Source organism: Chenopodium quinoa, unplaced genomic scaffold (assembly GCF_001683475.1).
Source record: "Chenopodium quinoa cultivar QQ74 unplaced genomic scaffold, ASM168347v1, whole genome shotgun sequence".
In the NCBI taxonomy this organism is placed as follows: Eukaryota; Viridiplantae; Streptophyta; class Magnoliopsida; order Caryophyllales; family Amaranthaceae; genus Chenopodium; species Chenopodium quinoa.
The window spans coordinates 706,003-770,095 of NW_018745286.1; the positions used below are offsets into that span (position 1 = coordinate 706,003).

Sequence of the window (64,093 nt, forward strand, 5' to 3'; positions counted from 1 at the left end):
CCTGAATAATGCCTAAACTCGGCCACACTTGCTAGAAATCACCTAGATCAAAGCTTCCTACAAATAAGAATATCTAACTACGATTAATCCACTATTCTTACAAATTTCACGCAACTATAATATACTTTAAACCTCCTTAATTAATCCAATTTAATGATTTAAAAGCCTTAAAAATCTTTTCTTTAAGTAGGTACTTTAAATCCTTTCAAAAAGACTTAGTTTTCATGACTTAAATCAAATTCCAACATACTTAATTAATAGAAAACATCACTAATAGACTAGGAAATCATATTTAAATCATTAATAACCTTTTCCCTTTATGGTAATCAAACCTAAACATAATAATTAAAAAGTAGTGTGTATAATTAAATTCTAGCATTTATTGAGGGCTTAAAACTCATTCAAAACATGTTCTAATAATTAAATTAACAAGTACAACAACCTATGATCAAACCCTAATCATAAACATTAAATTCTCAAATTCTAGGGTTTGTAAATTAGGATTTTTTGATTAAATTAAAATCAGAAAATTATAGGAATAAATTAACATCAACTACCCAAATCAGCATCAAAATATAATCAAATCATGATTTGAATTAATTAAAACAAACTAGAAATTAAATTAGGAAAAAAGAGTTTTTTTTTTCTTTAATACCAAAACCGCAAGGGAGGAGAGAAAGAAGAAGACACGGTCGGTGGCTGGCGGCTGCTGCTGGTTGCCGGTGTAAGCTGGTGGCCGGCAGTGGCTACCGGTGTCGTCGCCAGTGGTGCGTGGTAGGAGGAAGAGAGAGGCGTGGAAAGAGAAGAGAAAAAGAGAAGAAAAAGGAGAGAGAAAATTAAGTGGAAAATTTGGGGTTTTGTAAAATCTGACAACTTGTTTTTTGAGTGTGGAATTCTTGAGGTTTTGGGGTATTTATATCCCCCTTTTAAAAACAAAAATACTTATTTACAAAACTACCATTACGAATCCTACTCCTCCTTGAATTCTCCTTTGGGGCCAACTTGTTGTGCTCTTAAGAATTTTTTGATTCCCAAGTTGATCCAACAATTCAATTGATGTTGACCCAAATTAAAACACTTTATTTCCTCAATTAATAACAAATATTATTTTATACACACTTATTTTATATTTAAATAATTAATTCTTTTTAAAATGAAATGAATTATCTTATTTTATAAATAAAATAAATAATTATATAAAAATACGGAGTATTACATTCTACCCCCCTTAAAAGAAGTTTCGTCCTCGAAACTTGTTCACGAAAATAATAAAACTTTGCTTAAATTTGCACTTTTTCACCCGCTTAGTAAAAAAATTTCTTAATACTTATAATTATTGTACTTTTTGTAACCTTTCTTGTTCTTTTTCTTACTAAACTTTGTATAAAATTGTGAAAAATATACTAAAAATGCACAAAAATGCTTGAAATGAAGGTAAAAAGCGCGAAATTTTACCGCATGCTACCCCCCTTAAAGAAAGTGAGTTACAACCCCAAAACTCAACTAACCTCAAACAACTATGGGTACTTCTTTATAATTTCATTCTCAGTTTCCCATGTCGCGTCCTGAGTTTCTTTATTCGACCACAAAACTCACTATCTTAACATCCTTCTTGCGTGTACTACGCACTTTACTATCAAGAATCTTCATAGGTCTTTCCTCATAGGTTAGGATTTGGTCTAGTTCTATGGTTTCAGGTTGTAAAACATGCGACTTGTCTGGGATGTACCTTCTCAACTGAGAAACATGAAACATATCATGTACCTTACTAAGGTCCATAGGCAATGTCAATCTATAAGCAACTTTACCTATCCTTTGCAAAATCTCATATGGTCCAATGTACTTTGGACTCAATTTCCCCTTCTTTCCAAACCTCATGAATCATTTCATTGGTGATACCTTAAGTAATACTTTGTCACCAACTTCAAATTCCTCTTCCCTACGCTTCAAATCTGTGTAACTCTTTTTCCTGTCTTGAGCAGCTTGAATCTTAGCTTGGATTTGTTTTACTTGTTTCGTGGTTTCTTTTATCAATTGAGGACCTAGGGTTATTGTCTCACTTATGTAATTCTAACATAGTGGACTTCTACACTTTCTTCCATACAAGACCTCAAATGGTGCCATGCCAAACTTGGATGATAAGTATTGTTATAAGAGAATTCTACCAAGTCTAAGTTATCTTCCCATCCTCCTTAGTAATCTAGAACAAACGACCTTAACATATCTTCCAAGGTTTGGATAGTTCTCTCATATTGTCCATCCGTTGTAGGGTGAAATGTTGTACTCATCTTCAATGTCGTACCAAAGTTTTCCTTAACACTTTTCCAGAATTTCGAAAGAAACCTAGAATCCCTATCTAAACGATATCCTTAGGAATTCCATGTAGTCTTAAAACATTCTTGATGTAAGCCTTTGCAAGTTGTTCCATTTTCCAAGTGTTCTTCATTGGTATAAACACTGTCGATTTGGTAAGTCTATCCACCACAACCTAGATAGTATAATTTCCATTCTTCGAATTAGGCAAACTAGTGACAAAATCCCTCGAGATGCAATCCCACTTTTATGCTAGGATTTCGAGTGGTTGCATTGTTCCCTGTCGTTTCTTATGCTCTATCTTAACTTTCTAACAATTTAGACATTTGGCTGCAAACTTCGCCACTTCTAACTTCATCCTAGGCCACCAGTACACCTTTTACAAATCCTTATAAAGCTTATTTCCTCCTGGGTGTATTGAATAGGGTGTATTGTGCCCTTCTTCCATCAACTTCTTCTTCAATTCCTCACACTTTTGTGGTACACACCACCTCCCCTTAATCGTATATTACCATCATCATGGATTTTGAAATCAGTCGTCATCCCTTGCTTGGTCTTCTCCCTTTATGCGATCTAATTTCACATCCCCTACTTGGCTATCCTTGATCTCATCAAATATCGTTGGTTGGATACTCAAATTATTAAGCATTCCTTCCTTCCAACGCTCCATGTTGTACTACCTTAAGGTTCAACTTACTTATTTCTCTACAAAGCTCATCTGCCACTACCAAAGCATTCACTCCATGGGTTGCTTTACGACTCAAAGCATCCGCGACTACGTTCGCTTTACCCTCGTGGTATTGGATGTCTAAATCATAATCATTGAAGAACTCTAACCACCTATGTTGTCTCATGTTCAATGTTGATTGCGTGTAAAGGTACTTCAAACTCTTATGGTCTGTGAATATCCTACATTTCACTCCATACAAATAATGCCTCCATATTTTCAACGCAAACACTATCGCTGCAAGCTCTAGATCATGAGTAGGGTAGTTAGCTTCATGTTTCTTCAATTGTCTCAATGCATAAGCAATCACCTTCCCATTTCGTATCAAAACACATCCAAGTCCATTCTTAGATGCATCATTATACACATCATAAGAACCACTCCCATCAGGTAAGGTTAGCACAGGTGCTGTTGTCAAACTCTTTTTCAAGGTTTGAAACGCTTCCTCACACTTATCACTCCATTAGAACATAGGTTCCTTCTTCATCAACGAAGTCATAGGTCTAGCTATCTTTGAAAAGTCCTTCACAAATCTCCTGTAATATCCGGCTATGCCTAAGGAACTTCGAATATCCGACACATTCTTGGGTGTAAGCCACCCCTTCACAACTTCAATCTTTGCGGGGTCTACTTCCACTCCTTCCTTAGATATGAAATGTCCCAAAAATTCTACCTTCTCCAACCAAAACTCACACTTCAAGAATTTAGCATACAACTAATTAGTCCTTAAAGTAGCTAACACTGATCTCAAATGCTCTGCATGGTCCTCCTTATTCTTTGAGTAAACCAAAATGTCATCAATAAACACTACAATGAATTGGTCTAGGAAAGGTTGAAACAATCTATTCATCAAGTCTATAAAGATTGCAGATGCATTTATTAACCCAAAAGGTATTAATGTAAACTCATAGTGTCCATACGACCATACCTCGTCCTAAATGCCACTTTCGGAATGTCCTCTTCCGCAATACGTAGTTGATGATATCAAGACCTCAAATCATCTTAGAAAATACTATCACACCTTTCAATTAGTCAAACAAGTCATCTATCCTAGGCAAAGGGTATTTGTTCTTGATGGTTACCTTGTTAACTCCCTATAATCGATAATGCATAGCCTCATGCTACCATCCTTCTTCTTCACAAACAATACAGGAGCTCCCCATGGTGATGCACTTGGTCTTATGTACCCCTTCTCCAACAAATCCTGTAATTGTCCCTTTAACTCACTCATCTCTGCAGGTGCCATCATGTATGGTGCCTTAGAGATAGGTGTTGTTCCAGGTTCTAAGTCTATGGAAAATTCTATGGTTCTTTTTGGTGGCATACCCGGAATCTCTTCTGGAAACACATCCAAAAATTCATTCACTACTTCAATATCCTTAGGTTTAGATGGTTCCTCATACTCCAAGTTTCTCACACTATAGAAATAGATTGGATTCCTTTTCTTCGTATACTTTGCCAACTTCATCACATAAATGATCTTAGTGTGCCTGGGTTTTCCATGCTTCCAATGGGTTACGAGCTCTCCTTGAGCCGTTTTCAAGTGGATTTTCTGTGACTGACATCGAATCTTAGCATTATAGCGACATAACCAATCCATCCCCAAAATTTTATCAAGGTCTCCTAGTTCAAATTTGATCAGTTTGGACATAAATTCTTTCCCCTTAATCTTTATAGGAACATCCTTATAAATCCTAATATAATGAACTACACCCCCGGTTGGAAGTTCTATAGGAAAATCTATGTCATCTACAGTTTTTGGACAATGCAACAATTTTGGAAGTATAGCCTTAGAAATGAATGAATATGTTGCAGCAGAATCAAATAAAACTTTAACAGGAACTGAGTTTATAGAAAATGTACCAATAATGACATCTCTCGCTGCGTCAGCCTCACGCGAACCCATCACATTAAGCTTCCTTAGTGTTTCACCTTTGACGTATGTGTTCCCACCATTGGTATTCTTATTCCCACTCTGAAACTGCACCCCCTTATTCACTTAATTCCCATTGCTACCCTGATCTCCTTTTTGCTGGTTCCATATCTTTCCATTACCCTTAAACTGATTGTTTCCTTGACCCCCTCGATTCCTAGAATAACACTCGTACGCCCTATGCCCCTGTTTGTTACATAGGTTACAAGTGACCATATTACCATTGTAATCCTTTCTTGGGTGATTATTAGGGCATTTCTTACAGTGATAAACCCTCTATGTTTGATCTCCAGATTGGTTCCTGTTTCCTCTAGGAAAGTTACCCCCACCTTGGTTGTTCCTATTGTTCTGGAAGTTATTACCTAGGTGGTGATTAAACTTTTACTTCTTAAAGTTAATTTGGTTCCCAAATGGTTCAAAACTGGTCATAGGCTCCTTTCTTTTCTCCCTAGCTTCTAACTCAGCCTTTCAGCGTTTTCCTTCAACTCTAACGCATGTAAATGCGCTGCCCTACCATAGAACTCATCCAGGCTATAAAACACTTGCCCTGACAACTTGTCTTGGAGAGAAAGAGGCAATCCCCTCTCAAATCTTCTAGCTTTCTGCCTATCAGTAGCCATAGTATCTTCAGCAAACCTAGACAACTCGATGAACTAAGTGTAATACTCTGTCACCGACATACTCCCCATCTTAAGTTCCAGGAATTCATCAGCTTTCTGCTTTTACAAGAACATAGGGTAGAACTTATCCCTTACTTGCTCTTTGAACAAATTCCATCCAAAGTTAGGTAATGCTCTCACAGTTTGCTCATTCTGCTGCACCATAGATCAGCTTCACCCCTTAAGTAGTAAGCTGCACTACTCACTTTGGACTCGTTAGGATATGCTACTGCCACAACCAACTTATCGAACTCTCTCATCAAGTTTTCAAGGATAGTTAGGTCAGGTTCTCCCTGGTATGTAGGAAGTTTGCTTTGGGCTATCTTCTTAAACAACTCCCCGGCAGGGTCAGGATTATTATTGTTATTCCTTTCGACTAACGGCTGAGCTATAGAAGCTAGTTGCCTTACTACTTCATTTAGATCATTGTTATCGTTGTTTCTCCCTGCCATCCTAGTCCTTCTGAAAAAAGAAATGACTACTATTAGGTTGGTCATAACTCTCTTGTAACTAGACAACAACCAAACTACTTTAAACAAGTACACAAGCAGTCATTTTGAATTATAGTAGAAGCACCTACTCATTTCTCCTACTAATAATTCAACACATTGTATTGGTTGTCAAGCAACCATTTCACTTGAGTAAGCACATCACAAATACATTTTTGAGTCATTTCCCTTGGTACCATTAACGTAATTATTAAGTAAGAAATAACACTTGATAGGCTTGGTTGAATAATGAAATGAATAAGAAAAGAATATATGATATTTTATTGTAATAATGAAAAGAATTGTTTGGAATATCCTAAATGTAGCTTTGCTACTTATTACTTATACGCAATACTTTATTAAACTGCAACTATAAATAAAGAAAGAAATAAATGTTTAAAACACTAAGGAAAAGTTAGTCTAAGATCTTCAAATGTTGACATTGTCAATCTTGTCTTTTATCTCCTTGTACTTCTTTGGATTATACTCAAGATCACTCCCATCATTGCCATCATCATCATCTTTCTCAGGATCCATTTCTTCACCAGGGTCTTTGTCAGACTCGTCAGATTCTACATTAATAATTACTGGAGGGCTTGGGGGATTTGGATTAGGAACTATTCTGCATGAGGTGTCTCCTGACTCATTATCTTGCTCCGTTGGCTCCCCTTGACTCTCATAAGTTTGCTCAGGTTCTGACTCAGACATAGAATCATAGTTTTCCAAAGAATAATAAGGTGCATTTTGTTGTGGAGCTTGTGAAGCAATTTGTTGAGGAGTTTGATGATTACCAAAGTTATGGTAAGGTGGAGGATAAGCAATATATTGAGGGTTAAGATAAATTAATTCTTTGTGAGCAATATAACGGTATAAGTATCTCCAATCCACTCCCCACTAACCATTAGAGTCTTTATATTTGGTTTAATTAGCAACACCATTAGGCAAATGAAAATCACGAAAGCGCCTCTTAATAGCTTCATAGGAAGGGTAATTAGGTAAGCAATGAACAATCATGGCAGAGACATAGTCAGGTTGGTCAAGATGATGCTCTCCAAACACAACAGATCTATAAGAACGGTAAAAACGAATCCTGCGAATATAATCTCAAACATGCTCATAGTCTTTCTTTGTTAAAGTGCCCATGTCAGTGAATCTATTAGGTAATTCAAACATCTTACAAGGTATTTTGGGTCATGACTCAATAAAGAAAATTCTTTTTCAACTCAAATATACAAATCCTTGCATAAATTTAAGTTTGATATTCAATCATACAACTTTTGTATTAATTCACATAAACATGCTTTCACTTAAATACATATCATCATACAACATGCTTGAACACCTTGCATAAATAAAATATGCACATAGGAAGACATACAATTCTAACCTATATGTCCTTTCTTTCCTACCCAATCTCACTACATGCTTTCAAAAGCAATTCCTTAACACATAATTACATACCTTAATTCCTTCGCATACCTGCACACATTTTTTTTTAATGAACTTTATTTTCGAAATTTAGTTGCCCGAAATAATAAAAATTCGGACCTCTCAAAAAAAAAAACAAAAAACAAAAAACAAAAAAAAAAAAAAAACCGCCCTTATTATTTAAAAAATTTCGGACCAAATTAAATAATTAAAAAAAATCAGTCCTAAAAAAAATCGGACCCCTTAAAATGTTATTTTAAACTATTTTTAAATAAGCACTTGGCCAAGCTTTTAAAACATAGGTACCTAAAAAAAGGTTTTTGGCTTTAGGGGTAATTAAAATTCAACCAAAGCTCCCATATACCACTTTGTAATACCTTGGAAATTTTTCCATTTTAAAATACTCTTTTTACTCTAAATAAAATTCATTTTAGGAAATAACCAAAATATTTCCACCACTATGATAAAGGCTAAGGCTATTTTCAAAGTCACACCGCGGAAGTCTAAAACTAAAAACCAACTTTTCAAAATAAAACTTAATTCCACAACCTCAAAACATAAGTATAATAAAACGTTCACAAGTTGGAACCAATTCAAACATGGCTCTTCAAGAACCAACTTAAAAATAAAACATAATAATGTTAGTTCCTGAATAATAAATCACAATTCAAAATATAAAACTAAGAAAGCATAACAAGCAACTCTCTACACTCATTCCCTTCATGCTCGTCATGCTTCAAGTACCTATGACTTACTCTTTATTTCAACCACTCTACTCACCACATAAACGGGTCATACTAGGGTCAATCCAAAGGAAACCCAAACACAACACAAAAGCATGAATCAGTAAAAGCTGAGTATATATGCACCACACTAACATGAATATCCTAGCATTAATGAAGTAATTAAAACATTCTCACCATACAATTCACAAGTCAACTTACCTTTGACTCACAACTAACAATATTAATTATTATATAATAGTTTTGGATTACGCATCAAACGGATTTCCTTCCTTAAATATCCCTTAAGGGACCCCTCACCTGGGAGCTAACCAAGCGAGTACCAACTAGTGTCACCTTGTGACGGAATTCCAACACATAATAATAAAAGAAAATACAGCGTCCTGTACTCTTGTAGAAGCTATAGTTAAATATAAAACCCTATACCTCCCCCCCATATGTTCATACTCCAGGTGTATACGTTCTAAGTGTTTTGGTGCGTATCCTCTCACACTTTACGTGATTTACCAATTTAACTTGTAATGAATCCAACCAATCAATCAAGAATAAACATAACTATAACCAACACATACTTCCATTTCATTCTTGAATTAATTAGTGAGCACAAACAATTATTTTAATTAAGGTTCCTTACCTAGTTTTGTGCACGACTATTACTACCTTGGTGCATAAGATGCACTAATAAACCTCCTTGATTCAATCTCAACTTACATGAGTGAGTAAGTAATTAAACTAATTTCTTGACTCAACTCCAATAATATATGAGTGAGAATTAAAATCATGAATCATGCTCAATAATTCTAATTTTAGCTCTTTTAAACATACATAAGCAAGGCTTATTAAATTCATGCTTCCTTGATACTTGAAAATAAAGCATACTCCCATGATTTATACATATTCAACTTGTATCATGCCTCAAATAACATGTTCACATGCTTGCATAATAATTCATGATCAACCAATATCAAATCTAAGCATATAATCAATCAAACATGCAACTAATTCATCAATTGAAACATACTTTACAATCCTATCATGATACTACGCATACATAAATATTTATATGCACATACATACCTTGAATAATGCCTAAACTCAACCACACTCGCTAGAAATCACCTAGCTCAATGCTTCCTACAAATAAGAATACATAACTATAAATAATCCACTATTCTCACAAATTTCCAACAACTATAATATACTTTAGAACTCCCTAATTAACCCAATTTAATGGTTTAAAAGCCTTAAAACATTTCTTTAAGTGGGTACTTTAAATCCTTTCAAAAAGATTTATATTTCATGACTTCAATAAAATTCCAACATACGTAATTAAAAGAAAACATCACTAATACACTAGGAAATCATATTTAAATCATTAATAACCATTTCCCTTTTATGGATAATCAAACCCTAACATAATAATTAAAAAGTAGTGTGTATAATTAGATTCCAACATTAATTGAGGGCTTAAAACTCATTAAAAATATGTTCTAATCATTAATTTAACAACCACAGCAACTTAGGATCAAACCCTAATCATAAACATTAAATTCCCAAATTCTAGGGTTTATAAATTGGGAGTTTTTATTAAATTAAAATCTGAAAATTATAGGAGTAAATTAACAACATCAACTACCCAAAACCAATATCAAAATTTAATCAAAATCATGCTTTGAATTAATTAAAACAAGCTAGAAATTAAATTAGGAGAAAAGAGTTTTTTTTTTCCTTAATACTGAAACCACAAAGGAGTGGGAGAAGGAGACACGGTCGGTGGCTAGCGACTGCTGCTAGCCGCCGATGTGAGCTGGTGGCCGACGGTGGCTGCCGGTGTGGTCGCTGGTGGCGCATGGGAGGGGGAAGATAGAGGCTTGGAAAGAGAAGAAAAAAAGAGAAGAAAAAAGGAGAGAGAAAAATAAGAGGAAAAATTGGGGTTTTGTAAAATCTGAGAACTTGATTTTTGAGTGTGAAAGTCTTAAGGTTTTGGGGTATTTATATCCCTCTTTTAAAAACAAAAACACTTATTTACAAAACTGACAATACTAATGTTACTCCTCCTTGAATTCTCCTTTGAGGCCAATTTGTTGGGCTCTTAAGAATTCTTTGATTCCCAACAAGTTGATCCAACAATTTAATTGATGTTGACCCAAATTAAGACACTTTATTGCCTCAATTAATAACTCATATTATTTTATACACATTTTATATTTAAATAAGTAATTCTTTTTAAAATGAAATGAATCATTTTAATTTATAAATAAAATAAATAATTATATATATAAAATATTATAAAAATACGGAGTTTTACATTCAGCTCAACTTAGAGCTTATGTCCTCCATACCCTAATAAATTTTATTAATCCACTCAATAAAACCAAAAGTAATTACAACAATTGTTTATCTACTCAAGCTAAACAATCCATACACCTAACTCAAGGTGTCCCAAGTATGTATTTGTGTTTTATAGACCTTGGGAAAATAAGTTAAAGTTCAAAAAAATTAAAATCAGTTATGTAATATAAGTTTTAATAAAGTACTCTCTCTGTTCATGTTTTTTTCTTCTTATTGCATTTTGTGTGGTTTTCAATACATATTTTTTGACCAATTATCTCTTTAATCACGTACTAGTGTAAATTATGAATTTGGATACCACACAATTAAATGATGTTAACAAGATCAAAAGTAATGGTATATAAGTAGCAATAGAAGGTCAAAGTTTTTATTTTAATCGACCTTGTAAATAGTAATTAAGTTAGTTAAACAATAAAGAATGGAGATAATAGACAGTATATAAGTAAATTTAGAAAAATAATTAATTGGACTTTTTGTCAAAAACTACCTAATAAAACCCAGATTTTGTGAGAAACTACCTAATAAAAAATGTTGTAATAAATTATCTAATAAAGGTAAAATGTTGTAAAAAAACTACCTAAGAAAAGGTAAAATGTTGTAAAATACTACCTATACCGGATTCCACCATTAATCGACCTCAAAACACTCTTGAAACCACCGCTTTCATTCCCAAAACTAACACAACTTGCTTGAAATCGCCTCTACCACACCTAAACCACCTTTCAACCCCAAAACCACCACCTCTAACCCCAAAAAACCACCATCCCAAAGCACTAATCTACCCTCACCAACTTTGAATATCCTCCGACCACCCCGAAATAACATTACCACCTTAAAAACCAACCCTAGCAATGGTTTTGGGGGTGTTTTAAGATGGATCAACGTCGTAAAATTTAATCAACGGTGAAAATTTGGTCAAAGGTAGTATCTTACAACATTTTACCTTTTATTAGGTAGTTTCTTACAACATTTTTTTTATTAGGTATTTTCTTACAAAATTTCGATTTTATTAGGTAGTTTCTCACAAAAAGTCCTAATTAATTTTATTTATTTTCAATAAAAAAATCCAAGTCCAACAAAATTAATTTAAATTCAATAAAGATTAGGTGAAGAGAATAGTACTTAATAGACAATTAAGGAGGTGTTTGGTTCATTATATTGGAATGAATTGGTATGGAATCTCATACTAGATAGGAATGGATTCTAAAATCCATACTAGTACGAGTCTAAAGTTGTTTGGTTTTATTGTTGGAATGGATTATATACTTCATTAAGTGATTGGTTGGTTGGATCATTTGGAATGGAGTTATAATCCATTCTATCTAGCTTTTTGTTTGGTTGGTTTTTTTTTTTTTTTGTATTTTGTAATGGAATCTACCCAAGGTGTTCGAACTCTCCCCCATACCCATGGAATCCCATACCTACCTCTCTCGCTAAGATTTACAATCCATTCTATTGATGAAGTATAGAATCCATTCCAACAATAAAACCAAACAACTTTGGAATAATATGGGTTTTAGAATCCATACCTCTCTAGTATGAAATTCAATACCAATCCATTCCAATTTGATGAACCAACCACCCTTTAATAGAATGAATTGTGAATGTTAGGGTGGGGGAGGAGAGGAGGTGGGTATGAGATTTTATAGGTATGGGGTGGAGTTAGAACCCCTTGAATATGAGATTTCATTACTATAAAACTCAACCAAACAAAAAAGTAGATGGAATAGATTATAACTCTATTCCAACCCGTTCCAAATGATCTAACCAAACGATGGTTGGATTCAGAGGAATGCATTTAGGGTGTATTTTATTTACTTGAACTTTTTTTTTTATCTGAACTTATATGATCTTAGCTGAATTTACCTAATTCGTCTAAACTTGTTGGATCTATTATTAGAACTTATTTTAGGTGTAAATTGAATGTGACGACTAACTCTTATTATTAATCCTTATTAGAACTAATATTTTATGAACTTTTTTTTATCTAATTTATTAACCCTTATTTGAACTTATTTTTCTTGAAATAACGACTAAACTTAAAGATTTAAGTTAAATAAATAAAACATGACTTTAAATCCTTTATTACATCTAATATCATCTCTGAATGTATTATAATAATAATAAAATTAATAGATTAAAAGTTAAAAGTTACAAAGTTACCCCTAATTAAGTTAATTATTACCCCCAAACATGAGGTGTCATACAATAAAATTATTGTACAATTGATGTACGGATTATTGTACACTTGGTATACGGTTGCCAAAAATATTTGTATGTTATTATATACTTGAGTATCAAATTGTATATTCATGATACATAAGTAAAACACTATAGTTAGTGATCAATTATGTCCACCGATGGCAATAATTACAAACTATCATTTCTAAATACGCGTGTGGTCTTCTCTCATACCAATGCTCCCTTTGCTAATCTTTCAAGTCAAGTTAGTTTGTGCAACCAACATTATTTTTATCTTCTCTGTTTATTATGTACTTTCCATTTCATTTTATTTTTACAAATTAACTTTTACCGTATATGTACCTGTGTAATTATTTTGGCTTCTCAAATCAATAATAATTCATCATTGTTGTTGCCTAACTCCCGAGTGTTAATCACTACTACTTCATTTTTTGATGGAGTAATTAATACAAATAATTCTTAAAAGAGTGAATCACGTAGCTTTGATTAAAGTTCAATTAAGCTTGATAATGCATGGCAACATGGAAGACTACTTGATGCATGCCTTTGTTTGATTTGAAACAAATTTGTACATGAATGCGTGATATTTCGTATATATTTTCATTAGTCATTTAGATTTAATATTTTAACATTCGAAGTGGATAATGAAAGGGTAAGGTAATATGTTTTCTTATATGCGAGCACTGGTTTTTGTTTAGCATCACATCATCTTTTTTTTTTCCCCAAATTGGATTTTTTAATGAATATAATTCATTAATTAGAAGTATATTTACAATAGAAATCAAAGTTAACAAATTGCATAAATATAATCCTTCATGGAAAGGCAACTATCTCAGGTTGTTTGATACAAAATTTTGACGTGGGTCTATTGAATAGTTGAAGTAAAATTTTATCAGTTAGCATGTCACGAGTTTTCTATTACCCGAATTGATTTTATTAATTTTAAGTCTCTAACGTTCCATTGTAATGGACATGTTAAAAGAAAAATAGATGGAGCAAATTAAAAATAAAAAAAAATGCATAGTTTAATCAGGATTTTTAATTTAACATTGTCCATAAAGATTTTAAAAAGAGAAAAAACAAAATGTTACACTATAAAAAAAAAGAATATATTAATCAAAGACTATATATCCAATTTGTTTGGTACTAAGTTCGACAGCATATAAACACTAATAAATATATCTCAGAGGAAATTATTTTATAAAAAAAAAGGACCAACTTAAGGATTATTATAACCGAAATTTGTTTTTTCTCACCTACAATTTCAATATAAGTTTATAATCATTCTCCTCGTATAATCAATATAATGATGGGAATTATGGGTTTGACAAAAGCTAAAACACAATGATATATTGATATGGAGCAACAATACGCGGTGAAACCAAAAGGCAATGTATTTGCATGAAATTCATGTTCATTTAGCTTTACTACTTTTCAGAAGTACAATTGTACAAATACATTGTCACCATTTCCCAAACCACTCAATTACATTTTAGGCATGGACTATTATATTCTACTGTCAATTAAGGTAAAGATTAAAGAAGCAGCTGTATGATGTCAAAGCCCCACGCAAAAGACCCCAATGTAATAAGTATGCTTCAGTAAAAATAAATTAGTCTCTTCACTCTCTCGCCTTTGCTTTAACTCATTATATAAACATTAATGGATCAGTAAAACTTGCTTCCATTACAATTCTACCTTTAATGTATTTATAATTTATGATTTTGGTTTAAAAATTATATAATAGGTAACATACTCCTTCTATTTCATATTAACTGTCGCTTTTGCTTTCAAATATCGAATTTATTGTAAGAGAAATAGATGAACATGTGATTTTGGAAAACGAAATTGACAATCAACGTAGAACGGAGAGAGAGTGTGCATATATGAATGTATGTGCTACATAATTGACTACTATCGTGCTTAAAGTGAAAAAATCTTGTCTGAACACCACTAATGGAGAATCCACATGAGTTTTACTTGGTAGTAGTTATTCTTTAGCCATTCATTAGTGATGGATTGTCTACTCAATGGGTAAATGTAACAATGTTAGTTAAGAAGGGAGGAGCGGGGACCAAAAATAAATAATATGTGCGTGCTAATTTCATGTAGTTCTTGTGTACATTCCCCATGCAAAACCTGAATGTCACGAGGATAGCACAGTCATGGAGAGGTGATCATCTTTAAACTTTGCTTGCCATAATTGAAACCACTTGTTCCATCATTTTGTTCCCCTTCTCCATTTTTCCTTTGCCATGACTAAAATTTTACGCCAAGCAACAATCCCACTACTTGTATATAAACCCCTTCATCCTAAGCCTAAACCTCAATAACCTAATCTAAATTAAACCTATCACTCCAACCCCTGAAGTATCAACCGAAAATGGGACAAAGAATTTGTTTCTTCGTTCTCTTCTCTCTATCCTTGTTTTCCCGGATAGCAGCACAAGACCGTGCACCCCACGGGCTAGCTTACCAGAGCCCAATAGCCTTATCTCCTACGGCATATGAATTTTTTCACCCTAATGATCATCAAGACTCTTGTACTAAATCAAACTGTGCACCAATTCCATTAGCAGCTCAAGTGCATGAAATGCAGTCTGAAGCAGCAACAACAGAAACTTCCCCATTGACACGTACTACTGCTTTTGGAGCGGGAACGATTGCTGGCCCTGCTATTGCAGCCATAATCGTTCTCTGCTTGGCGATGGGCATCTACTATGTGGCAAAGACTCGTCAAGAAAATGTCAATCGTACTAAACCTATCCAACCAAATGTTTAATTAGATGTTTCATTCACTTAATGAAACCTTATTTTGCCTGTATTATACAGCCTTCAGGCCTATAGATTTCCATCCACATATTAATGTGTTTTTTCGTCTTTTTAGTTAGTAAGATGAACAAGATGGGGGTAAACTCCGGCAGCAATCGAACCCCCATCGGTTTTGAGCATGGGAGATGGGAAGGACTACTACTGTCCCTCCTCCCCCATTCTCCCCACTATTGCTGCTTGCTCGTCAGCTTGAATGTACTAACTAGAATCTTTTTTTCTTTTTTCATTCGATACGAAGAGTTTATTGTAGTAATTTATTAATGTATACGTAAGATTATTGAGCAATGAGCATCAGTAGTCCATTCCTTGTGATTTTCTTTGCCAAATGTGTCACACCTCTTCCTAAACAAGAACCTCTGTAAGAATGGCAAATGAGGGAAGAGAATCAATTTTTAAGACAGTAATTTAAAGTGAATTCATTAATTAATAACTAAAAATGCTTTCATAGTTAACAAGGGATCCCTAACGAATACAATCAATCAAGAATAAGACGTGCTCGTATTTAAGTACTTAATTAATCCACTGTAATCATTCAGATGTCTCTTAGTAATGATGGTGTTTCAAAGCATTCACAGGTAATTGGACATAAATTCATAGTTTAACCAGAAATCACAGGTGAAAACATACAATTAAATAAATGAAAATGCATTATTAATTCATTGTAAATTCTCAGCAGTCTGGGCAATGATGGTGTTCATTTCTTGTCAATGCATCACCACAGTCACGCACATATACATGGACGCACACAAGCACAATTCTGCAATAAATTTCGACAAAAAGCTCCTGAAAAGGAGATTGTACAACAACAATTTTCAAAGAATTGTAAAACATGCACGCACACCATTCTGCTGTAGGTTTCAACAAAACAAGGCCACAAAGCTCAGGTAGGAAGACAACAATTTATAAGAGGAACAGGGATGCAGTAGTGCACTTGCTCTTCTCAGATCATTACCATGTTTTTTAGCCAAATATAATTTCATAACGGACTCAATGATAACAGAAAGGCACCTCTGAGTTCATCCATACAACAGATTACTTCAGTAATAGCAAAATGTGCAAGTCGGGTAAACATTTTAACCTGAGAACCATCATGAAATTTCAAATTTTCCTGGACATTCACAAAAGATGCAGACCAACTAAAAACATAATGTATAGGAGCCAAATCTAATTATAATGATCAAACAAAAAATTCACCCATGATAATATATAGTGGACGTTCAAAAGAACATTTATATCTATGAGTATGGATTAACTTGGATACAATGTCACTTATGTCAGTCATACAAAGAATGTCAAACTCACATATAACAATCTGGTTGACCTCCCTCACAGGGGGGCAAGGAGCAAAATGCGACAATTGCAGAAAGAATGCATATGCTAGTTACTGCATACATCTCCATTCTTTTTTATGCAGTTCATTCAACAATCCGATTACAGATATTTTACCACCCACATGAACTAAGAGATGCAATCACAGTCCCAAAAGTCTTATCTACAGCTTTGTTCCACAAATGTGCAAATTCAAAAGATTTTGTTGCAAGAACTGGCCTCTTAACCTGCATGGATCTCATTCAAGAGCAAGTCAGATAAAGTCATTGATTCTCATAAAGATAAACTAGGATATAACTCTTATTGAGTAAAACAAACTTTCCTACACTCTGGGTAAATGAAGATAAACAATAAAGGCTACTTCTCTACTCCCCTTCTCAATATAGTAAAATATTCTATAGCATGAGAGAATGTATTGGTTTTACTGATAATCTACACCTCATCCGGATTCCAACCAAAATCCCTTATCTCTTGATCTACACAAAAAGGTTCTAAAAATTTTCAAGTCAAACAAGATAAAATGCAAAAAATTGTCTAATATTCTTTTTTTTCCTTTTTCATTTGAGAATTTTTTAATAAAAATATGCTGTGGAGACAACATGTTTTCAACCAACAATATTTACATTCAAAGAAAAGAGCCTATAGCAAAGATCCCCTGCCTTAGTAAGCAGCCAATACACTCCATTTCAAAGTAAGAACTTTAGAAAAATTTAAAGGTTACAACACATCATTAGCACAGAACAACTCATTCAATTTAGCATTGAACATAACACCGATACAAGGTGAGTAATGGTGTTCCAACAAATACAAATATCATTTTGTGAGAAATGAAAATCTCAATCATGTACTATACAGTATACAGTTTTATAGATTGAGAATGTAGTTTTGGACAGAGAGAGAATTGGATTTTTCCCAACATTTGTAGAGATACAACCTCTTAAAAAAAGGTTATGATAAGAGGATGAAAAGGTGGCCAAGTTAATTAAAGTCCAATGTTACAATGGCAAATATGGTCATTTTACAATGACATGCAGCTCATTAGAACACGTGTGGAAACGTAAATGGTACTTAGCTAAAGGTGCAAGTAATCATACAATCAAAGTAAATTTGCAGATCATAATCCAAGAAATTCAAATGTAACTGTCGTCAATGGCTCCATAACAAATAGAAATAAAGGTTGACCAAGGTTAAACTGGAAGATAATCAAAAAGAAATAAAGCATTTGGAATTAAAGGCAACTTTTAAAGGTGAGAACGGTTGTAAAATAAAAAAAGGGAAACAAATTTACAATGTATAGAGAACAAAACAACCTGAACCTATTGTTTAGGTGTCCATGACTAAAAACTGAATATTAATTCCAATAAATTTGTAAGCTGGAGAGCGAACCCGATCCAATTGTATACTAGACCTGAAATGACCCAACCTCATCCTAATCAACATCGCCAAGCTTGTTTACTTCACAAGTATTCAAGGATGCCTTTTATAAAGCAAGCCAAACCAAGAGCTAAGGGCTTGTTCATTATCGTTTTTTGTTTCAAGTTTTCTACTTTTTTGAAAACGAAAAACCAAAAATTGGAAACTAGAAAAAGTAGTTTTCACTTTTTTGTTGTCAATTTTCAAAATAATCATGATATCAATAAGTCAGTTTAATTTTAATTCTTTTTATGACATCAAAAAAACAAAAAACCAAATATCTAAAAACTACATTGATGCCAAACGGGCCCAAAGAAGCTGCATTAGTTAATATAATCAATCCCATCTAGCTCCAAGTGCTTATTTTTCTTCTGTCGATAAGTGATTTTATTTCTTCTGTCGATAGGTTATTATTATCCCCTTTGACCAAAGTGCTTATTTTCTTATGTCAATAAATGATTTTGATAGATGACACAAGAGTACTTTATGAGAATTAGAACTTCATATAATAATAATAATAAGAAGAAGAAGTTTAAAGCACTTGTAGAAAAGAAAAGTGGATACACTCTGAAAATCGATAGTCGATAGAGATTGTAAAAATCATTTCCAATAAAAAACTATGTAAGACAGCAACAATCCTCTTACAGTCCCCTAAATCGACAAAACATATTAGGTAGTTGAAAGTAAGGATAGGACCCTATTTTTATGAGCAATATTACTCACCAATTGTTTACCCAACAAAAGTTCATAATCCCTCCGTTTTATTTTAAGAAGATAAATTCAATGAAGAAAGAAAAAGTTTAAGGACAATAAGGGTGAAGCTCTTCCATGAGCAATATTACTCACTAACTGTTTACCCAACAAAAGTTTATAATCCCTCCGTTTTATTTTAATTTACTCACTTTCCTTTTTTGGATTTTTTTTTTTTTTAATTTACAGACTTACAACCTACATTTTTTAATTGTCAATTTCACATTTTACTTTTTTCCTTTTCTCCTAACCTTAAATACCTTGGTTTCCGTGAAAAAAAAAGAAAAAAAAAAAAAGGGTGTAAATTTTTTTTTTAAAAAAAAGAAAAAAAAGAAACAAACAAAACGAAGGGAGTATAATGTAAGCCAGTGGAATAATTGAAGTGGATAGAAGCCTAGTGTGTCCACACTTGTGAGTTTTTGAATTATCAACTATGCTACTTTGAATGGCAAGATATTTAGATATGATGAAGAAACTTCGTGTAATTGGAGTTCAGCGAGTGAAAAATCATACAATTAATAGGGTATATCCTCATTTTGAAGGCAAAAGTACAATACATCCTATGCTAAATTGCAAAGGCCTCTAGGCCCTCTACCTACTTAGACTCCATCCCCTCATACAACAAGCTAAATTCAAAACTCATCCAACGTAAAGCCCAAACATATTCCAAGTCCTGCTGATCTTTAACACGTGACTGAGAGGCCAAAAGATGTCTCATTGTTTTGTATATTTATTGACATTGAGCCATTGAGTAAAAAAGAGGTAGGCTTGAGAAGGCACTGAACCAGGTAGTTAATTAGGAAAACAATACTTTCCAGAAGAAGAAGAATCAAGAAAGAAAGTAATGGAAGCCTTGAGGTTAAGAGAGCCACTAACGAAAAGTGAATAAGGTACATAGACAGGCTAGGTTAAAAACGATATGTTGTATGAGAAAACATTCACTACAATTGCACATTCGAAAATAATGAATATGTTAAGTCTGTGTTTCTTAATAAATTTAAAAAGAGAAAGAACATATGTAGATGACACCAAATTAAAGAAAGTAAATAAATAAATAAGGTATTTGACAGAAAAGGGCAGATAGCATAGTAACAATAAATCAAGTTTATCAAATACTAGTGATGATGCTGAAAGAGCACTTTAAATTTGTGTTTCGACAGGTGATGATACTATTACTCAAAGTTCAAATAAGCAACCTTTTAGCTTCTTAACCACAGAAAAAAAGCTACCAAGGTTAAATCGATCTGGCATATTGGTATAAGGTTTTTTTTTTTTTTGTTTTTAAAGAGAGATCTAACTGAGACTCATTAAATCCCTAGATCAATAACCATTATTTTAACGACAACCTTAAAATACAAATAATTTCAAAAGATGTATACACAATTGTTTAAAAAAATAAGATGTATACCCAACGAGGAATTGTAAAAGGTAAACTTAAGAAAGGCATTGAAAGTACACTTGATTTGTTGCATAAAAAAGTCAACAGAGTATAGATATTACTTTACATTATGAGAGGGTGAAAGTTAATTCGTAGTCTGCAGTAAATATTTTCATATGATATTATGAGCATTACATTGATTATATTCAGCATAACTGCATAAGCAAAGAAATATAAAATAGTAAAGTCTGTCTTTGTAATATTAAGCAAGTTTAAAATGAAAACACATATAGAAATAGTTAAGAGCTCTCCTCTCTCTACTTTTTTGATTGAGTTATATTATATTAGGATCCTACAACTCTTATCATCATCTTATAACAATAGAAACTAGTGTAAGGTGACTTATTTCATGAAATCTGAGCTACGTGCCAAATATGTACAACAAGCTAGTCGCTACCAGGAAGAAAGAAAAAGCATTAAAACAACAATTCCCACAGGAAAGGATAATATACTACAATTCTGGGATTTCACGACACTAATATAACCAAAAAGTAGAGAGACATAGGGGAAAGCTATATTACCAAACACAAAAATAAGGCAGAGAAAAGTAGAAAACACCTGGGAAAGCTATAACTTATTTCATGACAATTTCTCATGCTACAGCAAAGAAACAAAGGAGGGCGGCGCACTTATCCCTATCCAACATGTCAAGTCCAAATGTGAAATAGTGAATCTTTGTATAATACCTCATCTTCTCAAAATGATGCAATAATTTCATCTAAAGGACTCCATTCTCATATCCAGAGCTAAAAAATGACTAACAATGTTAAGCTTAACTTGCACCAAAAATAATGTTAAGCTTAACATCACTATGTGGGTTCACTAAACTACCAGTTCATACTATCCTGGAATTCTTTCTGTATAGTTTGAGGTAATTTTGAGTATGACATCGAAAAACCGAATCACATTATAAAATTTACAACTTTGCAAAATGAAAGGAAATTTGACATCAAAAGCTAAAAATGGCACATTGTAGCCAAAGGACACCAAATCATCACAATTATATTGCCAGAATGAGTCCTTAAGTCCTAATAAATACGAATGAAACAATTGGCATTTAGCAGCAACAAAACAACTAATCAAATTGATAACAAGATCAATCACTCCTGTGAAAATAACTTGTTGATAATTTAAAATTCTTATCATCGCAAAATAATAAAAAAAAAAAATCAAAGAAGCCGAAACATAAAATGGCAATTACCTCAAAAACTTAAAATAATCAAATCTAGGGTTCCAAAATTGAAAAGCACACAACATCAAATCAAAATTTTACAAAAACGGAGCATAAAATCAGCAGCATTTCGATTATCACCTGTAATTGATTGTCGAATTTAGCATTATTCTCAGAAATTGTTTTGTAGATATTTCGTCGATTCTCGAAAACGACGGCAGCTGTCAGGGCACTTCCGAGCGCAGCGCCGAGTAATCGCTCCTGAAAAATGCAACAAAATCAAAATTGATTTGTTCAGATGAAGATGTGAGTGAAAATTGATTACAATTAACGTAATTTGAACTTCGTTTTCAGATGAAGATGTGAGTGAAAATTGAAACCTGAGCAAGAACGCTGATCATTGTGTCGTGGATTTCTATTCCTGTTGATTGTTGTTGAACAGCAGTTTTCGCCGGTTTCGTAGACTGAGTTTTTAGTGGGTTGGTTTTTGGTGAGAAAACAGGTTGGGTTGAGAGATTCGGATGACTTGGTAGAATGGTAGTTATCAATGATAGCGGGTAAAAATTGACCCAACACGGGATATGGAAATAAAAAAATTAAAAAAAATAAAAAAAAAAAAATCATATAATCGACCATGAACATAGTACTAGTATTACGGAAAAGAACAATCAATAACATAACATAGCTAACATAATACTTAAAACAGACACCAGTAATGACACGTGTCACTTTCTGGTGCTGTTTTTGTCCCTTTAAAACTCTCCCTCATATTTAGCAAAAATCTTTTATTTTTGAAATATTTGTATATTACAACAATAATAATATTTTTTTTTTGAAAAGTACAACAATAATAAGGTATTATTCTTAATCTTATATATAATATTTATAATAATTGTATTCCTTTTTATTACATGTTCAATTTAGTTAAAATAATTACACAAGATTTTGAGACTTTTTAATTAAGGGAAAATAAGCTATAATTTAGAAGGTTGGAATATGATGGAGAGTATAAAATAACAGAGCCAAAAATACAATATTAACGTTTAAATTACTATTATATAGTTGTACAATAGTGGGGTTCAATAGAAGAAAAAAAAAATTTAATTCATGGTGTTGATAAATTTTATGAAATAATAATAATTGAGTTAGTTTTCTGTAATAATTTTACCAACTATTTTTTTTTTCCTTCAAAAAATCTATTAATTATTACTAAAACAGGTCATGCTTATATCGATCATTTTGGACATATGTCAAGCTATCATTCAAAAATTTCCCGCCAATACAATATATGATATCAGCTTTAATTTTTATTTTTTAAAAAAAATGTTATTCTACGTAGCTTATTTTTTGGAAGTACGTTGTATAGTATTTTCTTTCAAACTAATTAATTCATTAATAAAAAGTCATACAACATCTACATTGTATAGTTTTATTGGGAATAACATGCATCGTTAATGTAATATAATGTATACTATGTTTAAATATTTTCACCACAATGAATCAAAATAATTTTTTTTTTTTTCAATTGTAGTTTTAATAACTTCTGGCTTATTTTTTCATCTTCCTTATTTACATTACATTTGTTTATTCCACATAATTTTCCTCATTTTTATATTATATCACAGATTAATTATGGGGAAAAATTCTATTACGTACTACCGTATAACTTGCCTCATTTGTATATATATATATATATATATATATATATATATATATATATATATTAAAGTGCTCTTTCACCCGTAAATGGGTAATTTAATTGATTATTTATTAAATTACCCATGTGCCTATCAAAGTGTGAAAGAGCACTTTAAGTTTAATTGATTATCAATTAAGTTACCCGTAAATTAAAGTGCTCTTTCACACTTTGATAGGCATATGGGTAATTTAATTGATTATTTATTTCATTTTTAATTTATTTTTTGTTTCATTAATACTATTGTTATGATTATAGTCAATGAGTATTTTTATCTAATATTCATATAATATTAAACAAAAAAAAACATACATAGTTATGTATAAATATATAATTTGATTAATTATTTAGGGTTATATTTATAAAATGAGATGCAATGTTAATAAAAGTATAGATTCTTACAATTAACTTTGTTTATTTTTAATTTTCATCAAAGATTGTTGACGGGTTTATTCTTGAAAATTAATACAAAGTACAACATACGCATATAATTAGACAAAAAAGAATAATTTAATGTCTTATAGAAAATTACTGCTTTAATACCCATTTAAAATGGTAAGAAAGATATGAAAATATATATTAGTAGAACATATATGGAAGAAATTCGATGTCAATTATAGAAGTTAATATTTGGCAAAAACATAAAATAAAATTAAAAAAATAAAATTGCAGGAAAAATTTTAATTAGAAGATGACACGTGTCATCCCAAAGTTCGCCTTTAGTATAAAGCTATATATAGATTAGTGTTTATATTTTATGATCTCCTAAATTTATGAGTTCAAAAAAAATTATATAATTTCAGTTTAAATAAGTTCAGGTTCCCTATAGGATTTCTCTTTGGGAGGGTTTTTCTGGTTCCCTCTAAGGTTTCTCCCTTGGGAGGGTTTTTAGCCTCCATTACTAGATTTTTTCTGTTTTTCCTTCATTTTTCTCCTTTTTTCTCTTTCTCTTTCATCTCTTTTCTTCTGGTCTCTTTTGTGAATATTTGTAGGGGCTTCCATCGGTGTTTTTACCGGTGGTAAGCCCCAAAAAATTTTTAATTGCTTTCAATAAATTGATCCATCTTTGAGATGGTGGTTATTCTATTCGCGTCGGGTTAATTTCTTTTTTGGTTTGTCTGGCGAAGATTGAAGATTTAGGGTTTCATAATTTCCGGAAGTATCTAGAAGACCATATGAGTATTTTCACTCAAACAACTGTTCATCAGTGGATCTCAAGCCGAATTAGTGCTAACTCACAGATTGTATTGCTTCGTATGAAGGTTTTTTATTAAAGCGGTCGTTGATCGAATCTGCAATGTATTCAGTTCTAAGGTTATTTGTACTTGTGCTGGAATTCTAATAAACCTAGGAATTGTTTGTAAGTGTCGTTTGGCTATCTTTCATAAATAAAATCCTTTTTCTTCTTGTCAAATAAAAAAAAAAAAAAAAATTAATCTCCTAAATTTATACGATTTTCTAGTGTGTATTTAGTACTTATATGTAGCCCGGTTATATAGCATTTTCCATATAAGAATGATGAAAGGTTTTTCTTTCTTTTTTTTTTTTTTTAAATTTACTTATGTGGATATTAAATATTTCACTCAAAATAAGACTTTTATAAACATAATATTTACTCCATATACGAAGTATGTGGTGGCAAATACACATTTGCATTATCATTAAGAAGATGATTTTGTACTTGAACATCAATAGTTATTGTGCATCCACCTTATTTAAAAGTTTGCGTAAAAAACAAACCTTTTATAAAAGTTCACATCAACAATGTATAGCGACAAGGCATTCCAAATGGCTAACGGCGAGCAACATGTAGGGTGCCTAACAGGGGTGAGAATGTCATTTCGCTTGCAAATTTAGAGACGACTTATTGAGTTGTCAAATAATATCACAAAAAGTTACTAGAGTTTCAGTGGTACAAAATACACTCTTAGTGGGAGTGATCCAGTAATTTTTTCTCCCTTTGCACGTGAATTCATATCTGACACAAAAGAGTAGGGCCCACACCAACTTGCACTCTTCCTATCTATCTTTTCCGTGTACCTCTATTATTTTTTTATACTTCGTAGTTGTTGGCTCACAACTAAAGGCGTGCATCGTGCCAAGCCTGGCGGGCCACGGTCTTCGGCGAGCCGTGCCGTGTCGTGCCACCGTGCTGGAGGAGGCGTGCCGTGCCGTGCCACCCAAATTCGTAGGCCAGCCCACAACATGGCACGGCACGACCCACGTGCCAGGCGGGCTCGTGTCGGGCTGGCCTGCTGGGCTACTGTCATTCCTTCCCTTTTTATTTATTTCTTTATTTATTAATAGTTTATATTTTATAACTTATAATCTTATATTATTATATTATTATTTTTCTAAAATAAATTAAGTTTAATATTTATGTTTTATTATTTTTTATTTTTTATATTTAATATTTATATTTATATATTTAGTTTATACTATTACTTTATAGTTTAATGTTTATAATTTATTATATTTATTTTTGTATTATTAATTATTATGATTTTATTTTTGTTATATTAATTTACAAATTATAACTTAACGGGAAAAAAGGCAAATTGGACTTGGATGTGAATAATGCATACTTCATATTATTATTACTTGAAAAAATTGTACAATAATAATAATGATAAAAATCGTACAAGGATATTAAACAAAAATTGGATAATGATAAAAATCGTAAAATGTTATATTGATAATGATAAAAATCGTACAATATACAAAAATTGTTTATTCTTCTTCTTCTTCTTCTTCTTCTTCTTGTGCGTCTTCGTCTTCGGCTTCAAGGTCATCGGCTAGTTGCATAGATTGGGAACTAGCCGAACCCGAACGGTCGAAAGCGGAGGTTCCTTCATCGTTGTCGTTGTCATCGTAAGAATGGTCTTGCGAGCGATTTTCCACATCCAACCAATCTTTGAAACACACGCACATTTCAAGTGTGTCGGGTTTTAGACTTTTTCTTCTATCATCTAAAACCCTCCCGAATGCGCTGAAAGCTCGTTCGAAGGCAACGGAGGAGACTTGGATACCAAGAATGTCTCGTGCCGTTGCCGCCAAAGTTAGATGTTTCATGCTTTGTTGTTTCCACCATGCAAGGAGGTCGAGGCTGTTTATCTCATCGTCGTCCATGCCCTTGGTGAAGTCGTAACTCAGGTACATTTGCAACTCTGAGACATCGCTTTGCGTTCTCCTTATTGATGAATCACCTGAAAACCTTGAAATCAAGTTAGTAGCTTGTGAAAATATATGTTTGGCCTTCTTACTTACGTTTTTGGATGGTTGGGAAGGGCATGAGCGAGGAACGGTGCCATATTTGGTTTCATAGACTCTATATAAAGCAAAAAACTGATCCTTCACATTAGTCTTATAGGTATCTACATCATCATCAAGAAGCATGCATTGAAAGTAAATGTCAACTAACATAAATGTATTTTCATACTTTTGCCTAGGATCTAATATGGAAGCAAAAATATAAATCAAAGGAATTTCAGTATAATATTTACGCCACTTTGTTTCCATTGCTGGAAGATACTGATCATAATCACTTTGGTTGCGACGATAAGCAAAAAGTTGGGCGAGTAAACATGCATTTGAAAGAAAGTTTTGAGCAGAAGGATTATAAATAGAAGAAAAACAATACGTCATGTTATATAATAACTGTAAAAATTGCATATATCGTTCACATTTATCCCAATCATCCTCATATATAGCATTGTTTGGAAATTTTTGGTTGTAAAAAATTGTCAACGGATTCTTGTACTCAATTGCCTTGGTTAACATGGCATAGGTGGAATTCCACCTAGTTGGGCAATCGGGTTTGATTTTTATTGCCCTTATCTTTTGTTGTCTTAGAAAACTCTTCCATTCTTGGTATCTCATGTTTGAGCTATTAATAAACATAATAGCTTCTCTAATTTTGTTATAGTATGGACCCTTTGCTCTAAGTCCATCATGTACACACAAGTTAAGAACATGGCAAACACATCTAGTATGAAGTACGTCACCATCAATATTATATCGGTCAAGTTTTGTTTGACATAATGAGCAGTATATGTCATTGCGGTTGCATTTTCAAATGTCATAAACATGATTTTTTCTCGAAGGTTGTATTCATTTTATTGCTTCCATTTAATGGTGAGCAATGTCAACTAACAACCATTGATCATCTACCCAATGGCAAGTCACACATAAATAGTGATATTTATAACCACTATCCCAAGAATCGGCAGTCAAAGACACTCTACAGTTAAGTTTACTCAATTCGTCTTGTAACCGCATTTTGTACTCCAGGAAGTTTTTCATGGCGGCGGAACGAACGATTTTCCTAAAGATTCTTTGATGTTGGGATATTAGTGCTTTGTTAATGTAAGTGTTAAATGGGTCACTTTCGGAGAAAATAAAAGGTTGTTCGGCGTGTACTATCATTTTCCCTAGTTCATCCCTATCCTTCTCATAGTTGTAGGTAAAGCCATGTGGATGGAATTGGGAAATTTTTGGTTGGGTTGGATCACTAGCTGGTTTTGCACAACTTCTTATGTGTCTACTTAAGTGTCCCGTCCCGGATTTGGATTGTGCCGAGTATGAATTACCACATGTTTTATATTTTGCTCTTGTTTGGTTTCTACATAGGAGGAAATAACGCCATACCTCACTTTTGCGGCTTTTGATATGTACCATCTCACTTTCGGTTAACCATTCCTCATGTGTGTTTGGGAATTGGGTGTTTGTAGAATCGGGGATTTGTTGGTTAGTAGTAGAACCGGAGGCATTTAGGGTATTGACCGAATTGTGGAAATTGGTTTGGTGGTGGAAATCCGGGCATATTATTCATGTTATAGGGTTGAAAACCGGAAGTACCATCGTGCCTAAATTGGTCAAAGCCTAGGGGGACGTTACCAGGGTCATTGGTTGGAATGGACGGACTTGGAATTTGGGGGCTTGTTGGATTAGGTGATTCCCTAGAACTACTACCACGGACAAGTCGGGCTTTCCCCTTCCCCCTAGATGATGGGTTGTTCGATGCCATAATTAACAATAATAATTTTAATAATAACTAATTAACAATAATAATAATAATTAATAACAATAATTTTAACAATAATAATAACAATAATAATAACAATTATAACAATAACAACAATAATAATTAATAACAATTATTGTAATAATAACAATAACAACAATAATAAATTAAAGATTAGTTTTGATCTTACAATCGTGCTTCCGCGCTTTCCACTAATTACGATTACGAACTTTTAATTTTTTTCGATATTATGAAATAATATTTAGAGAATTTAAGAGAATTATTAGAGAATATAAGAGATTAAGGATTATTAGAGAATATAAGAGATTAAGAGAAGAAGATTGTGAATTTGTGATTTGGAAAGTGAATGGAATTGGGTATTTATAGGGAATTTGGGAAAAACTAGTTGTTAATGGCCGTTTGAGACAAAGACATTATAGCCATTGGCACGCGGGCCGTGCCTGCGGGCCAGCACGGCGGGCCAAGAGCGGGCTCGTTCCGGAAAAATCAATTCCTTGTCCGTGGCATGGTCCACGGCACGCCAGACAACCACCGTGCCAGGCCGGGCCAGCTGGCGGCCCGTGCCGTGCCGCGTCGAAGAGCGTGCCGTGTCGGGCTGCCCGCGGGCCAACCCGGCCCGTGCCCATCTTTACTCACAACCCTTTATTTGCACTTCCTCATATAGCGACATTAAGACAATGTTTGCATCTCACCATATGTAAGTGTGATTGACAAGTGACATGACGTTGCAATATGTCATGTGCACACATTAGTTAAACACTAGCTTAGGTCTCGTGTCATGCACGATAAGTGTAATTTTTTTTTTTTAAAAAAAATAATAATTATATCTAACAAATAGAAGTGATGCTTTAAAGTGATTTCTTTAATACAATAATATGAATTAGTTTTATTATGGAGTATTACTTTTTTGGTAAAATTTAATATTACTCAATTTATATAATTAAAAGGGAGTTGGAATAATAGGTTTGGTAAATGTGTATAGAAGAATTATGAATACCATATAAAAAGGAATATTTTTGTCATAAAAATAATATAAAAGATTTGGAATGATATTATTATAACTGTATCATATATCCATAAAAAAAAAAAAAATATGGTTGAAAAGGAAAAGGAAGTTTTAACCTACACTTCAATATATAACTCATGACTCTTAAGTCTTAACCAATTATAAAGTTATTTTGTTTTTAGCTTCACATTTACTGTGGCAAACTAGCAATTTTAAACTTGAAAAATTGAGAGTTAGTGGAAAATAGAAAGTGAGTTTCTCTTTTGACTTTTTTTTGATAGAAAAGAGAAATATTTAGAGACATTGATATTATTACTATATAGTAAAATGTGGACCATGTAGTTGGGTATATATAGAAATTTAAAAGTGAGTTATTTCTTTATCACAAGTTATTAATAATAAAGCAAAAGTATAAAGATTTTAAAAAGAACATATCAAAATGGAAAGTAAAAAATAAAAAAACAATAAGAGTAAGCAAAATAGTACTTATGCTCAAATATGAAGTACTCGTAGTTGATTATCAACGATAACAAAATTTTACTTATATTTGCTCAATTCGTACAAAAAATTGTGAAATGATAGATTGCTTAAAAAATAAAAAATATGAACAATTTTAGCTAATGAAATGATTTTTCCTTCCCTAAAGTTTACTCGTATAATTGTCTTACAAGGGAATTTACCAAAAAAAAAATAAAATAATAAAAAACAATGTCCACACATAGAATCGAACTGCGAACCTTCACTTTTCAAGACAGACGCTCTTCCACTAAGCTATTAGGACTCTATTGTTTACAAATGCCTCCTTTTAAGAACAAACAAAAACGTTCAAACTGAAATACGGAGAACGGAGTAAATGTCGGTGAAATTTCGTTAATGAAAATTTTCTTTTTCACATAATCTTAAATTAATTAAATAATCCTAAAATTCCTGACTTTATCTCTCTCTTCTTAAACCCTATTACATTCACTTGAACACTTTTCAGTTCAGATCTCACTCCCTACATTTTCGCTCCTTTCACATTTCCCAACCTCAGATCACTCCCATCTTCAACAATGCCGACTCGACTCATCCTCACCCTCTTCCTCTCCTCCCTCCTCCTCCTCTCTCTCACCACCGCCACCGCCACCACCGACTCCGACGACCTCGACGAAGACCTCAGCTTCCTCGACGCCGACGACGATACTGACACCGTCGCCTCCCCCCACGAACACGACCACGCCGATGAATCCAACGACGATGACGACGAAGATTTCGGCAACTTCGACGATTCCCAATTCGGCGACGACTCTGACTCGTCGGAGTATGCGGTTCCTGATGTTGATGAGAAAGACGTCGTCGTTTTGAAGGAGAGGAATTTTACTGATGTGATTGAAGGGAATAAGTTTGTTATGGTTGAATTCTACGCGCCTTGGTGTGGACATTGTCAGTCACTTGCGCCTGAGTATGCTGCTGCTGCTACTCAGCTTAAAGAGGATGGTGTTGATGATGTTGTTCTTGCTAAAGTTGATGCTACCGAAGAGAATGAACTTGCTCATCAGTTTGATGTTCAAGGGTTTCCTACTGTTTATTTCTTTGTTGATGGGGAGCATAAGCTTTATAATGGTCAGCGTACCAAGTAAGATCTTTAATTCAATTCATTGATTTTAATATGTTGAATTGTTGATTGTTTTGATTGAGTTCAATTTTTAAGAGGTGAATTTGTTATTTAATTTTATTTTATTGTGGTCTTGATTTGATTTTGATTGATTAATTGATTGGGGATTTCATTGGGCTATTAATTAATTTCTAGAATCCCATTTTAGATTTGGGGAGATTCTAATCATTGAGATTCACTAATAATTGAGTGATATTTTTTTAATGAAAATTATGTGATTTGGTTGTGGGAAAATTATTTTTTTTAATATAATTTTATTTTATTATTATTATTGATTGATTTGCTATATTTTGTTAGTGCGGATTATGATATTACTTATATAGTTTTATACAAGAGGATTGATGGTTGAATAGTTGAAGTTTGTGCCTTTGTATGATTGCGGAGTTATAAATTTGGGGATTTTTCTGAGTTTATGTTGATTTTGTGTTTGGGAATTGGAGGATATTTTTTTCATTTGTTAGATTGGCAGTGTTGCAGAATGTGTATTTCGATTTTGATTTATAAGTGAAGTCAAGGATGCAAGCAAATTTGGGAGTCTCAGACTGATCTATGCAATATTTGTGTTTGGGGGTAGGGGTTATAAGTAATTAACTCTTATTGCCAAAAACTTTACAATTGTAATTTTTGATTATGAAGTGATTGTGTCTAAGGCTTTTTTGAGATAGAAAAACTACCTCATTTAGGAATATGGTGATTGCATACAAGAGCAGCTAACTAGGAAATTTCGATATAAAAAAAGGATGGATTTAGACTTATTATATTTGCTTATATGTAGGGAAGCTATAGTGACATGGATTAAGAAGAAGACGGGTCCTAGTGTACACAACATTACGACGACAGAAGAAGCAGAAAAGATTCTAACTTCAAATGAGAAAGTTGTTTTGGCTTATCTGAACTCGTTGACGGTAATTACAACTTATCTATTTTTCAGTTGAGATGTTGAAGTATGAGGTTTTATATTTTGTGTAGTGTGTGACATCTTAATCTCTGTTTTACACTTGTAGGCTTTAAGTGCTTCGTACATTTCCGATTTATTGGTCTCTTTGGTAGCATGTTCTTTTGTTGTTGGCGACTGTTAGGATGCTGTAGTAAACTACCCATTGGGTTTCATGAAGTTCTTTAAATCATCAAATTGAATGGACTAGTGCACATAATATTGTGCTCCATATTATTATTTATTTATTCAGGTAACATAATTTGGAATCAAAATGTTGGGCTTTAGAACCGATTTGGATACTAGTGATGTCGGCCACTATTAGGAAACATTTGTAAATTTATTTGACATTTTAACCTAGATGTTATGAAGTAGGATGGGTAGTCTGGATGCCTTTTCGCCATCTAAAATGAGATGGTTCTTTAAGATGTTGTAGGCAATTCCAAGATGGCTATAACTTTCATGTGAATATCCCTGTCAACCATGTTTATTGTTAAGCTGTTCTCCCATATACCTTCTATGTTGGCTTTTTATAAACCATGTGCAAATTTATTTATTTATTTATTTTATTTATTTCCTGTCAAAAGCTGTTTTGGTAATGATTTTGTATCCAAACTAGAATCATGCTCTCTTTTATTTTGTTTTATTTTATATTATTTATTTATTTGTGTCTGTGTAATTGGATGCTTTAAGTTAATCCTCCATTTGTAGTATAACTGATAACCTATAAAGGATTGTAAAATTAAGGGGTCTTTATATCTAGCTTCTGCTTAATAGACTAGGCGGTCTCATGGTTGGAGTTTCAAGCCGTCAAGGAATCATTAGGTAGGAATGTCTAACTTTGCATGATAAGAATATCTGATCGAAATTCCTGTAATGAAAGGAGAAGATAAACTGTGAAGATTGTGAATATTTGAGCTTGATATTAACAACTTGTGTCTTGATCCTTATTATTTTGTCAAACACTGGTTGTGGTTTTCCACTGAATATTCTTTGTTTGCCTGATTGCATCCCTATTAATCGCTCTATTTTGATGTTAACTTGTATGCAGGGTCCTGAAAGCGATGAGCTTGCTGCTGCTTCAAGAAATGAAGATGATTTGAGCTTTTATCAAACTGTGAAGCCTAATGTGGCAAAGCTATTTGAAATCGATGCTGACGCTAAACGACCTGCTTTAGTATTGCTAAAGAAGGATGTTGAAAAATTTAATCATTTTGGTGAGTGGATCATTATGATCATTATATCTCATGTTTTACTTGACTAATTGTTTTGATTTTAGTTCATCACGTTTCAGCTCATCCTAATAGATCTTTTGAGTGATCTGTTCAGGACTAAATTTCTTAACAGCTTGATGTTGAGATTGTTTCCTTGTGCAGATGGCAAATTTGAAAAATCTGCAATTTCCGAGTTTGTCTTTGCCAATAAACTTCCCTTGGTGACAACCTTCACTAGAGAAAGTGCTTCTGTGATATTTGAAAGTCAGATCAAGAAGCAGGTGAACATCTGATTGATTTAATGTGCTAATAACTGATATCACCCTAATCCGATGTGGGTGTGGATTACCTCAACTACCACTGACAACATACGTTTTATCCAGATCTTGCTGTTTGCCACTTCAAATGATTCAGAGACGGTTCTTCCTGTGTTCCGAGAAGCTGCCAAATCTTTTAAAGGAAAGGTAATATGGTTTATGCTATCTTCTTTACTGTTATACCATGTAGATATTTTGCTTGATATTGTGTCTATTGGTATGAGATCCATTACAAACTCTGATATTTGAGGCTATAGAATCTTGTGTCATATGTGATGCTTGTTCTGGATGCAAAAGCCCTCTTTAAATGAGGAAGGGAGTAATCCTTATGGCCTCTATTTCATCATTCACCTTTTTCTTGGCTTCCCATCTTCATCCATCTTATTCTTGAGTGAAATCGCACTTTTAGAGCAAATTCCCTTCTATCCTGGTTCTCTCTGGCTTTTGTGTGTGTCTGTGTTTTGGGGGGAAAGCGGGGTAGGGGGAGTTTCTGTTAATTATTCTTATGCATGTCTTAAAGCATGCTTTTTCTTGATTGTCATTCTCATTTGTCCTGCTTCATTTTCATGGATTATCACTAGTTCATTGATCTGTTTGATTCTTCATATTTTACAAATGGAATGATTTTTAATGTCTTGCTTCTGATAATTGTTGTTGATTTGATGCAGCTTATCTTTGTTTACGTTCAACTAGACAATGAAGATACTGGCAAGCCTGTTGCTGAATTTTTTGGTGTTTCAGGAGATGAACCAAAGGTACAGCATTTGTGATTTTTCTGTTGCTTTTTTTATTTCATGTTTTTTCTAATGCTATTAGTTGTCTTAGAAATGGGATCAGATTTGATAGCATTGAGCATCCTGCTCGTCTGTACAGGTTATTGGATACTCAGGAAATGATGATGGCAAGAAATTCTTTCTTGATGGAGAAGTAACTTTGGATAAATTGAAGGTAATTATAATTTCCTTAATTGTTGTTAAATTAATTTCTTCAATTATATAGGTACCTGCATAATGGTTGTTTCTTTCTCTTCTATAATTTCTGAATTGTAATTCTGGAGTGGTGATGGTAGAACTTCCTAATGTTTCCATCATTTCATATATAGGCTTTTGCTCAAGGTTTTGTGGATGACACACTGAAGCCTTTCTACAAATCTGAACCAATCCCTGAAACTGTGAGTCACCATTACTTATTAATTCTCCTTGCCCTGCTTTCTCTTGGCGCGCTATTTAAAATCCGTTTGATCAAATTTTCATTTTTGTATGAAACAGAATGACGGTGATGTGAAGATAGTTGTTGGGAATAACTTTGACGAGATAGTCCTGGATGAGTCAAAGGATGTTCTGCTTGAGGTTTTATTCCTAATGTTAACTTGATCTTTGAGCTTTGTAATTTTCCTTGTGGGATCAGGCTCTTACTTCAATGCTTTTTCCTCTCAGATCTATGCTCCTTGGTGTGGTCACTGCCAATCATTAGAGCCCATATACAATAAGCTAGCTAGACATTTACGAGGAATTGACTCTATTGTCATTGCCAAAATGGACGGAACAACAAATGAACACCCCAGAGCAAAGGTAGCACAGGAACCTTACCTGTTTCCAGCTTCTGCCTTTATTCTATTAATTCTGTCAAGTTGCCTCCTTTTGTTGACATTCCATCAGTTTATATTTGTAATGGCTGTGAAGACTTAGGATTTCTGTCGTGTTCTTGGGTTACTGCAACCATCTTCCCGTTTGGAACTAATTGTGCTATTGCTTTTCAGTCTGATGGGTACCCGACAATCTTATTCTTTCCAGCTGGGAATAAAAGCTTTGATCCTGTATGTCTACTCCTATGAATCTTTTCACCATTTAAAGTTCACCTTCTCTATTAACTCATGTTTTGATTGTGAGATTGTCTGCTTTTACACAAATTTTGATAGACAACTGCATGAATTTTGTGAATGTGGGCAGGTCACTGTTGATACAGATCGTACTGTTGTGGCATTTTACAAGTTCTTGAAGAAACATGCAGCAATCCCATTCAAGCTTTCAAAGCCTGCATCAACCCCAAAGACAGAGGGTTCTGATCCCAAAGATTCATCTGAGAGTGGGAGTACCAAAGAATTAAAGGACGAATTATAAGAGCTTTGGATATACGATTAAGTTATATATTGACACATTATTCCAATGGATAGCATCATAGAGAGTAGTTTGAACCCTTGGAGGCAGATAGTTGAAGGTTAGCTGTAGAAAAACTTTGCATCCTTCCAATCCTCCTTGCAGCTCATCGGTGTAATAGATGACATTTCATTGGAATGGTAGTTTAAGACTCAAGTTGCTAGTCCTTTTTTTTATATTGGTGGGAGTATTTTTTTGTTTTTAAGCAAAATAGCTATTTTGAACTTGTTTAACATAATTGGGAAAAAAATAAAAGAGCTTCAGCTAATGTTAATGAGGAGCAAGCTCCACTTGATCTATTAGATCAACAACAAAGCATGTCAATTTAGTGCTTAGTCACAAACTCACAACTGCCAGCTCATATTTGTGCTTGGTTAGCTGCTAAGTCACCAAGAACGCAAGTTAACATCCTAACTCCGTCTGTCAACGCTAACAATGGTGTCCAAGCTTCCTCCATTAAAGCTTCCACCGACACCACCATCTTCATCATGTCCAAGATTCCTCCATTCAATCGTCACAGACACCATCGACACCACTATAGACTTCGACGACTTCTTTGCCAAATTAAACGACAACTCTAGGAATTAATTGTGAAATTTAGGACATGGTCAATCCCTAAGAGTAGGGTTGACCATTTCACATTGAAATTAATATCCTAGAAAGCTTTGTCAAGGAGCTTTTAGAAATAATTCTCGCTGACACATAAAAATGGGAAGCATATAAAGTTGGCGGATGAGAAAGATTGATTAACAACTGGACCGGCACCACCCGAAGTCACAACCAGCTCATGTGGCTGCCCAATATGGTCCAGTTCTCTATCTGAGGTTTGGAGCACGACACGTTGTGCTTGTGTCCTCCCCTTCTTGGTGGAGGAGTGCTTAGTCGGAATGATGGGCCTAAGCTCCTCTCTGGAAAGTATAATGGAAATAACTTCACAACTATTGCATGGGTTCCATATGGGGCCCATTGGAAAAATCTGCGTAGGATTGTAGCCGTTGAGATTCTATCTTTTAAACAGTTGCAGATCCTATCAAGGCCAATGTGACCCGATCCTTTAGCCGTAGAATGATGAAGTTACAAAGTAGTAGTGAAAATGCTATGGTGGAGATGAAGTCCGCCTTATTTGGCTATCCTTAGACAACATGATGAAGTTGGTAATGGGAAAGATAGTGTAACTTTAAAGAGGGAGATGAAGGGGCAGAATGTTTTATAACAAAGCAAAGTTTCAATAGGAGTAGGGTTTCAAATTTTGAAAATTTCTTCTTTTTGAAGAATTCTCTCATTGTTTCCTTCGAGAGGAGGATGACATGGAAATTTAGAGTCTTGGTGAAGTGCTAAGATTAAGGGAGTTAATTAGCTTTAAATAAGAGATCAATAAACTATGAGGCTATTCTAACTAACTTGTATTAGGACTAAGCAAAACTATCTGAAAATCGAAAATTCTATTATCCAATCCATATTCGATCCGAAAATTATGAATATCCAATTTCATAATTTTCGATTACCAACTCCCTCCTCTGCTCCAGTGCTCTACACTCCAGCAGACCACGCAACTATTAGCGGCGTCGCTCTAGTGCTCCACTCTCCTCCAGCCACCTTCATCAACAATCGGAACAACAACGACTTACCATTGTTACCAACCATATTCCCTCCTCCATACCTCACGGCTTTCCTCCTTTAGATCTCACAGATTCTTCACCAGTGCCCACGCAACCACCAGCGCTCCACCCTCCTCCAGCCACCGTCATCAACAATTGCAACAACTACTTACCAACCCTACTGCCTCGAACTTCAAACCTGCAACACCATCATCTATATAATCTTTTTCCTTGTTCAGATTATAGCAACGAATTAGTTTTTTTTAGAGAATAATTTTGCAGTGAGTTAATTTGTTTTTGGCTCAAGTTCAATTATATCAACTTGCCTTATAAAAAACATTTTTGCCATTTATTTAGTATTTAAACAATTATCTGTTAAGATAAAGTATTTAAACAACTTTATTAAAAGGTTGGATATTGGATATTCAGACTATTCAATCCGAAATTTTCGGATATCCCAATGATGGATTTTCGAAAATTTTCTGATTGGATACGGATATCAAATTTTTGAAATTTCGAATATCCGATTCGAAATCTAATCATCCGATCCGTATTCACCCTAAAGTGTATGTCAAATGGACTACTTTTGGTGGTATATAATAAAGTTTTTCCTACGACTATGGACTCCTTGTTGCAAGGGCTGAGCTAATTTACAGAGTCAATTGAATCAACTTTATCAATACATACCTTCTCTCATGTTTTAATTGCAACATTGGACATTTCACGCTTGCTGGATGTACATTTGATAACTTAAATATTTTAAGTTGTGTTTTAGTAAAAATTATAAAAACTTGATATTCTGAAAGTATATATTTTGGGATGAATCTAATAAGATTGCACATCAGTATATTTTTTCCAATGTATAAATCACAATAGACGATCAAAGAAGTATATGTGAATAGTGTAAAATTTCAAATAATGCAATAAAAAATGATGGAAATATGTTACAAACATATAAGATTAATTAAAAATAATACTAATTTAAAATTATATTATTTCATATGGAAAATACAATATGCTAATTCAAAAAATCTATTAGTTTAAATTACACATATTTATATTTGTGAAATATATTTACATGTGATATAATATATAATTTTAAAATTCTATGATAAAAAATATATAGGTTTCTTGTTGCGTATAAGATACATGAGACTATACACACTTTTTCCTGTGTGAAGTGGTTATGTTATTTGCAATATTATATATTTAGCTTTGTAATCTAAATACCAAACATTTATGGTTCCTAATTATATATATACACACAGAAATAAAGTCAAATTTAATCCATGACTTTACCCGCTTTCCTCTTCTTCACCCTTTTTCGAACTATTTTGTCACATTCTCAAACCCTCCTTATATGATCTTCACCCAAAATAAGAGATCAACAAACTACGAGGCTATCGTAACTAACGTTTATGTGTCAAATGAACGACTTTTGGTGTTATATAATAAAGTCTACCCTACTACTATAGTGTTTGGCACCGGAATATCTTTGACTAATCTATCTTCATAGTTGATGTACGCGATTGTGAATTTATCAAGAATTTCTACTTTGACAACAGAATGATAATGAGCTTTACTATAACTAAGTTATATTCGATTAATTTGGGTGAGGTTGCTAATGTTGCTTTTGAGTTTATTTAGCTACTCTACTAGAATTTATCTACTCTCTTATTATCTATAGGTTGCACATAGAGAATATATGATATATTATATATAATATAAATTTATTCAAAGTTCTATGATTAAAAATATATGAGACTATTGGTGTGTGCATAAGATACTTGATAATATACACACCGTGACTCCTTTTCTTTTCCGTGTGAATTGGTCCTATATGTTATTTACAATACTGTATATTTAGCTTTGTAATCTAAGTACCATGACTTTGTCCACTTTCCCCTTCCTCATCTTTATTCGAACTAATTTGTCATATTCTCAAACCCTCCTTATCTTCATCCAAATTAAGAAATCAATAAACTACTAGGCTATCCTAACTAACGTATATGTGTCAAATGAACGACTTTTGGTGGCATATAATAAAGTATTCCTTACTACTATGATATTTGACAATGGAACATCTTTGACTAATCTATCTCCATTGTTGATAGACGGGTTGTGAATTTACGAATAATTTCTATCTTGACAATGGAATGATAATGAGCTTTGCTATAACTAAGTTATATTAATTTAATTTGGATGAGGTTGTAATTTTGCTTTTGAGTTTAACTACTCTACTAGGAATTATTTGCTCTCGTATCATCTCTGGATTCCACATAAGGAATACATTATATATTATATTATATTTATATATAATATAAATTTTGTTTAAAATTCTATGATTAAAAATATTTATTGGATTCTTGGTGTGTATCAGATACATGATGCTACACCAGATTTTTTTTTTTTTTTTTTTATTATTTTCTCGTGAAGTGGTCCTATATGTTATTTGCATTATTGTATATTTTAGCTTTGTAATCTTACCAAATATTTATTGTTTCTAATTATAAATATACACACAAAAATAAACTCAAACTTAACCCATGATTTTGCCCGCCTCCCCTTCCTCATCTTTCTCACCCTTTTTTGAACTACTTTATCACATTCTCAAACCCTCCCTATTTTCACCCAAAATAAGAGATTGCAAATCCTAACTAACGTGTAGTGTATGTGTCAAATGAATGATTTTTGGTAGTATATAATAAAGTCTTCCCTACTGCTATGGTGTTTGACACCGAAACATCTTTGACTAATCTATTACCATTGTTGATGGACGTGGTTGTAGATTTATCAAGAATTTCTGCCTTGACAACGGAATGATAATGGGCTTCTCTATAACTAAGTTATATTAGTTTAATTTGAATGAGGTTGCTAATGTGGTTTTCGAGTTTAACTACTATAGAATATATTATATATGATAATGTATTATTTATAATATAAATTTTGTTTGTTCTATGATTACAAATATATTGAACTCTTGTTGTGTATAAGATACATGATGCTATGTTATACGCACTATGATTTTTTATTTTTTTTTCGTTTGAAGTGGTCCTATATATGTTATTTGCAATATTGTATATTTAGCTTTGTAATCTAAATACCAAATATTTATTATTTCTAATTATATATATACACAAAAATAAACTCAAATTTAACTCATGATTTTGCCCACTTTCCCCTTCCTCGTCGTTCTCACCTTTTTCGAACTACATACTTTATCACATCCTCGAACCCTCCCTATCTTCACCCAAAATAAGAGATTAGCAAATCCTAACTATCATGCAGTGTATGTGTCAAATGAATGACTTTTGGTAGTATATATAATAAAGTCTTCCCTACTACTATGGTGTTTGACACCAGAATATTTTTTACTAAATTAGCTCTATTGTTGATGGACGCGGTTGTGGATTTATCAAGAATTTTGACAACGGAATAATAGTGAGAGTTGATATAACTAAGTTATATTAGTTTAATTTGGATGAGGTTGCTGATGTTGCCTTTTGAGTTTAACTACTATACTAGGATTTAGCTGTTCTTTTATCATCTTTGGATTCCACATAATGAAATGAATTTGATTAGCTTAGGATTTGCTAGAGAAAAATTTAATTTGAATATATTTGGTAACAATCTAATGAGGGAGGTGAATATAGGATCATATATACTGTTGATGAGCATGACTTAACCATGTATTTTTATATCATCAACATTGTTCAAAATTAAACTAGTGGAGACAATTTTTTGAAAGCATTCGACACGCTACATAAACAAAAATATTATTTCGGCCAATGAAAAATAAGATTTATATTTTATTTTAGAATTAAAAAATCTATTCGCCGGCAAAATTAATAAATGAGATTTAAGATTTTAACTCTAATTGCCACCTAGTTTAAAAACGACAAAGAATAATTGGGGATTTAAATAATTAAAAAAGAAAAAACTTTCTTTTAATATTAGAGATTTTTTTAAAATATTTGATAAATATAATGTGAAAGGATTTTATTAATGCATTAGACTTTATACAAAATATATATATATATATATATATATATATATATATATATAATTTAGGAATTATGAGGTCAATACCCTTTTTTTATTGACACTCATTGACTGATAAAACATTTAATACAAATTAACTAATTTTTTATATTACTTTGTTATAATTATAATCAATCTTTTTGTTTTTTGTTTTTTTGTTTTTTGAAGAAAATCAATCCTTTTAATTAATAGTTACTAAATACTATCGATCGATTATAATGGAATGAATATTTGACATAAAAAAGTCAAAACACAAGTAATTTCTGATTCGCTTTTAGTATAGATAAATTGGAGATTCGAAAGAATAATATATGATGTATTTTCCTATTTAAAGATATGACATAATATATATATATATATATATATATATATATATATATACGAAATATGAAATATGAAATAATAGGTATGAAAAATATTTTATACAAGAATATGAATATTTTGAAATATTTTCTATAATATAAATGCATGAATCTTTTTTCTTGTATGAAAAAAATATGGTGTTCAAATAGGAAGGTTATATAATAATACTATGCTAAATATAACTCTAAGAAGTTTTGACACACACACACACACACAAAAAAAAAAAAAAAAAAGGTTTTGGAGAGAAAAAATTGCACCAGAAAGTGACACGTATCATTCCTGGTGTCTGTTTTAGTATTATGTTATTAATTTATATATCTATACCAATGAAATATTACTATCAATACTATTAATTTAATAATTAAAAAATCTTAGACTTTAAGATTTTTGTTAAAATGAATTATTGTTAATCTATTCTGGTTTCAAAAGTTTATTTACCCTGTATTAGAAAAGGTAATAATAAGGTGCCTTTATTATCATCAAGAGAGCGTGTGAACAAATATTTTTGATAGAAGAAGAGTAACACATAATGCTTTTACAACCTTTCCCATTATTTTTATTTATTTTAATAAAAATGAAATGCTTTAACAACCAAAAAATATGGGCATCCTGCAATAGAATACGAGGAACTTTAACTCATCTGTAGGTCGACATCAAATTAACTCGTCTGCCAATACATCTCCAACCAAGTGAGCAGCATATTATTGGTAGACAATGCCTATCTTTTTCTAAAAGGAAATCCAGCAAGAATGACTCGCGTACAAGCCAACCGATTCAAATTGACTTAAAGTAGACCTGACAATCCTGACCCAGATTCGATGACCCGATCCGAATGATCCGACACATGACTCGAAATTGACCCAAAAACAGTGAGTCGAAACTCGAAATTGATCCGACTCGACCCATACCCGACCCGAAAATGGAGTTGACCCGATCCTGAACCGACACTCGAACTGACCCGACTCGAAGTTGACCCGACCCATACCCGACCCGAAAATGGAGTTAACCCGATCCTGAACCGACACTCGAACTGACCCAACTCGAAGTTGACCCGAAATTGACCCGAAGTGTTTGACCCGAACAGACCCGATACCCAAAATTGACCCGAACAGACCCGATACCCGAAACGTCCCGAACTAAAATTACCTTATAACTGAACTAAAAATGTCTTGTACCAAAAGTAACTCAAATTGTTCATCTTCAACCGTAGCTAAGCTAATAAACAAAATTGATAGTTTTTATTATTACAATAACAAAATATACTCCATATAAAATTATTCATTTGAGCTTGATTCACAAATGAAATAACCCGAACATGACCCGACCAGATTTTGACCTAACCCGAATATGACCCGAATATACTTGACCCGAGACCCGAATCGACCCGACCCAACCCATACCCGACCCGAATATTAGCTGACCCGAAATGACCCAACCCGAAAGTGACCCGACCCAGACTAGACCCGAATGACCCATTTGCCAGGTCTAACTTAAAAGAGACCCGTTTTGACATTTGATTTGTATAATCTAATATGACCTGACATAAATATCCAATTTGATGGCTCTACTTAAACCTGGGCACGGGCCGGGTTGGCCCGCGTGCCGCCCGGCACGGCCCGCCGTTCGGAGCAGCCCGGCACGGCCCGAAGTCAAGCACGGCACGGCACGAAGTTCGACTTCCGTGCCACGGGCCGTGCCACGGACACGGTGGAGAATTCCCAGGCACGGCCCGGCACGAGCACGAGCAAGGCCCGCCGTGCTGGCCCGCAGGCACGGCCCGAAGGCACGGCCCGCAGGCACGGCCCGCAAGCACGGCCCGCGGGCCAACGGCTAGTTAAACGGCTATAAACGGCTAGTTTTTTGCCAAAAATTCTATAAATACTCACCTCCATTTCATTCCCAAATCACAAAATCACAATCTCTTCTTCTTATCTCTTATATTCTCTAAATCTCTAATAATCCTTATTTTCTTAAATTCTCTAATTATTCTCTTAAATTCTCTAATTATTTTCCTAATATCGGAAAAAATTAAAAAGTTCGTAATCGTAATTAGTGGAGCGTTGAAGCACGGTTTTAAGATCTAAACTAATCTTAAATTTATTATTGTTTTATTGTTATTATTAGAATAATCTTGTTTAATTATTATTGTTGTTAATTGTTAATTTGTTATTGTTGTTGTTATAATTGTTGTTATTAATTATTATTATTGTTACAATTGTTGTTATTATTTATTTTTGTTGTTATTGTTATTGTTATAGTTGTTGTTATTAATTATTATTATTGATATTTTTGTTGTTAAAATTGTTGTTATTAATTATTATTATTATAGTTAACCACTTTTTATTAAAAAATTAATTGTTAATTATGGCATCGAACAACCCATCATCTAGGTCTAGGGGGAAAGGCCGACTTATCCGTAGTAGTAGTTCTAGGGAACCACCAAATACAACGAGCCCCCAAATTACGAGTCAAACCAATGACCCCATTTACTTCCCCCCGGGCTATGAGCCATATAATACGTCGGGATTTCCAGCACCACCACTAAACCAATTTCCACAACCACCATACCAATTTCCACCTAATTATATCGGTAATCAACAAAACTATTGTTCTAGCCAAGGTAGCCAAGAAAGTACCCGAATTCCCTCCGGTTCTACTACCCCTTCTACTGCCACTCCCACTAGTCCCCCTACTAACCAATACACACATCATGAATGGTTAACCGAAACTGAGATGCTACTTTTGAAAAACCGAAGGAGTGAGGTATGGCGTTATTTTGTCCTAAGTAAAGATGGTGAACAATGGGCAAAATGTAAAACATGTAATAGTGTATTCACGGCAGTTACCAAAAACGGGACGGGACACTTATCTAGACACATGAAAGCTTGTGCAAAACCAGCTAGTGATCCAACCCAGCCCAAAATTTCCCAATTCCATCCATACGGCTTTACATACAACTATGAGAGGGATAGGGATGAACTAGGAAAAATGATAGTACACGCTGAACAACCTTTTCTTTTCTCGGAAAGTGACGCATTCAACACCTACATTAACAAAGCACTACAACCCCAACATAAAAGAATCTCTAGGAAAACCGTTCGTTCCGCAGCAATGAAAAATTTCCTAGAGTACAAAGTCCGGTTACAAGCCGAATTGAGTAACCTTAACTGTAGAGTATCTTTAACAGCCGATTCTTGGGATAGTGGTTATAAATATCACTATTTATGTGTGACTTGCCATTGGGTAGATGATCAATGGATGTTACAAAAAAGAATAATACATTTCAAAATGCTGGAATACCCACACACCGGCATTAACATTGCTCACCATTTAATGCAAGCAATAGACGAATACAACCTTCGAGATAAAATGATGTCTATGACTTTTGATAATGCAACCTCTATGACATACACAGCTAATCTTATCAAACAAAACTTAACCGATGTACTATTAGACGGTGAAGCTCTTCATACTAGATGTGTTTGCCATGTACTTAACTTATGTGTACAGGATGGAGTTCGGGCAATTGGCCCATACTACAGCAAAATCAGAGATGCTATTATGTCTATTAATAGCTCTAACATGAGATACCAAGAATGGAAGAGTTTTCTAAAACAACAAAAGATAAGGGTAATAAAAATTAGAACCGATTGCCCAACTAGGTGGAATTCCACCTATGACATGTTAACAAAGGCAATTGAGTACAAGGGCCCGTTAACATTATTTTACAACCAAAAATTTCCACAAAATGCTTTGTATGATGATGATTGGAATAACTGTGAAAGATATATGCAATTTTTACAGTTATTATATAACATGACGTATTGTTTTTCTACTGTTTACAATCCTTGTGCTCAAAACTTTCTTTCTAATGCATGCTTACTCGCCCAACTTTTCGCTGATCATCGCGATCAAAGTGATTATGATCAGTATCTTCCAGCAATGGAAAAAAAGTGGCGTAAATATTATAGTCAGATTCCTTTGATTTATATTTTTGCTTCCATATTAGATCCTAGGCAAAAGTATGAAAACACATTTATGTTAGTTGACATTTACTTTCAATGCATGTTTCTTGACGATGATGTAGAAAACTATAAGACTAATGTGAAGGATCAGTTTTTTGCTTTATATAGAGTCTATGAAGCCAAATATGGCACCGTTCCTCGCTCAGGGCCTTCCCAACCATCCAAAAACGTAAGTAAGAAGGCCAAACATTTATTTTCACAAGCTACTAACTTGATTTCAAGGTTTTCAGGTGATTCATCAATCAGGAGAACGCAAAGCGACGTCTCGGAGTTGCAGATGTACCTGAGTTACGACTTCACCAAAGGCATGGACGACGATGAGATAAACAGCCTCGACCTCCTTGCATGGTGGAAACAACAAAGCTCGAAGCATCCAACTTTGGCGGCAATGGCACGAGACATTCTTGCTATCCAAGTTTCCTCCGTCGCCTCCGAACGAGCTTTCAGCGCATCCGGAAGGGTTTTAGACGATAGAAGAACAAGTCTAAAACCCGAAACACTAGAAATGTGCGTGTGTTTCAAAGATTGGTTGGATGCGGAAAATCGCTCACAAGACCGTTCTTACGACCACAACGACAACGAAGAAGGAACCTCCGCTTCCGGTTCGGGTTCGACTAGTTCCCAATCTATGCAACTAGCCGATGACCTTGAAGGCGAAGGCGAAGACGAAGACGAAGACGAAGACGAAGACGAAGACGAGCAAGAAGAAGGAGAATAAGAATAGACAATTATTGTATATTGTACGATTTTAAAAATATCAATTTTATCATTTTCCAATTTTTGTTTAATACCATCATTGTATGATTTTTATCATTGTTATCATTGTACAATTTTCTCAACTCAAGTAATAATAATATAAAGTACGCATTATTCACATCCAAAGTCCAATTTGCCTTTTTTCCCCGTTTTGTTACAATTTGTAAATTCATATTAAAAAAAAATAAAATTATACCAATTACTAATAAATCATAAACCTTAAATTTTAAAGTAATAGTATAAAGTAAATATATAAATATAAATATTGAATATACAAATTATAAAACATAAATATTCAACTTATAATTATAAAATTCATAACTTAATAACTTATAACTTATAAGTTATAAACTTATAAGTTACCTTATAAAACTTATAATTATAATTTTATAACTTATATACATTATAAACTTATTAATTAATAATGTTGTCATTAAAAAAAAAAAAAAAAAAAAAAAAATTGAAAACTGCACCAGCCCGCAGCCCGGCACGTGGCCGGCACGGCACGAGCCCGCCAGGCACGAGGGCCGTGCCGTGCCGTGGGCTGGCCTGTGAAAATGGCCGGCACGGCACGGCACGAAATCCTGGGCCCGCCGGCACGACCGGCACGGCACGAACCAGCCCGTGGCCCGCCAGGCACGGCCCGCGGCGGCCCGGCACGGCACGGTGCCCAGGATTAGCTCTACTAGTTACTGGCAGTTGACATTAAATGCAAAATCAACATTCAAAATAAAATTCATATAGGATGACAGAAATGTAAATTTGGCACGCTTCAGAATTAGAAATAAAAAAAGCTGACCTCTGGTACATAATATAATGTACCATTATGTATGTATAATGTACTATTAAAGTATAAGTTGTCTTTATAATACTTTTTGCATATTATTATACATGTAGTGGTACTTTTTGTTATCCTATAGGTTGAATATCTTCCCCCAAAATACTTACCACCTGTCACCTATTATACACAAAGTTTTGATTTTTTTTTTTTGGTACAATAAGCCACAACGACATTACAGATGATAAATGGAAGAAGATTTTAACGTACCATTTATGGTATAGAATTATTGATAGGCGTGTCGCGTACCTAACAAAAATAAACCAAACGAGACCACTACTATGTAGACGGGCAAGTAAGGATCGAATCCCAAGAGACTAAGGTTCACCTAATTAATTAGACTCAAGCAATCACTAAGCAAGTAACCAATCAATAGTGAAGAACACTAATAACTAAAATATCTAAATGGCACAATTAATCTAAGTAAAATGATAAATCAATGAACTAAAACATCCAAGATCAAGCATTACCACGAATATAATCGATACACTAATAAATCTACCTCCAATAACAATACCAAAGGTCTCTTCCGAGTTATCAATGGCTTCCCATATCAACTATCAAGCCTATTTCTATGGAATCAAGCAATAAGGGACATTAAACACAATACTTAACTTCCTAATCATCCAATCACCTACTTCCGTGATGATCTTCAAACCCTTAATTGAAATACCCAAATCCCATTGCAACATATTAACGAAAGCAAAAACAAGCTTCAATGAAGAAAACATAATTAATAAACAATGAAAGTGAAAGAGAGAGAAATAGATAAATACCAATTGCTTTAATTGAAAGAACTTGAATTGTTGATGAATAATAATTCAAACTAAGAGTAGAAATTAAAATGCTTAGAGAGAGTAAACTAGGGTTTTTAGGTAAAACTAATACTAGAGGATATAATAATCTCCCCCCTAATATGATTACAAAAGGGTATTTATACCCCTAAAAAGATAGAAATTCGAAATTAAGAAAAACGACTTCCACGCAACAGTGCCTGGTCTGACCGGGCAAGGGCTGCCCTATCGGGCGGACAAAGTACGACTTCTTCTCTTCTTCTGCCCGATCTGCCTGGACAAGCTATGCCCAACAGGGTATTGAGGAAATCTTCATCTTTCACTCAACAACCTCTCTATAACCATCCAAAACAAGTCCGATTCATCCAAGAAACTCCGTATTCCTGTGAAACTCAATAAAATAGATCGAACACATTAGAGAAGATATTGTTAGCGAGAAATGGCTTCGTAGAACCCAAAACCATGCAAATATACGCTATAAAACCGGGGTAAAACATGGTATAAAATGCATACATCAATTATAGACCGTAGACACTCTCAATACTAGGCTAAAACTTCAAAGTAATATTACTATATTAGTAATAAACGATTAAAATGATCTTTCTATCTTGTTAATGTTCACCTATATATTCTATGTTTGACGGTTTAGCCAACAAATTTAAAGAAAATAACCTTTTAAAGAAAGAGTTTAAAAGGAATAAATTCAAAAGAAAGTGATTAAATTTTAGGATCTTGCTAATGAATGTCATTGGGGCGTTAAGATAATAAGCATCTAAAATATTTTTTAAAGTAGTATTACTTTAGGGATGCATGTCAAAATCACACGTCGATCGGTGTAATTAATGTTCATTTTAATTCAATACATATTTCTACTTTTAGTTAACTTATCCAACGTTCTCAGGGCATTCATTAGCTTTTGCCTAAATTTTATATCTTTTTATTTATTACATAAATTGTTTAAAACTAGAATATATTTGTATCTTTTAGGAAAACCAATTAACAAAATATTCAACCTAGTTAACCTCAACATTTTTATAAATTGGAAAATATTAATAACCTACTAAGGTGTCAATGATAGACGAGTGCAACAAAATGAGCAATAGTATAGCGATATGCCGATATATGACACTTACCACATTAGTCATGTTTCGGGGTTTTTTGCGAGATGTCTTGCGGGAGAGTTATTCCACCAAGATTGGTTACTTTTCGGTTGTACCTGCAGACAAACGGAAGCTTCGAAGGTTCGGAGTTCCGTCTCCGACAATCAAATTAGTAAAATGTCAAAGTAGAGTAAATGTGTGGAAAGTAAAGTAGATCTTCTCGGATCCCGAGATCAGGTGATTTCTCCGTTGTAAGAGAATTGTAAATGATGTAATAAATGAACGTGCTTCCAAAATGGGGTAAATGTCCCTATTTATAGGACATTGGGAATCAACGTCCCTTTCCTAGGTTATCAACCTAGATAAATGGGTCGCCGTTTTAACGGCACCTCGCGATTTGGGCCTTTGAAGGCCGCCTTTTCCCTTAATGATAGGGGGATGCCACGTGTCAGCTGATGATTGGTTCTCTTGGGACCTCTCTTGGGGTGACATGTGTCACCTTCTAATTGGGCCACGTGGCTTGGGTATTTTTACCTAAATTATTTGCCCCTTACAGGGGTGACGTGGCATGCCACGTGGCGCCTGTGACACTTGTCAATTTGGCATTGGTCAACAGTTTTTAACTGTTCACCTTTTGGGAAAATTATAGGGATGTTCCTGAATTTACCCTTCTATAAATAGGGTTTTACCCCCCTCTCATTTTTGACATTTTAAAAATTACAAAAGTCTAAAGAGAGAAAGCTGAGAGAAAATTTTCTAAAGAGAGAGACTCTGATAACCGTCTGAGATTTCATTTTGATAATACCGTCTGATATTACCGCTTGATACATCCGGTCAACGCTTGACACCTCTTCCTTTTTAGAAAATATTATTAAGGTAATCATCTTTCTCTTTCTCAACTCTTTCATCCTTTTTACCGTTTGTGCATATTGTTTTGAAGAAATGGATTCTCCATCAACACATACGGCATAGCCTAGGATAGTACTCAGCCGGTCTCCTGGTACGGCTGAGTCTAAGACTGGGGGTGCCGTCTCTGGGTGTTTGGACCACCCTTGTTCTTCCCCAAATCCGACTGTCTTTATGTCCATGTAGGACACTATGGCTCGGACTAAGATGACAGCGCATGACCCAGAGTATAGGGAAGACGACACATTAGAGGTGCCGACTGACGAGGTCATGGACCATCCCCCAAGCTCAACAAGTACACCAGGTGACTCTATTCGAGAAGAGTCTGAAGAGAGAACCAGTGGGGAGTCCGTCTCTGGTTTGGACTCTGAAGAGGGTAGCAGCAGCTTGTTACATACGGTTGTTGATAGTGAGGAAGAAGAATTACCTTTCTACCCTAAGCAGACAGACCCGTTTAGGATTCACGTGTCTGCTAAGGACATAATAAGCATACAGACGGGCTTAGACGCCTTTATTATCAAGCGCCCCCTTGGGGAGAACTATGGAATTAGAGTTCCGCCTGAGGCTGGCACGATTGCCTAGGAAGATGACCAACAAAACGCCGACAATTATTTCGGCTATTATGAGGCGGCATTCCTAGCCGGCTTAAGCTTCCCCCTTCACGACACAGTGAAGGCCATCTTAAGAGGATATGGCTTGGGAGTGTGGCAACTAACCCCAAACTCTTAGGTGAATATACTTGGGTATGTTACCGCCTGCGAAATACAGAACATCCAGCCCGGCTGGGAGGCATTTGCGAAGATGCATTATTTAAGCCGGAACCCAGGCGACTGGCGGGCGTGGTATACACTGACCACTTACCCGGAATATATAATGAAGCTTGACAAGCCGTCAAAGTGGACCGACTGGAGGAACAAGTTTTATCTTTTCTCCTCTCCCAACCGGCAAGAGAATCATGAGTTTCGTCGTTAGAATAAGAAGCTGGACCTTCTGGGTAAAAAGTGTGCCATGTCACGTATCCCAGACGAGGGCTGGGAGCAGATAATAGAACCCAATTTCTTTGGGGTCACTACCGTGCCCTTATTAAACGGCGAACAAATAATTGTACTCAAGAATTTGGTACCCAAACATGAATGGCTGAGAGACGAGCGCTTCTTGTCCGCTAGTGGTCTTAGTACCATGTTTGACAGACGTACATAGGATAGTCATCCGGCATTCTTATGCCATGTCGGTTGCTTCCATGCTTTTGCTTTAAGATTTCTTGTTTTGTTTTGTTTAGTTATTTAACAGACGGGGTCTTTTGCAGATGCGGCCAAAGACATGCTTCCAGTTGATAAAACGCCTGCCCGGTCAGCAGCTCAAATTAGAAAAGACAACCTGGAAAGAAAAAGGGCTTAGGAGGCGGCATCCAAAAAGGATTAGGTATGCTCCGTCTGTCACAATCATTCATCATTTCATTTTCATTTTTTTTAAAGACGATAGTTGCCGACTGTGCCTGACACTTTGTTTTCTTCGTTCAGGATGGGAATAAAGGGCCTCCCAGGTCATTTCAAAAACTGATTAAACGGAAGCCGCAGGATGAGGCCAAAAGTTCGGCCAAGTCAAGGAAGGTGTCCTCCTCCCAGATGGTTCCCTCTCTTTTGTTGGGCAAAGGTCGTCCGTCTACAGGCGAAAAGAGTCTGAAAACCTTTGGTCTTGGGATAAACCTCACCAAAAAGCCGAGCGCCTCAGATGCGCTGAAGAGTGGCGTGCCACTCAATGCTGCAAGCGATTATGCAGCGGTTGTAGGCAATCTAAGCCTTCGGCCATTGTCCCAAGGTACGACTACCTCACTTAATCTTCCTTGGCCCATGCGGGTTAAGTCACATTCTTGCCAGCAGTCAGAAGGTTCTTTAGGCAGTCGGCAGTCTATAGGAGGCACCTATGCTGCATTCTCACCAAATCTACCTCATGCCGCAGATCTGGCCGGATGTGCAGCAGTTCTCCAAGACAATGTTGAAGTCAATATCCAAGTCGGAGAAGGAGGTCATCCTGGGGGTGCACTAGTTCAATGTGGAACGCATCACTGCTTTGCTGGCTGAGGTATCTTAGCTTAACTTAGATCTTTAATACTTACATTTTATTGGAGGACCGGTTGAGTGCTTGACCTGCCGTTTGTATAATACAGGCAATGCTAAGGGTTGAAGGGTTGAAGAAGCCGTATGCCAATAAGCAGGAGAAGGTAAGGGATGCCAAAGTTCGGGCGGCTGAGGCACTAGACATTGCTCAATATCAAATTACAAAGCATGATATTAAGACTAAGGCAGAGTCAATGACGTAGGAGGAAACCATCAAGCAGCTGACGTCTGCATTGGAGGAGGCAAACAAGAAGACGTCCGACCTCGAGCTAGAGCTAAAGAACGCCCAGTCAGACCTCACAACTCTTGAAGGGGCTGGCAAGGAGAACACTAATCTCCGGGAAGACGTCGACAGGCTGAAGAATAGTTGGCCCAGACGAAAAGCAATCACCAGGCGGCTTTAAAGGCTGAACAGAATCGCCTGGTTGAGGAGAACAATAATGATTGCGAAAAGCGCATGAAAATTTCTTGGAATCTTGTTCACCCAGACGCCGACTGGGGTTATTTTGCTTTGAGGTAGAAGTATGCAGAACTTGTGCACAATGCAAAGACACTGGGGGAGTAAGAGCTGTTTTAGGAATGGGCCAACAAAGAGGATGCATCTAAGGACGAGCAGTAGGAGAAGGGCAAGGAGGGGGTAGAGGAAGAGCATCATGAAGAGCATACATCGGTTAACTCTACTCTGCCCGCGCCTGAACAAAATGTAGATGTCCTTCCTTTTGGACAAGAGTCATCAGTGCCCCCGCCTCAGCAGAATTAAGCTTTAGTTATTTCTACCGACCTTGGGCCGTCTATTTCCCCAGCCTGCGGGCCGAGTATGTGTTATATTTTTAACAATCTTCGTATTTTACCGGATGTAGATCTGATTTGATAATTTACTCCTGACCATGGCGTCAGGTTTTTATTAATGAAATTGCCGACTACGTCGATGTATCCTCAACTTTGAGTTTTTTTTTCAATTTTTGCATTTTTGCTATATATGTTTGAATTTATTGCCAACTTATTAATTGCATGCGACAACTAACATACCAACTTGCCACTTGTCCCTGGACGGCTGTGTGGTTGGTTTAAAAAAGTGGATTGATTGACTTAGGAATTTTTGATACTTAAAAGAGTATGACAAGTTCCTTGGTCAATCAATCTCTACCGTGATTGCCCCAAACCAAATAGATAGTTGTCCAAGATACATGCGGTAAAAGCTTGGATACCTAGACGGTTTATGGTATCACCTAATCCATTGGATAAGGAAACATTCTCCGTCGTCTAGGCTGGGTCATCTGTCCAAGCTTATGACCAAATTTTCCTATGAAAAATTACTCGCACAGGCATCTTTTTATCCCATAGGGAAGGCTTCACTTTTGCATCGTCTGTGTTGCCCCAAAGCAATAACAGACGTTTAGTAGTGTTGTAATTAACAAATTAATAGTTTTTTAATCTAAGGTGGAATAACGGCCGGCCACCGCCTGTTATCCCATAGGGCACGCGATTACTCAATCCGTTTAGGTCCGATATTAGACTTTATCAAGAGTAAACAACTATGAATTAGTCCTTATTAAGGCAGCCAGTTAGACCGTTTGCGATATGAGTTTATAGAGAAATGTGCCACCCAAATGAAAGATGCTCTCTGTAAGCGAAGTCACTCGAATGGATGTCGCCGAATGTCCTACTCTTTGAGAGTGGATGTTTTGTGTAGACTCATGCTTGTACATTGAACAGGGGGTACTCACATAGGGAGATGCGTCTAGATAATGTAATTGCAATAAAGTAAAATCAAGTTGAAATAAAAAGCAACTTTCATTAAAAGGCTTTTTATTTACAAAAAAATTACAAGTCTTAGAAGTAGTATTTCTTTAAGTTGTTTACATTCCAAATCCTGGCTAGCTTCCTGCCATATGGAGTTTCAAGGCGATAAATTTCGCCTCTTAATTCTTCATAAATCCGGTAGGGACCTTCCCAATTGGGTGTCGATTTTCCTTATTCGTTGGCCCTACCTATTGTCTCCATTTTTCGTAACACAAAGTCCCCAACTTTCAAGGGTCGTTTGTGTACTCTTTTGTTGTAAGCTCTTGTCATCCTCAGATGGTAAATCTCATGACGTAAGGCGGCATTGCCTCGGCGTTCTAGAAGACAGTCCAATGCTAGCCGCATAGCCTCCTAGTTAGCCTCTTCATCATACAACCTGACTCGAAAAGTTGACTCATAAAGCTCAATAGGTAAGACGACTTCAGCATCGTATACCATGAGGAATGGGGTTTCCCCGGTTGCCCCTTTTGCTGTTGTTGACCAGAGCACATGAATTAACTCTTCAGCCCATTGACCGCCAGCTCTTTCAATCTTTTTTTTAATACCGTATGAGATTAGCTTGTTGAAGGCTTTGACCTGACCGTTTTCTTGGGGTCGGCCGACTGATGTAAAGCAGTGAGAGATCCCTTGGTCTCCCAACCAATTCTTGAGGGTAGGCGTCTCATATTGAGGCCATTGTCAAAAACCATAGACATAGGTACCCCATACTGGGTGATGATGTTCTTCCAGATGAAAGAGATGACATCCTTTGTCTTAGCTTGATGCCCTTGACAGCCTCGGCTTCTACCCACTTGGTGAAGTAGTCAATAGCCACTAGAATATACCGCCGTCTTTCTGGTGGTAAGTGTATACGGTCCCTGAATGTCCATGCCCCATTTGGCGAATGGCATAAGGCTATGAATTGCCGTCAGAGCGGTTGCCGGACGGTGAATGAGCTTACCAAACCTTTGGCATTTATCATACTTCTTCATTAATTCCATGACGACTGCCTCAAGAATGGGCCAGAAATAACCTTACCGCCTGACTCTTTCTGCTAGAGCTCTGCTGCCTATGTGCAAGGCACAGTAGCCTGAGTGCAAGTCTTCCAGAATTTCATGCCCCCTTTCTGGGGTGATGCATTTCAAAAGAGGCAACATAAAACCTTTTTTAAAAATCTCTCCATTGCAGATCTCAAAGTTGGCCGCATGTTTTTTCATTTCAACCATTTCTAGATATGTATCCAGCAGAGTGTCTTCTGGCAGATAGGCCCGGATGCCGTCCATCTAGGTTGAACTTGGTCTAGTACACCAATGGGATCTTCTTCGATGCTTCGTTTTTCCATCACTTCCCAAAAGAATGACCGAGGTGTATCACATGAGGCTGATGATGCCAATTTTGACAAAGCATCCGCCTGATTGTTTTCTTATCGGGGCACTTGACTTAAGTGAATTCGTCAAGTGTTCTAGCTTCTGTTCGGACTGCCTGCAAGTATTTGATCATAGCCGAATGGGTGGCCTCATAGTCACAATGGTATTGTCTAACGACCAACTATGAATCAAAGCAGGCGTCAATTTTCTTTGCCTCTGTCCCCTTACACATGCGTATACCAGCTAGCACGGCTTCATACTCGGCCTCATTGTTTGAGGCTTGAAACTTAAACCGTAATGCATATTCATATTTGTCCTCTTCAGGAGACTGATATATAATCCCTACACCACAGTCGTTCATGGTAGAGCTCCCGTCTACATACACTTTCCTAACCTGATCAAGATTTTTTGGTTCAATCGGCCGTGTCATTTCAACAATGAAGTCGGTGAACGCCCGACCCTTCAGTGCCTTCCTTGGTTCAAAAGTGATTTCAAGGCTCTGCATTTAGATAGCCCAATTGAGCATTCGGCCGGATGACCCTTCAGCCGCCGCATTTTTCAAGAAAAACGGCATCACAGTATAGTAGAATAACCCCTGATTAGTGACGAATGTCGTATTTTCTTGATCTTTTTTCCACAGGGGTATCTGATAAAAGCTTGAATAGGCATCCATACAGCTCATCATGGCATGTCCGGCTGTAGAGTCGACCAGACTGTCGATCTTTGGAAGCGGGTAACTTTCCTTCGGACATGCCTTGTTCTGGTATGTATAATCTACACACATGCACCAGATCCCATTCGGCTTCTTCACAAGAACAACATTTGCTACCCTATCTGGGAAGTGACACTGCCGAATGAACTCGGTGTCTAACAGCTTCTTGACCTCGGCGGCTGCCGCCTGATATCTTTCCTCGCCGTGATTTCTTTTCTTTTGTTTGACAGCCTTCTTCTTTGGGTCAACGGTGAGTTTGTGGAAAGTAAGATCCCGGCTGATTTCGGGCATCTCTTCCACTTCAAAGACAAAAATTTCCTTGAATTCCTTCAGCAGATTGTGCAAGTTTTCCCCCATCTTTGCAAAGGCAATCGTCCCTACCTTAACAGTTCATTTCGGACGTGTTTCGTCCAGAGCAATGTCAATGTGCTCACCAGTCGGCTGGGGACGGAGTTCATCTAACCGTTCCCGGTCAGTGATTGCTATTGCTTCTCTTTCTTGAGAGTCACCAGCTGGTCGACCTTCCGCTTCTTGCCGCTTGCTGGTGGGGTAGACTAAGGTTCCTTGACATTGTCAAGATCTATTGGCTCCATGTCCCAGCCAACTGCCGTGGGCTTGACGTTTGAGAGATAGCACTCTCGAGCCGTCTTCTAATCTCCCTTCAGGGAGCCAATATAACCATTATCCTTGTCAAATTTCAGCAAAATGAGGGAGGGAATAATGACGGCCTTGGATTCGTTCAGAGTCGGACAACCTAGGATGAGATTGTATGCGGTCAGCTCTTTTACGACCAAGAACCGGACGACCATGTGGCGCCCATCTCCCTTCTTTTCCAGCTGGATGGGTAGATCAATACGGTCGACTGGGTGCACAACTCCACCCCCAAAACAAACTAAGGGGTGAGTGACCTTGTGCATGCTGTCTGGGTTATACTTCAGCTTGGACAAACATCGCCAACTGATGATATCAGACGGGTATCAATAAGGATCTGACTAACCCTTTGGTTAGCTACCTTACATTCAATGACTATGGGTTCGTCATGTGTCCGGCAGACATCGCCCCGGTCCTTCTCAGAGATGACAACCTCAAGAAAAGTGTCGGCAGACATCTGGCCTTCATCGACTGAGCTGACATTCATTTGTCTGACATGGTCCTTGGTGCCTCTGATAGTTGGGCCTCCGGAGGCAAAGTCGTCTATAATGGTCCAGATCATGTCCGGATCTGTGTCCGAACCACTATTAGCCTTTGCTGGCTTTTTGGACGGCTGCCTGGGGTCCGTCTTCAAAGTCACCTTGGACTTGAGAATATAGGATTTCAGTACTCCCTTGTTTGCCAAACTATCCAGCAACCGCTTGAGGCTATAGCAGTCGTTGGTGTCATGGTCAATATCCTCATGGAAGTGACAGTACTTGTCCTTGTTCCAGTTTTTGGCCGAACCTTTCATCGCCGAGGGCCTTTCAAGTACCACCCGGTCTTTGATTTCCGTGAGGATGGTGTAGCAGTCTTTGTTAAACTCGTACCTGGGGACGTACGATTTAAACTCTTTCTTTTTCTTCTTAGACAATTGATCAGAGTCGTCAACTGCCCAAACTTCTTTTCTCTTTTTGCTCTCTTCAGCTTTTTGAGCCGGCTGATCTTGCCGACTCTCTTTTTGTTTGTTAGGCTTCTTTGAGTCTGACTGCTTGCTAGTGGAGCAAAGCTCAGTCTCCTGTACATAAGCTTCTTCCTCCCTCGGCGCTTCCTAAAGAGTAAAGATTCTCTTCCGGACGAGGTCAAACTTAAAAGTCGACCCATCTTTCAGACCCTTGAAGAAGTCTGTATAAGCAACATCATCAGACAGCCCTTGAATCTGGTTCTCACCAGATTGTACCGCCTAACGTAAGAAAAAAGCCCCTCCCTGTCTCCTTGTTGTTCCGCGCTCAAGTAGAGGCTTGTCTTCTTAGCGGGTATATTCATGGAGAAGTTTGAGGCGAACGAGAGCGGAAGCTTCCTAAAATTGTTTATGAACCAAGATGGCAGGTTGCCGAACCAATGTTGGGCAATACCCTTTAGTGTGGCTGGGAAGAATCTACACCAGGTGGCATCATCCAACCCCTGCAAGTACATGAGGTTGGTGTAGGCCATCAGTTGATCTTTTGGGTTGGTGGTGCCATCATCATAAGCACCAACCAAGACATTTTTAACCTTGGCCGACTGTGCCACCTCGGTTATTTCCTTGGAGAACGCAGCCGGTTGTTCTCCAAGCTTGAGCAGACGAAGCTGCCAGTCCAAGGGCTGGACTTGATATGCCGCCTGACCTCCGAAGAGGGCAGGTTGCTAATAAGGTTGGGCAAACGGCCCGTATGATTGATGGGGCACATACGACGCCTAGCCTATCACATGAAGACCTGTATGGACGGACTGGCCGTCTGAGAGGTGCTCCTGTGCAGATTGGGAATACCTCATCGAGGTATTATTGAAGTTGTCTGGCATTGTCGGCGTTGATGCCATGTCAGACAGCTGGCTATTCCTCCTGTGCTCGATGATTTGCCGAGCATCAGTATAAGTCAGTCATTTTGTTGCCATCCGGCTGTACATGCCGAATGGGCTTTCTTTGGTTTTCCCCTGGGAGACGGAACTTAGTCTAGTCAAGTAAGGGTCGGTCCCCCTCCTTTTGCTTGGGATGCGGAGTGGGCTGCCTGTCCTTGACCGGCTTTGTCTTCCCATAGTGAGAAAGTTTCTTGGACGACAGTCCTTTGCTTGGACCAGCCGTCCGAGTCTTGATGAGATCTCTCATCTCAACCTTGAAATTCGTCGTAAACTTGACAAACTCCTCATGGGTAATGTGAGCAGTATGCCCTTCAGCCTGAGGTCGACCGACTGTCTTGCTCGAACCCGCCTAGTTTTCGCCTCGTTCCCTGTTATCCTTGGAACGGATGCATCTAGAAATGAGGGATCCATCTTTGGTCGTATGAATTTCGACATCTGGATCAGACTCTGTATCTTGATCCGAATGGACCTCTGCTAAGGGGCGTTTCTCCTAAGGAGGCGGTACAATTTCTTGAGTAACTATCTTGGAAGTACTCTTCCCACAAATGACACCAAATGTTTCAGGGTTTTTTGCGAGATATCCTGCGGGAGAGTTACTTCACCAAGATCAGTTCCTCTTCGGTTGTACCTGCAGACAAATGGAAGCTCCGGGTGTTCGGAGTTCCGCCTCCGACGATCAAATTAGTAAAATGTCGAAGTAGAGTGAATGTGCAGAAAGTAAAGTAGATCTTCTCGGATCCCGAGATCAAGTGATTTCTCTGTTGTAAGAGAATTCTAAATGATGTAATAAATGTACGTGCCCCAAAATGGGGTAAATGTTCCTATTTATAGGGCACTGGGAATCAGCGTCCCTTTCCTAGGTTATCAACCTAGATAAATGGGTTGCGCTATTTTTACGACGCCTCGGAATTTAGGCCTTTGAAGGCTGCCTTTTTCCTTAATGATAGGGGATGCCACGTGTCTGCTGATGATTGGTCCTCTTGGGACCTCTCTTATGGTGACACGTGTCACCTTCTAATTGGGCCACGTGGCTTGGGTATTTTTACCCAAATCAAGTCATACATAACAATACGCCAATACTAATAGATTTATGAGAAATCTTAATTATATTGATGTTTCTATGAGTATATATAACCTACATGAGTAAGCAATAAAATTCGACTAGATACATTTAAGTATTTGACTAGATATATTTGTTAAGAGTTAATGATATATTTGAATATTTGACTATCAACCTAAATGAGTAATCAAGGAATCACGCAAACTAGAAACAATAACTAATGATATCAATATCCTTATACGAGTACATGATACTCCATATTAATTAAAAATTCTTTAGGGTATGAACTACAGTAGCAAAGATAGTATTGTACTCCGTAAAAGATTGCTTGACTGTTGTTTGGAAGAACAATATCATTGTTTTAAATTGGCCAACTTTCTTACCATACACATATTTTTGATGGAATGCATCCTAACCATCTTGACTAATTTCTGAATTGTTGTGGTTGATTATTGAACGACACAAAAATTAATGGAAGAGGAAAGGTCAGTGTTGAATCTGGCCTAATTGGTTTTCACCTTGATGTAAACAATTCAACAACGGCTTAAGCAACATACAAATCTAATCAATACAGTCACCTTAATTATAATATCAGTAAGCCTTGTATACTGGTTTAAAAAAAAAGGTAAGCCTTGTATACACTAATATATATGTGTTAGAGCACTTGATTTGTTAAAAAACTTCATTAAGGCTCTGTTCACTTCACTTTAAAAAAATAATATTAAGTAAAAATAATTTCAATTCAGTAACAATAAGGCCCCGTTCACTTTACCTATTTTTGCTGAAGTGAAATTATTTATACTGAAGTTTAATTATTTTTGCTGAAATTAAATTATTTATACTAAACTTTAATTATTTTTACTTAATTGAAATTATTTTTACTCAACCGGAATTATTTTTACTGATTCTCTGTTATATTTCTTCTTTGAAGTTACTTATTTTTACTGAACTGAAATTATTTTTCTTGGACTGAAATTATTTTTACTGAAATTATTTTTTCTCTTATTTGTATTAATTGTGATATTTGTGCACAAAAATAAAGAGGAAAATTTAAGATTTCCTTAATTGTAATTTTTAAAATCTTTTTAATTGTCATAATTCCATAATTGTAGCTTAATTGAAAATTTGATGACATATATTTAAAGAATCAGCGTCAAATTTTAGCTTGTTAACTATTGTGTACCCCAGACGATGCCCTGAGTTGCTAGTTTGTGTACTTCTTGCTTTAATTTAACAATTATGTTCGACTATTTGTATAGTTAGTGTGTATAGTGGTTCGAGCGTTGCTTCGAATGTCACTTTTTTTTCACATCATATGTATTTATATTCTAATCTTGTGAAAAATAAACGAATTATATTACCTTTAATTATCTTAATAAATGAAAGGAATATATAATATCACGTGAAACTTGAAACATTAATAATAATTGGCTGAAATGGTAAATGCATTACCTATATATTGGAGGTAATGAGTTATAATCTTGTTCAAAACATATAGTATAAATGTTAATTGTAATTGAATCGTCAATAATGATTTTATATCCATTCAACTGTAATACAATCATTATATATCTTCCCATATGTAATATATGAGGTAATATTAAAAATTTAGAGATAGTATATTTTTGATATCTTTATTTGCTCATGAGTTTTTGTTAAGTGTTGAACTGTTGACAAAGCATGTGTACTCAATACTCATAATACCAGTACTTTAACAGGTATTGTACAACCGATGCACGCAAAACAACCCCATTAGAAAATCTCGTTGGTTTGCAACGAAAGAAAAGGCAAACAATATTATAAAAATCCCGAATAAAACGCCGCAATTCCATTAGATTTTGGGTACTCTCTATTTTCTCTCTCTTCATCTTCAAACCCAGCACCGACTTCAATTTCCTTCAATTGCAGTTTCAAATTCCTTTATCTCCCCAGAAACTTCCTCCCTTCATCTTTCACTCTCACACTTTCCTTCTTCTTCAATTCATTGACTCCCTTTCTCTCTCTTCTTTCTCTCTCCTCTTTCTCCTATAACATCAACAACAACAACCAATCTTCACTCTCAGATCTACTTCATTCTTTCATTCTTCCAGTTTTACACAGATCTACAACAATGGCGTATCAATGGCGACCTTTCTTTTTCTCTCTCCTCTTTCTCTCTCTTCACACCCACTTCGCCCTCTCCTCAGATCCCCTTTCTCCTTCTCCTTCCCCTCAACTCTCCGCTGATTCCGACATTCTCTCTCCTCCTTCGTCTTCTCCTTCGCCAATCATCTCTCTTCCTCCATCTTCTTCTCCTTCTTCCGACATTGCTTCTCCTTCACCATCTCCTTCAAACGACGTCGTTTCCGACACCAATTCACCCTCTCCCTCGCCGGAAACCTCATCGGATTCTCTCTCCTCGCCGGAAACATCCCCATCCACGTCACCATCTCCGTCAACCGGTGACGCAGATGAATTTGCGAAAGTACAGAGTCAAGAAGCGAAGGACTCCTCTTCCGGCGGAATGAACGGCGGTCATAAAGCCGGAGTAGTTGTCGGAGTAATGGTTGGAGTTGCGGCGGTTGGTTGCGCCGGGTGGATTTACAAGAAGCGTCAAGATAATATTCGAAGAACTCAATATGGGTACAATGCAAGAACAACTATGATCTGAGAAATAGTATGAATATTATTCTTTGGATTTCATATTTGAAATTTAATTGTTTTTTTAATATTGTTGATTAATATACAGTGGTAGGAGATTTTTGTTGTTCGTAATAGTATAATTAGAAACATTTATTGGGTTTTTGGATTTATTAAATAAGTTGTTGTTTCTATGATTGGATTTGGATGAATTATTATTGAACAGGGAGTCAAGTATTATGATTATTCGATTTGTTCAGATTATAGTCAATGTAGTGTATTACGAGTATTTGTTCTTTGGTTTTTAGAATTAATAATAATAATATACAACTAGTATTTTTTTTTTTTTTTTTGAAAATATACAACTTGTATTTTTAATACTGTTTCAATGATTTTTTTATATTTTTTTTATTTGATTGATTATTACTGTAAAAGGAAAAAGAAAAAAAGAAAAACACATGAACTTTAGAGACGAAGGTTTAACGAGAAATATCAGTGGATTCATATGAACATATGAATTTATCCTTATCTTATGTTAAGTATTTCGTGAAGTGTAAAAGAAGGTTTGCCTGCATTTTTATTTATTTTTTACCCCAGTATTTTTGCAGTGCTTTACAATCCACTTCAATAACATTTCATGATTTATATTTTGAGAAAAACATTGTCATTAATATTTATAAATACATAGACAAATATGTAAACAGAATTGTGCAAAAAAAAAAAAAAACAGTTTAAAAATAGAAATAATGATCAAGGATTTTTGAATCACATGAAATATAAAAATCTCCGGCCAAAAAAAAAACCAAGCTTGTATACGGAGTAGTTAAGTGTGAGGATCAAGGAGTGGAGGGACGGTTTAGCCTCTGGTGTGACCACCTTGTATCAAATTATAGTTAAGTGTAATTTTCAATTTTTTTAATTCATAAAAAAAAGAAATAAATAAATAAATAAACATTCGTGTAAATATTACTCCGTACCATTGTATCAATAAGTTAATTGACAGTTAAAAAGAGAGAATCATGATCAGTTAAATAGATGGCAGTTTTCGAGAGACAGAGAGACAGGTAATAAAGTTTAGATTCAATTACGACCTTCCTCATCCCATTCCATATCTACGGAGCATTGCGGATGATTCGGGAGCCCATCTGCTTAAGCTCTACGGATTCCCACTCATTCCAGCAAATCGCACATTTCCTTCGTCATTTCTAGCTTAGCTCCAAGGCCTACCCAATCGCGGTCACTTAAGGAGGTATCACAATTGATTTTAACCATTACCACAGGAGGTGCATTCCACACTTAAGTCGCTGTAAACGCTCGAAGACATGGCGTCTGTCTATCACATATGCACTGACTATATTTGTTGTAGTAATCAATCAAGGGAAGAACACGGTCCATGACTTCCAAGTTGGGAGTCTACTTGTTGAAAACTCTTTATCATTCCTCCTACACTAAATCCACCACATTATAGCAGCACCATTTTGTCTTAGCTTTCCATCGAACTTTGTCCAGGGTTTCTGAGTTTCTTTGAAATCATCAAGATTAGCAGCATCCACCAAATTCTCGCATCCTCATTCTCTTCAAAGATCTTGTAAAGCTGGCAAAAAGAAGGCATGGTTCACTTTTCCGGCGTATTTGAACTCCAAGGACAATTGTCACATTCCATCAGGCGGCGCACCTTGAGTAATGC

General features: G+C 35.4%; 4 protein-coding genes across 5 annotated transcripts; 3 read left to right on the top strand and 1 right to left on the bottom strand.

Moving 5' to 3' along the window:
* Positions 1-15,228: 15,228 nt before the first annotated feature.
* Positions 15,229-15,627, top strand: LOC110711913. The gene has a single exon (XM_021890349.1). The coding sequence runs from the start codon at positions 15,229-15,231 to the stop codon at positions 15,625-15,627; it is 399 nt and encodes a 132-aa protein (XP_021746041.1).
* Positions 15,628-16,858: 1,231 nt separating this feature from the next.
* LOC110711964 lies at positions 16,859-22,331 on the bottom strand. Its single transcript, XM_021890406.1, has 3 exons — positions 22,159-22,331; positions 21,920-22,039; positions 16,859-17,233 (listed from the first exon to the last, which is right to left on the bottom strand). Exons 1-3 carry the CDS (start codon positions 22,177-22,179, stop codon positions 17,120-17,122), a joined length of 255 nt encoding a protein of 84 aa, XP_021746098.1. The 5' UTR covers positions 22,180-22,331; the 3' UTR covers positions 16,859-17,119.
* An 8,115-nt stretch (positions 22,332-30,446) lies between these two features.
* Positions 30,447-36,076, top strand: LOC110712135 (protein disulfide isomerase-like 1-4). Its single transcript, XM_021890564.1, has 12 exons — positions 30,447-31,139; positions 31,954-32,083; positions 33,164-33,329; positions 33,489-33,607; positions 33,710-33,790; positions 34,312-34,398; positions 34,517-34,591; positions 34,746-34,814; positions 34,912-34,992; positions 35,080-35,214; positions 35,403-35,459; positions 35,593-36,076. The coding sequence occupies exons 1-12, from the start codon at positions 30,577-30,579 to the stop codon at positions 35,761-35,763; spliced, it is 1,734 nt and encodes a 577-aa protein (XP_021746256.1). The 5' UTR covers positions 30,447-30,576; the 3' UTR covers positions 35,764-36,076.
* A 25,450-nt stretch (positions 36,077-61,526) lies between these two features.
* Positions 61,527-62,652, top strand: LOC110712127 (mucin-1-like). 2 transcript variants are annotated; one of them, XM_021890559.1, is made up of 2 exons: positions 61,527-62,153; positions 62,184-62,652. In XM_021890559.1, the coding sequence occupies exons 1-2, from the start codon at positions 61,898-61,900 to the stop codon at positions 62,435-62,437; spliced, it is 510 nt and encodes a 169-aa protein (XP_021746251.1). In that variant the 5' UTR covers positions 61,527-61,897; the 3' UTR covers positions 62,438-62,652. The 2 variants fall into 2 exon arrangements, with proteins under 2 accessions (XP_021746251.1, XP_021746250.1); XM_021890558.1 differs by having other exon boundaries at positions 61,529-62,652.
* The last annotated feature ends 1,441 nt before the right edge of the window (positions 62,653-64,093 follow it).

What these genes read in the sequence shown, in the direction of transcription:
- LOC110711964 (XM_021890406.1), bottom strand. Translation starts at nt 22,179, where the DNA reads ATGATCAGCGTTCTTGCTCAG. An exon ending in TGATCAGCGTTCTTGCTCAG is followed by an intron (nt 22,040 to 22,158) that starts GTTTCAATTTTC and finishes TGCATTTTTCAG; the next exon opens with GAGCGATTACTCGGCGCTGC. An exon ending in AATTCGACAATCAATTACAG is followed by an intron (nt 17,234 to 21,919) that starts GTGATAATCGAA and finishes AGATCCATGCAG; the next exon opens with GTTAAGAGGCCAGTTCTTGC.
- LOC110712127 (XM_021890558.1), top strand. Translation starts at nt 61,898, where the DNA reads ATGGCGTATCAATGGCGACCTTTCTTTTTCTCTCTCCTCTTTCTCTCT.
- LOC110712135 (XM_021890564.1), top strand. Translation starts at nt 30,577, where the DNA reads ATGCCGACTCGACTCATCCTCACCCTCTTCCTCTCCTCCCTCCTCCTC. An exon ending in AAAGTCAGATCAAGAAGCAG is followed by an intron (nt 33,608 to 33,709) that starts GTGAACATCTGA and finishes CGTTTTATCCAG; the next exon opens with ATCTTGCTGTTTGCCACTTC. An exon ending in CAAAGGATGTTCTGCTTGAG is followed by an intron (nt 34,993 to 35,079) that starts GTTTTATTCCTA and finishes TTTTCCTCTCAG; the next exon opens with ATCTATGCTCCTTGGTGTGG.
- LOC110711913 (XM_021890349.1), top strand. Translation starts at nt 15,229, where the DNA reads ATGGGACAAAGAATTTGTTTCTTCGTTCTCTTCTCTCTATCCTTGTTT.